Consider the following 57,500-nt stretch of genomic DNA (forward strand, 5'->3'; position numbering starts at 1 on the left):
GAACGAGAGAAAAATAGGAAGAAGAAAAAAAAGACCAACGCCTTTTCAATTTGCAAGTAATGATAGAGCGGCAACAGAGTAATTACAGGGCGGCAATGCCTAGTTAGAGGGCGGCTATCGGTAATTACGGGGCGGCGAGATATAATGAAAGGGCGGCATCGGGTAATAAGAGGGCAGAAATTAGTAATGGTGCGTTTACATTACTCGGAGGGGAGGAGACGCTCAAGAGACGGTTGACATCGGAATCTCATTTAAAGAAAACGAGCGACGAGAGAAAACGAGATTGCCTTTTCCAATACGAGAACAAGAAAAAAAAGTATCTAAAGATTAAGTTTTTCTTTATAGGACGCTAGACTAAAGGCGAACAAATACACTGAAAGATGTTGTCCCGAAGTTCAAGGACGTTTAAACTATTCGTCTGATCCTGGATGCTATGGTACGGACGACCTAACCTCTAACAGGAAAAATTTGCAAACAGGTTGGCCAAGTCTGAACGAGGATGGCGTTTTACAAGGATTTCATTACAAAGAGATTTGACTCTACTCAATTTAACATGGGAATGAAATCTCAAAAACGTGGAAATGAAACATCAAAAGTTTTCTCAAAAACACAATAGGGAATTTTGAACAACGTACGTTCGTACACTTGACGTTAAGAACTATCACTAAGTCAGTTTTCAAATCATGGGGAAAATGCCAAAATTAAGTCTAGTTGCACTGGAATAATGATTGGAATCCAAAGTTAAACAGTATATAGCAACTGCTACATAGTTACGTTCATTGCCCAACGGATTGTAAGATTATTTACAAATAAAGCTGATACAAGTTCCACGCTGCTAGGTCCTTAATTTTTAATGATTCGTAAATGAATTGACTCAGTCACCTCGGTTATCGCGTCATATCACATACATTGGATAATTTCATAAAATTATTTCCTGTTAAACATAAATCAAAACAATTTTAATCTCTGCTGACGTACATTTGACCTTCCACTCCGTTTGGCATTAATTTACATTCTAGAAGGACCAACAAGCCAGAGGTCTCCCCTTTCTTCTTCCCTGCGTAAATCGTGAAGATTTTGTCGCTAATAATATGGCCACTATTATTCGCGACAGGTGTGATGCCTGAGTAATATACGCCATGAGGTATTGTACGAGTAAATCGGTACACATTTAGGCTCTTAAATTTATCGACATACCAATGAGGACGACATGAATAGGCTATATAGTATACCAAAAACTTTGGTAATGTGTTTGAGGGAATAAGTCCTGTGTGAACCTCTTGATTCGCACCTGCCTCCCTACCAATACAGACATCTACATCGTCGAGAGAAAATGATTGGCTTTGTGGTTTTTTGGCGTCATTTTGCTTTCCAGCTTCTTGAACTATAGACTGCTCCAGTTTTTACTCCTTAGGGTAAAATTCCTTAGCTAAGTGTCAAGAGTCTAGTAATAGTAATTAAAATAGCATTGTAAAAATAAGCAATAATAGAGTTAATTACTACCTGGTATCGTTGCTTCTGCTTCACGCCAATTTAAGTCTTTCTGTTTCCTATATACGGTCATCATATTACCCAATACATCCTGTTTTAAGGTCTATGGTCTCCTGTTCATAAAGGCCCATTAACAGCGCTGTTTTAACAAAGTAAAAAAATATATATAAATACAATATTGAAGTTGCAAAATGTATGAAAGAAACTCACAGTAAACAGTCCAATCTAGTACTAAAATTGATTTGCCAAGTCGAAAGTGTTATGTATTATTAACACCTTATCTGTACTTTTAGAATGCTAAAATTAGCTTTAAACACTCACCATATGAAAGTATGTGATTATTAAAAGATATCTATTTACCTGAAAAACGCCATTTTAAAAATATAAGCGATAATATTGGGGAAAGGGTCCAAACGCGAATCGTAAATAATATCCCTTCATTCATTCACCTGCCTACGACATTAACCAAAATTCACACTTGAATGAAATGAAAGTTATACGTGTAGATGTCTTTTTTTAAAACAAAATAACATGTAAAGATACTAGTAATCTGGCTTGAAACTAGTTAAAATATAATTTACAACAAAATTCCCTATTTAACTGGGAAATTTGTTTTATTACAGTTTTTTAATTCATGAACCGTAACATCATTGTTGACATATCGGTGTTGCTTGTTGTGTTTACGTCGCTTGTCCCTCATTCGGCGAATGATGGCCTTGTTTTGTAGTGATTTAATTATTTTTTATATAAACTTAAGGTGTAAGTAAGGTTAAAGTCAGCTTACAAATTCCAAATAGGTAGACTGGTTTTAAGAATGAGCCGCCTCTTAACCTATGTCTTCAGATAAAGGTAAGGATTTACATGAACTGTAAAACGGTTTATAGTATATAGTATCTAAATAGACTGTGAAAGATTTTTTTATAGACTGTAAAGGCTTCTTTATAGAGAGGTTTTAGAAAGACTAAAAGGTTTTACTATATATAGGCTAGCTAGGTATCTAGACTAACAGCCTACCTACTACCTACTAGTATAGGGCATAGGCCACAGGACCTAGGTACCTATTATTATTATTATTATTATTATTATTATTATTATTATTATTATTATTATTATTATTATTATTATTATTATTATTTCAGTAGATGAAACCTAACAGGTTTATATAGATCAGGGTTAACAGGTTTTACAGGACTGTACCAGGTTTTATAGGTATAGACTAGCTAATAGGCTTTATAGTACATACTGTAACAAGTTTTACTATACAGACTGTAACAGGGTTGTAGGGAAACATTGTAGTTACCTACCTATTGCTACCTATAAATTCCCATTCCTTTGGTAAGCTACACTTGTGATTACTAAGCTACTTTTTATAGACCTGTGTCAAACCTTCTCCCACATTTTTCCATAATGGCCTTCATAGTCATCATGATATTTTGTAAAAGGTAATTTTATTTTTATGAGGTAATTTTTCAGAAGACTCCAGCCATCCAATTCTGCATGAAAAACTACCAGGAAATGATAGGGGTGTCTTACCTATAAGTCGTAATTTGATTAATTTTTTCTCTATTATTAATCATTTGCACAGGTTATGTATTGAGAAGAAATTTTTTGTTTTGATGTGTTTTTCCCAAGAAAAATATAAACTATAATGTGGGAGGTGGATGGAGTCTTCAGAAAATTAACCTTTTAGGCTATACCTTAGTTTCCTAGTGATGGTCTAAGGTACATCAAAGCCGTGCAATACGGTTGTTAGTCACTAAATTAAATGTAATTTTGTTTGTGGTCTAATGTGTGGATAAGCATAAATTGTGAATGATGCACAGCTTTTTAGCTTTACAACAATACCATTTTGTGAAATTCATATATATTTTTATGATAAATTATGAACAAAATGTTGGAAAATTGGATTGAATCTATTAGAAGCTTACCATAGTTCTTCAGGACATTATTACTATTATTATTATTATTATTATTATTATTATTATTATTATTATTATTATTATTATTATTATTATTATTGACAATCAAAAGCCACAGTAGTGTTAAAATATATTATTGTATAATGCTAAAAAATACAAGAGCTTTTCGGACTGAAGAGGGATATGGAGCAGTATCCGAAAGTCTTGTAATTTTTAGCATTGTACAATAATATATTTTAATACTACTGTGGCTTTTGATTGTCAATATTATAGCCTCGTTACGGAGGCTCCTTAATTCATTATTATTATTATTATTATTATTATTATTATTATTATTATTATTATTATTATTATTATTAATATTATTATTATTATTATTATTATTATTATTAGTATTATTATTATTATTATTTAAAGATATCTGGAAGAAGTTAAAGAATTTTAAATGGTAAACCCATGAAAGCCATTTTTGTCAATAAAAACTTTGCTGATTTTCTCGGTAAATAAATGTTGGCTTTGAGCAGATTGTGTTCTTATGATAACTTGCCATGTAGCCTATGCCTATTCTCATTGATTTATATATATAAAAAAATGGAAGTATTGATTACTTTTAAACCTGTCATAAGATATAATATAAATAATATGATCAGTGACCATTTTTATAATTAAGAAGTTTTACATTTATGGTAAAATTGTATGGATCCTTGGAAATTAACAGTTTTACTGGAGTATTGTGATTATTCTTATGTTATTTTAGGAATGTTAACATTCATTTCAATTAGAGCTTTTGGTTAAATTATAACAAACCCTTTATATGTCTCTCAGGAACCACAGTGGGAATTTCTTATACCAGTATATAAGGCTTTAGTAGGTTTAGGATATTTAGGGGTGGGAAGTTGCCAGGATTACCAACTCCATGTAGGGATACTGGATAAGAGGAGGAAAAAAAATAAGCGAGGCATTTAACCAATTGTTCCATTTGATTCACAACTACCTAAACCAGGTGTTTGTGTAGCTGTGATATGGACACATTAGATGACATTTGTAACAGCAACTTACTAAAGTTTTCCCAAAAGGAATTACAAAAGGTTATCTAGCTAAAGTCGTAGCTCAACTCTTACGTAGAATCACCTTCGTCGACGCAACAAAGCGAATATGGAAATCACTGACGAGAGGAACCTTGTTGTTATTTTCAACTATTTTATTATCACTTAGCAACATGAATGAATGAATGAATGAAATGATTGGAAGTTTTCTGGCATCCTGAAATCGAAGGTCATTGACGCCGACGCTTAGCAACAATCGATAGATTTGTGTGTTGGGGGATAGTAGAGTATTGATGAACACGTTTAGTACCAAGGTCTATAGATCTTGTTCAGTACGTCATAAATTATCACCGCTTCGTAGCATAATTAAGCGTCTATATAAAGAAGAAGAAGAAGGTGACGATTTCGCTCATTTGTTTACATCTGCAGCGTTGCGCCTTCGTCTTATGTAACGCTGTTGGCAGTCCTGGGAGACGTCGCTTAGCAGAAAGAACGAACTGGGAGTGTGAGGGAGGACTCGTGAAAAAACGACGTTGATTGATCGATCGGTTTGGTTTTGGTTATGGGGCCAAGGCTGTTCGTTTTTCTTTTTGGTAAAAAAATGTGTGAAGGTTTCGCTCTGGGTGCTTTAAGTGGAGAGAGAGAGAGAGAGAGAGAGAGAGAGAGAGAGAGAGAGAGAGAGAGAGAGATAGCAAGCAGTGTCTACCATAGTCTTAAAGTTGGTATACGCAACTCACTCATAAGTGCTTTCTGGCGTTGCAGGGTGGCGGGGGAGGGGGGCGGGGTTATTGCTGGCAAGAAATGCACATTAAAACAGATGAAATTTAATATTGAAGGAGCGAGGTTGATGTAAATAGCGCAACTTTTGTAAGGGCGCGATGTGCCGTTGATGACGGCGGTTGTGTCAAGAACTAAATGTGTGTGTGTATGTCTTGTCTGGGTCAAGATTAAATCACCCAGCGAAGGTCGTTGGAACTATGACAAAGAGAACCAGTCTCTCGTGAGTGAGGTTGAGAGAGAGGGGAAAAAAATAAAACCACCCACGACCTCCAAGAGAGAGAGAGAGAGAGAGAGATGGTTGCTGGCCATCTTTTTATCTCTTCAGTATCTTACATTTTCTTTACGTTCACTCATGACTGATGTTATAAAATTGTTGATGAATATAACCAGTATACGTTAGATGCGCATTTGCACCCACAAATATGTGTGTATGTGTGTGTATGTGTGTATGTATTGTATGTGTATATATATTATATTCTAACCGGTTTCGGCTTTATTTTATATAAGCCTTTATCAGCCCTTAAATAATGGCTTTAGGAATAAAGCGAAACCGGTCAGGGTTTTCCACATAGTCTCTAGTAATTATTATTCTTGTGGTAAAGAGAGGTGTATGTATGTACACACATATATATATATATGCGTGCACATGTATGCACTCTCATGCTTCTATTATATATACTACTATAATATATATATATATATGATATATATATATTATTTTATTCAATTATGTAAAATCCTTATGGAGTTATATAAAATATATGTTCCTTTGTACAGTAAATTAGAGCTTTCGACCATCACGTCAATTTCCCCTTTCAGCGTTGAATGACCTCAGAGGTGTCCCAGCACCTGGCTTTTTGGCCTAAATTCTATATTCTATCAAAACTACTCAGTTTCCTACTTACTCACTCCTGCTCTCTGCCTCTGTGACTTCTCTCATGAATTTCAGGGGAAGTTTCGTGTTCATTTCCTGCATTCCCTCATATTTATTTATTCATCAGAAAAAAAAATGCGGATAAGATAAAAGTGCGGACAAGAAAAAAATTCGGACAGAAAAAAAGTGGACAGCCAGTAAAAAAAGTGAAACAAAAAAGGTGGACAGGAAAAAACAGAAAAAAGCGGACTAGGAAAAAAGTGCGGAGAAGAAAAAAGTGCGGAGAAGAAAAAAGTGCGGACAGAAAAAAAGTGCGGAAAAGAAAAAAAGTGTGGACAAAAAAAAAATTCGGACAGAAAAAAAAGTGCGGACAGGAAAAAAGTGCGGAGAAGAAAAAAAGTGCGGACAGGAAAAAAAAGTCCGGATTGGAAAAAAGTCCGGACAGGAAAAAAAGTGCGGACAAGATAAAAAGTGCGGACAGGAAAAAAAGTGGGGGCAAGATAAAAAGTGCGGACAAGATAAAAATTGTAAAAGTGCGAACAGAGAAAAAGGCGGGGGCAGAACAAAAGTGCGGACGGACAGAGATGGCCGGCACAATAGTCTTCTTTCCAGAACACTTAAAAATAGAACAAGAAAAATAACGAGGATTCTGAGATGTTCGTGGGAACCATTTTCGCCTTGGTGTCACGTGACCGTCTGGAACACGCCTATAGCCATCGCCTACCCACCTGTCAGCTGTCAGTGATCTTACACCTGCTGAGTGGGTGGGGAGGGGGGAGGTGGGAGGTCGTGGGTAGATTTTAGGAGATGAGGAAAAGGGTTTGTTGTTGGGAGGCATCCTCCATCTGAAATCTCTGGAGAAGGGCGCAGGTTACAAGAGTTCAAGGTGAAAATGCAAAGGTGAATAGATTAGATGTTCCTGTAAATTTTTTTTTTCATTTGTAGGTCAGTAAAGTTCTGATCATTTTGGTCTTGAGTCCTTGGTAAAAGTACGATTTATTAACCCTCGAGACCTCATTCAACTTAAAAGTAGGGGCAAGAACTTTTAACAAAAAAATAAATCTCTTGAAGCTAAGTTTAAAATACCCTTTGATTTATTAGTTAATTTTTTTTTTTTTTTTTTTTGATAAGTGGGGTCTCTTCTTCATGTATTTCCCTTTACCACGTCATAGTTCTTCCTAATGAACACCTTAATATTCTTTGGAAGCTTGAATTTCAAGTCAGTGGACCCCTTTGGCGGGCTTGTTCCATATGAATAGGTTTTATCTTCTGAATGAAAATAATAATAATAATAATAATAATAATAATAATAATAATAATAATAATAATAATAATAATAATAAAAATCTATGGTGTATTACCATGCCGTGACCAGGGATAATGAGTTCAAAGTCACAGTAATGTATATGAGACTGTATTTTTCAAAATACAAAAAAAGTAAAAAAAAAACGGGAAGCTTTCGACCAGCAACCCTGCCTCTTATAACTATTTTTTTTTTTAAATAGGTTACCAGTGTATATACATTACTGTGGTTCTTTATAACTCAATGATAATAATAATAATAAAATAATAATAATAATAATAATAATAATAATAATAATAATATAATAATAATAATATATGCAGAGACTCAAGGCGATACTCAAGTCAAAACTCAACGCCGGAAATATGATAAAAGCCATAAACACATGGGCAGTGCCAGTAATCAGATACAGCGCAGGAATAGTGGAATGGACGAAGGCAGAACTCCGCAGCATAAATCAGAAAAAACCAGGAAACATATGACAATACACAAAGCACTCACACCCAAGAGCAAATACGGACAGACTATACATAACACGAAAGAAAGGAGGGAGAGGACTACTAAGTATAGAGGACTGTGTCAACATCGAAAACAGAGCACTGCAATATCTGAAAACCAGTGAAGACGAGTGGCTAAAGAGCATGGGAAGAAGGACTAATAAAAGTAGACGAAGACCCAGAAATATACAGAGACAGGAGAATGACAGACAGAACAGAGGACTGGCACAATAAACCAATGCACGGACAATACATGAGACAGACTAAAGAACTAGCCAGCGATGACACATGGCAATGGCTACAGAGTGGAGAGCTAAAGAAGGAAACTGAAGGAATGATAACAGCGGCACAAGATCAGGCCCTAAGAACCAGATATGTTCAAAGAACGATAGACGGAAATAACATCTCTCCCATATGTAGGAAGTGCAATACGAAAAATGAAACCATAAACCACAATAGCAAGCGAATGCCCGCCCGGCACTTGCACAGAACCAGTACAAAAAGAGGCATGATTCAGTGGCAAAAGCCCTCCACTGGAGCCTGTGCAAGAAACATCAGCTACCTTGCAGTAATAAGTGGTACGAGCACCAACCTGAAGGAGTGATAGAAAACGATCAGGCAAAGATCCTCTGGGACTATGGTATCAGGACGGATAGGGTGATACGTGCAAACAGACCAGACGTGACGTTGATTGACAAAGTCAAGAAGAAAGTATCACTCATTGATGTCGCAATACCATGGGACACCAGAGTTGAAGAGAAAGAGAGGGAAAAAATGGATAAGTATCAAGATCTGAAAATAGAAATAAGAAGGATATGGGATATGCCAGTGGAAATTGTACCCATAATCATAGGAGCACTAGGCACGTCCGATCCCATCCCTGAAAAGGAATCTAGAAAAACTAGAGGCTGAAGTAGCGCCAGGACTCATGCAGAAGAGTGTGATCCTAGAAACGGCACACATAGTAAGGAGAGTGATGGACTCCTAAGGAGGCAGGATGCAACCCGGAACCCCACACTATAAATACCACCCAGTCGAATTGGAGGACTGTGATAATAATGGAGGAAATCCCTCTTTTAAACAATCAGTTGAATAAAATGGCAGAATTCAGCGAATTAATCGTATATATTATCTTTTCTAGTTTTCCTATTACTCGCTTCTCTGGCTCAGCAATATTTCTTAATGATTGGCCAATAATAAAATAATAATATAATAATAATAATATAATAATAATAATAATAATAATAATAATCATAATAAAATAATAAAATAATAAAATAAATAATAATAATAATAATAATAATAATAATAATGAGTATGAAGGAGGCTGATGTTGTACTTTGCATAACTTGATCTTAAGTTTTACATTTTGTCGGGTTTGTTGACTTTTTGTTTTGTTTTTGTTTTTTGTTTTTAGAGAATTTGTTAATATTCAGCTAACACCAAATTGTATCTTAGTTTCTTTCAAAGGCTATATTACAGAAAGTCGAAAGAAGAACAAGACAACAGTCTCGAAATACGAAAATCTCTTAGAATTCTAAATTCAAACTTTCTCGAGACACTCCTTCAAGAGTTCAGAACCCATCTGGAACTCCTTTGTGACACCTCGTCAGGTCATTTTTGCCCAACTCGATTGAATCGTGACCTGATCCCATCGCCTTTCTTTTTTCCTTGACTAAGGGAATCTACGTCATTTTTTTTGTTCTCCATCCTATACATCAGCGAGAGAGAGAGAGAGACCAGCAGTTGTTCGTGGTCTACGTACGTCAGCCAGCCCACGAGCTGAATGTCTACGGAACTCAGGAACACTATCAACACAATACCTCTTGCAGTAGGACTGAATGTCCAGGGAAATGAGGAACACTTATCAACATGATACCTCTCGCAATAGGAGAGGTGCTTGTTTTATCATTTGCCTACCCAAGCCCATTCACTGTTAAATGAACAATGAATTATGTGGCCGCTAGATAGACGAACCTTAGAACAAAAGAGGAATAAAGGTATAAGGCTTCATCTCTCCATTATTTGTCTCAAAACAAAGGCTTTTTCTCGATGTTCGTTTCTCCTCCGGTGTTGAAACTTCTGAAACTTTCTTTTCGCTTACTCGGGGAGTAAGCCTACAAACTTCTTTGTTCTGTTGTTCTTGTTGTTGTTCTTGTCAGGGTAGGTAAGAAAGCCTAAAAAAAGGTCTGAAAAGGTGTTTTGCGTTGACTTAAAGATACAGGAATTTCAGGATAGGATATTTATGATTTATTTATTAGAATGAAAATATTAAAAATAAATAATGCACATGTTAAACAGTACAGAAAAATTATCTGCCAATAAAATACAGAGTATGTATTTTAATTTTCGTTGGTGAAATAGCGCTCTATTTCATTGTAGATTTTAGCATGTGCCCTGAGTAAGCTGGAGGTCGGATCACACCTTGTTATTTGTGCTAGGGAAGCTGGCCAAAGTAAGTCACATCTCTCCATGTTGGGAAATTCCTCTTCATTCCCCATAAGGCGGGGATGGATTGGCCTATTATACTGATAATTTCATCTCTCCACTTTCCATACAATAGAAGTTGCCAGATAGAAAGGCAACAGTGATATGGAGAAAACGGAAAATGTTACGACATAGAAAATGTGGATTTGCATATAGTATACCAACCTTCGAGGAAGATCATCCATACTTACTGTTATACCCTTCATATCATCTCTATCCATTAAAAAAAATTAATTTTTTCATCAAAATGTTATTCCAAGTAAACTTCACGATTGTTGTAAAATATTCGTCTGTCAGCTTCATGCGTTATTTCACAGATACCGAAGGAAATAAGAATAGGATCAAGTTGTAGCAAATGATAATTTGATTTGGTTTAAGAAGAGTGTTGTTACAGAGAAGCAGATATATCACTCATGCGAAATTATGCGAGGTTTATATGAATATATATATATATATATATAATATATTATATATATATATATATATATATATATACATACATACATACATACATACACGAGTCTGCTCACTTCACCGTGATTCATATATATATATATATATATATATATATATATATATATATATATATATATATATATACGCATTAAGCTACAAATGTCCTTTAATATCTAATTCGCTGTGCCTCAGAATTGATATATTTTTATATATGTTAACTGAAGGGGATTTTTTTTATACATACACACACACACACACATATACCGACACATATATATAAATGTATGTATATATGTGTGCTTTCAGTTGCACATTGGTTTTCACCTCGTTCTTCAACGAATAAATAAAATTGCTAATAGGCCTACTGAACAAATGCTTAAATCAATTACTTAGCCAAATACCTGTCATTGTCACAGTTACCCTAAACACCATCACCAAATACTCTGTCAAATTACCCATGTTTCACAATTACCGTCATCAGGCCTGCACTATCTGGTTCAGGGAGACCGCATGGTGTCACGACAGGCATTGTGACGGGGGAGGGAGGGAAGGGGCGTGGCCCACCCGCCGGAGGAGGTCACAGGTGAAGAAGGTGTATTATGGTTGGTTTGCGTGTCTCTCTGTCAAGTCCGTGGAAATGTTTGCCCCCTTTTTTTTTTCCTTTGTCTGATGATTTAATAATTATGGATAACTTGATAATTATTGATAATGTGATAATTGTGGTTATTTGCATGTTTAGGAACGTGGTAGAATTGTGTATGAGAGTTAAATGCTAAGGATTTTGGCGCACATCGGAGAAGAGGTATACTTAAGCCTGGCGTTAAATTATTGTAGGGGGTCCAGTTGGGTTGAACCTGTCTTCCTACCCCTCCTCCCCTATTGTAGGGGGTCCAATTGAGTTGAACCCTCCTCCTCCTCCCCCTACAGATTCCTCTCTCCCCCTCCCCCTCTTCTCCTCCTCCTCCTCCTCCCCTTCTTCTGTAATTCTGCCGTGCGAAAGAGTTATAGGCGACCTCAGTCATGGCAAAGAAGAGGTTGGAGAAGCGTCTGCCGTTACAGATCTGCAGTGTCAGTTGCTACCTTGGACTCGAGAACGCAAACACACAGGCATCTCTTGAGTCATACCTGTAGCTGGAGGGAGTGTCGTTGTCTGTGCTTGGCAGGAAATTCGGGTGTCAACTTGAAGCATCAGCTGACGACTGACCGGTTCATTGAAAAAAAAAAAAAAAAAAAAACCGCTAGATTAAAAAAAAAAAATTATTACACTCGTATACAGCCAAAAATTTCTTTTTAGTGTTTCACATTTTTTGCATTTATTAGATTTTGCTGTGTTATTGAAGTCGTATTTTATGAATTGGGTGGTTGTAGTTATTTTCGTTGCAATGACAGTTATTGGTTGTATCGTTTACTAAGGGAACTATTGTCTATTTCGATCATTTGATGATATTTCAGTATTGTTTTATTGTCGGGTCAGAAGCGCTATTCTTAAATTCTTGGTTAATTTTGCAAAAGGATCTTTGGGCTTAAATGATTGTCACACGTAAAAGAATCAGTGTTTACACTCGTGTCCACATAACGTGCTTTGTAGATACCGAAGTAATATTCCTTTAGTAGAAAATATGAATGTGGAAATAAAAATGGAAAGTAAAACAGAAAAATGAGAGTATGTTGCAGTCTGATTCATTCCATGTGCATTCATTAACAGTAGACTGTTTAGTAAATAGTGGTAATTCTGTCTGATTAAGACAATCTGTGCTTAGAAAAAGTGAAACATTTGTATCGAATTGTACTTTACATTTCTTATTATGTGTCCAACGATTTTTCATTACAACTCTTGGGCAATTTAATCATATAATTATTGATTATAAACATTATTGATTATAAATATCATTATCATTATTATTATTATCATTATTATTATTATTTAAATTTGAATAACTGGATCCCAATAAATATTCAAGTTAATCTACAAATTACTTAAGATCGTCATCTACTCTTCGTATCTTAAGTTATATTGCGATGTCATTTAAAAGTACAGACGAAAATGCTTGGAGTTTGCTCCATTATCTAATTTCCAGTGATGCTGTAATAGTCTTCCAGATAGTACACGTCCAGTTTTATCTGAATGAGAAAGTATTTCATCGTTTGTAAGACTCTCCTGTCGGTAGCTACTAGCCTAAGAACGCTTATACTGAGCAAGGCCTCATACTAATCTTTTATTTAAAAACCAGATTTTTTGGGGCATTTGTAATGCTTCATGTCTTATATATTCTGACAGGTGTGAAAGATGTTCATATAAACACATTGACGATTGTCTAGTGAAGTTTAATTAAAGATGAACTGGATAGACATGTTCAAATCTCGCCCCAGCTTAGCAGATGCTCCCCAGTTGCTAAATGTGTTAACGTCAGTGGTCATTTGTTCAGCTATTTCTGAAGCCAGGCTGGAGACGTCGCCTGCTCCTTGGTGGATATCCGCCGCTCCCCTCGATTGGCCCTACGTTCGCCAATCCAGCAGCAGCGGGGCGTGGTCGTCCTACTCTGACCCCGATTACAGGGAGTTTGGCCCAGCTCACGAAGGAGATGTCACGAGAATGTCCACTGAGGATTCGGAAGCGATCTCGGCCCCTTCTCAGAGACGTGTGTCGGCGACAGAGGCGGCAGCATTAGTTGGTTCCGAGAGTTCGCTTCGCTTATCAGACAAATCCAACACTTCACGCAGCACACCCTCGGGCTCGGTTACCCACAGCTATTTCTCTCGGAGACATTAGCCAGTGGTGGCACCGAGGTGGAGGAGGAGAAGAGTTGAAAGATGATGCGGAAGGCACCTCGGTTACGTATAGGGGCGCAGTTAAATATGGAGGTAAGACTGGTATCCAGTTCCTTGCTGTAGTGCATCTCTCTCCCCATTCTGAAACTTGGCTTGTGTGGGAAGGATTATATATATATATATATATATATATATATATATATATATATATATAGTATATATATATATTATATATATATATATTGTATATATATATATATATACATATATTATATATGATATATATATATATATATATTATATATATGTGTGTTTATGTATATATATGTATGTATACATATATAAAAGTTGTTGGCCTTCTAAAGTGATTGATTGATCTCAGGCCCGAAGCGACCATTTTCACAAGTTAAAAACAATATGAGCTTTATAAATAAAATACCATTATAACCTAAATTCTAGTAAGACCAACCCTTCCCCCCACCCCACCTCTCCCATTCCCAAACTTTCCACGAAAGGAGACAGAAAGAGAGAGAGAGACACTTGTTTTTTCACCTGATTTGCATAATTCATGGGATCTTCGTGCTGAGAAGTCTAAGGAGAGAATGAGAAGTCTAAGCTTCGTTTCTCTCCTGTGCTTTGTTCCAGGTGAGAGTGATCGTCAGTGACTCATCCAGGTATAAAGGAACACTTTTTTTTTTTTTTTCACATGCGATGTAGAAATTAAAAAAGCAGCTGCTACTATACAGCTTTGAGCTTAGGTCTGATTCTTCTCCTTTGGTCGACAATTTAGTAAGCATGAAAAGAACTATTTTTATTTTTGTTAAAATTGTCACTCTTGAAATTTTGATCGCTAACAAGGTTCAAAGGTTACATGAGCTGTGAAAAGTAAACCTGAAATAGCCAAGGTTTGATTTGAGATCATTTTGAGCAAACGAACAGTACGGATTCCTTAGCGCGTCTGTTTCATCTCCGTTGTGCATTTTTCTTCGTTTTTGCTTAATCTGGGAGTAAGCCTACAAACTACTTTGTTGCTGTTGTTGTTGTTGTTGTAGTTCTTGCTGTTGTTCTTGTTGGGGGTTAAGAAAGCCCCATGGAAGAGCATAAAAAGGTCTGAAAAAGTATTTTGAATTGACTTAAAGATACAGGAATTCTGGGACAGGATATTTATGATTTATTTATTGGAATGAAAACGTATAAGATAAATAACGTGCATGTTAAACAGTACATAACAATTATTTCTAATAAAATATATCGTATTTATTTTAATTTTCGTTGGTGAAGCAACGCGCTATTTGACCGTGGATTTTAGTACGCCCACCGAATGAGCTGGAGGTGGGATCACGCCTTGTTCTGTATTTCTCTCTTTTTTCCCTCAGTTTCCTTCACCCAAAGAGTTAAGAATCTTTTTGACGTTGCATTTCAGATTCTTCGGGATCCAGACCCTACCACAGAGGCTCCACCAACGGGTCGTATCGACCGAGGAACCTCGGAGCTTTTGTCTTGAAGGATTCACTGAAGTCACATCAGGTAAGAGGGAGAAGATCCAATAGTAGATTCACATCAATCGTGCGTCTGATGTCTAGGCCAGTCCCTTACGACGCTCCTGATTGGCCGTTGATAACCCAATCACAGGGCTGGAAACTCTCTGTCTCTCTCTCGAGAGTTCACATGGGTAGGATCTATATTCAACCTCTCCTGAGGGATACGTCTTTCAAAAGTATCCCTCAGGAGAGGTGGAGCATGCCTCCTACCTATGTGAACTCTCTCGAGAGACTGAGAGTTTCCAGCCCTGTGATTGGCGTATCAACAGCCAATCAGGAACGTCGTAAGGGACTGGCCTAGACATCAAATGCACGGTTGATGTGAATCTACTATAGTAGGACTCTGATCCCGTAGCGTGTGGTAGTGTCGTCAGCCCCTAGCTGCAATCCCTTTCATTCCTTTGACTGTACCTCCGTCTATAGTCTCTTTCTTCCACCGTACTTTCCTCCTACACCCTGCTTTGAGGTTTTCCTCCTGTACACCTTTCAAACCTCTTGACAGTTACTTTTAATAAATGTATTATTATTATGATTATTATTATTATTATTATTATTATGATTATTATTATTATTATTATTATTATTATTATTATTATTATTATTATTATTATTATTATTCAGAAAAACGAATCCCTATGCATACGGAACAAGCCCAACAAAGGGGCCATTTGAAAGAGGTAACAGAAGGTGATAGTATTATAGAAAGAATAGATTAGTTATTAGAAAATAAAAAATAAATAAATACAGGGTAGAATAAGTACATTACATGCTAGCCCCTTTCCTGCCTACTTACGCAATCCTTCAGATTTAAGTCATCATGATTAAAAAAAAAAAAAAAAAAAAGCTTGAAACGAATGTTTTTGTTTTGAAGGTTCGTGCTATGGATACTACAAGAAAATCCCCCGCGTTTCAGGAAGACATAAAACTGAGGCAACGAACAGGTAAAAAAAAAAGTACCGAAAAAAAACATTTCCTACGACAAAAATATTTCCTACAGATAAAACCACCATTCCTACAGAGAAAAAAAAAAACTAGAGAGAAAACTATTTCCTACAGAATAAAGCAATACCACAGAAAAAAACCATCTCCTACGACAAAAATATTTCCCATAGAGAAAACCACCATTCCTACTGAAAAAAAAAAACCGCAGAGAAAACCATTTCTTACAGCATAAAGCAATATACCTGCAGGGGGAAAAAAAAAAAACTCCAGCTCCCACATAAGTTATGGTCATCTTGACTTGGCTACAAGTAACGGAGTCTATTGATATTAATATATATATATATATATATATATATATATATATATATATATATATATATATATATATATATATATATATATAATATATATATACATATAATTCGCTCTACCTCATAATATATGGTATCTTTGTGGTTAAAGGCGCTTCAATGCACGTCCTGATTTCTTGGTTCCTAGGTTCGCGCCCACGGAGCCGACGAAATTATTATCAACTAAAAATTCCCCTTCACTTAACATATACGAGAATATATTATTTCTGAGGTAGAGCGAATTAGATATTAAAGGACATTTGTAGCTTAATGGCGTATATATGAATCACGGTGATGTGATATGACATTATATAATATATATATATATATATATATATATATATATATATATATATATATATATATATGTGTGTGTGTGTGTGTGTGTGTATATATACAGTCATTTATTAAGACCAATTTGAATGGGAACATGTTGGCTTGTTAGGTTAATTGGTGTCATAACTTCCTGAGATGACTAATGGCTGTAATAGGACGATACTTATGTCTTAATAAAAAAAAACATGCAAAGGAAATGAGGAAGAGACAGGAAATGCTTATAACGTTTTAGAAGTTTCTATAAGCGTGACGGTCTATGAAAAATTGACCGATATTATTTTTCCTTAAATCGTGCTACGTAAGATGAGGGAATTCCCCCTTCCTGTATCGACGAATATTTTCCTGGAAAGTAAGCGGCACGGCGCGAGCAGCTTTTCCAGGATAAAATTATCCAGTATAGGCGTCATGGAAATTGATCGCTCCGTAGGGGGGCGGGGGCCAGTTGTTTCAATTTATGCATGCTTGTCTACATACATACGTTTTTTATGCTTACATGCATGCATACATACATACATTGATTCTTTGATCCACTCAACATACAAAGTAGTTTTTCATGCACACATACATACGCAAGTCTATTCATTCTTTTATCCACTTAACATACAAAGTACGCACACCTTACTTGGGGATGAGAATCCCATAGAGACCAATGAGAATAGAGTGCTGCTCTCGACCGAAACACTGACCCCTTATATATTTCTCAATTCACACCCTTATTATTATTATTATTATTATTATTATTATTATTATTATTTTTTTTTGCTCTATCACAGTCCTCCAATTCGACTGGGTGGTATTTATAGTGTGGGGTTCCGGGTTGCATCCTGCCTCCTTAGGAGTCCATCACTTTTCTTACTATGTGCGCCGTTTCTTGGATCACACTCTTCTGCATGAGTCCTGTAGCTACTTCAGCCTCTAGTTTTTCTAGATTCCTTTTAAGGGATCTTGGGATCGTGCCTAGTGCTCCTATGATTATGGGTACGATTTCCACTGGCATATCCCATATCCTTCTTATTTCTATTTTCAGTTCTCGATACTTATCCATTTTTTCCCTCTCTTTCTCTTCAACTCTGGTGTCCCATGGTATTGCGACATCAATGAGTGATACTTTCTTGTTGATTTTGTCAATCAACGTCACGTCTGGTCTATTTGCACGTATCACTCTATCTGTTCTGATACCATAGTCCCAGAGGATCTTTGCCTGATCGTTTTCTATCACTCCTTCAGGTTGGTGCTCGTACCACTTATTACTGCAAGGTAGCTGATGTTTCTTGCACAGGCTCCAGTGGAGGGCTTTTGCCACTGAATCATGCCTCTTTTTGTACTGGTTCTGTGCAAGTGCCGGGCATTCGCTTGCTATGTGTTTTATGGTTTCATTTTTCGTATTGCACTTCCTACATATGGGAGAGATGTTATTTCCGTCCATCGTTCTTTGAACATATCTGGTTCTTAGGGCCTGATCTTGTGCCGCTGTTATCATTCCTTCAGTTTCCTTCTTTAGCCCTCCCCTCTGTAGCCATTGCCACGTGTCATCGCTGGCTAGTTCTTTAGTCTGTCTCATGTATTGTCCGTGAATTGGCTTGTTGCTTTCTTTAGCCACTCGCCTTCACTGGTTTTCAGATATTGCCCCAGTGCTCTGTTCTCGATGTTGACGCAGTCCTCTATGCTTAGTAGTCCTCTCCCTCCTTCCTTTCGTGTTATGTATAGTCTGTCCGTATTTGCTCTTGGGTTTAGTGCTTTGTGTGTTGTCATATGTTTCCTGGTTTTCTGATCTATTATTATTATTATTATTATTATTATTATTATTATTATTATTATTATTATTATTATTATTATTATTATTATTATTATTATTATTATTATTTCAGAAGAAGACCCTCTCTCAGGTCCCAACACTTTGCCTGTGACCAAGATTTTGTATTCCATTACTATCGTTAATTTATTCATATTTTCTCTCGAATTGTTTGTTTCGTCGAAAATAATCTTGTTGGCGCGTTTCTCCTTCCTTCGTTTCTTCTCCTCTTTGCTGAGGTGGTTTGACCTCTTGATTAAAACGAATTTTAATTCAGTTTTTGAAAGGCAAGCAAGAATGTTAATGTCTATTATTGTCTTCGTTCTGCTTTTAGAAAGCAAACTCAATGTTAATGTCTTTGTTTTGCATTTAGAAAGCAAACTCCATATTAATGTTTTTGTTCTGCATTTGGAAAGCAAACTCCATGTCTTCGTTCTGCCTTTACAAAGCGAACTAAATGTCTTTGCTCTCCATTTAGAAAGCAAACTTATTGCTAATGTCTTTGCTCTGTATTCAGAAAGCAAACTCAATGTCTTTGTTTTGCACTTTGAAAGCAAGTTCATAGTTATTGTCTTTGATCTGCCTTTACAAAGTGAGCTCAGTGTCTTTGTTTTGCATTTTGAAAGCAATCTCAGTGTCTTTGTTCTCCATTTAAATAGAAAGCGAACTCAATGTCTTTTCTCCTGCGGCAGGAATCAGCCAATGAAAAAAGGAAAGAATTTGAGTCCTACACCAAGTCACAGATTGGGATACCTGTCCTGCAGAAGGCACCGAAGGGGCTAAGTCAGAAGGCAGTGACCCCAGTGGACAAGGAAATGAAGGGTAATGGCGGTTTCCCGAAGAGTCATAACTTTCCCCACAAACGGAAAAACGTGTTGCGCACGAAAGTGGTCAAAAAGAAGAAAAGTCGAAGGTGGGGTTAAAAAAAAAATGTTCTGAAACGTTTCTTGTTTTTATTATTTTTCTTAACTTTGTACCTACGTTCTACATTGTTTAAAAAAATGTCTAGAGTAAGGTTTTTAAAGTAGTTTGAAGCATTTTTTTATTACATCATGTGTGTTTGTGTGTACATTATAATGTATATGCACTGTTTCCCATCTAGTAATTTGAAAGACCACACACAACCTAAAAAATCTTAATTTCAGTAACAAAAATACCCCAGAAAAGCTGAATATAGGGGCACACGGGCGTCGTAGTTCAGAGCCTCACCCTGGGTTCTTCAGAGACCACACGCCAGACTGTGCTCTTCACACGAACAGGACATTTTGCTTCATGGATGAGACCTACCCAAGGTAAATGTAGATTTTATTTCTAGGTATCTTCTGAGCCTCTGTGGTAGTATTTTCTAGCTTTGTTTATGGTAAACATCATATTTTCTTTTCAACTTTATAGTAACGGAGACCTACCCTTGCTAAATGTCGAAAAATGTGAAGAAAGAGAAATAAAGATGCGGTCGTGTCGTGATGCAAGATGGCGTAGAGTCTCCTTTGTTTGAGTATCCCCTAAAATAGTAGCTTTGACAGTTTTCTTTGATGCAATTCTCTTTAAAGAAAACTTGGTTTCGTAAACCATTGCTCACTCTCGTAACATTTCCTTTATATTTTTTCTCAAGACAATTATTATCTTTGTCGAATTATAAGGGTTAGTCAACGACGATGTTATGTTTTTATCTAATATTTCAGTCATATTGAGCCATTTTGAATTAATTAAGCCAATTTCTAAAGCACTAATCAGGTTAGCTAACTCTCGACTCATTTTTTTTTAAAATTTAACATTCTGAATAATAATAATAATAATAATAATAATAATAATAATAATAATAATAATAATAATAATAATAATAATAATAAAAGTTAGCATATACAGCCAGTTCATGCTTGCATATTTTAAAGTTGTAATATCTTTAAATATGAAATTATTAGGCCTTTTCAAGTATGAGGTGATCAGATCTGATCCAAACATAGAGATACACGTACGGACTTGTGTGTGTGTGTGTGTTTGTGCTATTGCACTTATCAATCTGCCTCTTAACACTATTTTACCCAACCTCTCTCTCTCCTCTCTCTCTCTCTCTCTCTCTCTCTCTCTCTCTCTCTCTCTCTCTCACACACACCCAATATATTTTGTTGCTCTATTTTTTTATTTCTGGGATGTAAGTGTTCGATGAGATATCATATTTTGATTTTTTGTTAATCTTTTTTCTTATTTTCAAAACCTGTTTGAGTTGCTCCATATCCTTTTCAATCCTTTTCTGGCTTTCATTTACCACCATAACAATTATTGTTTTTATTATTATTGTGCTTTGAGAACAAAATGAAGTTACAAAGAGTACCACTGGAAATTGTAACAAAAAGTATTCCCTGGTCTTTCCCCCTTTTCTTTGCGCCCATTCTACCTACCTCCCCCCCCCCCCGCCCCCGCCCCTTTTTTTAAATTTGTTTTGGCACGAAATCCATTTCCTCTTATTTCTCTCATCATTTTCAACGCTGTTGAGAGAAATCCCGGATGACCGGCGGGAAAAATTACTTGGCGAGAATACTTATCACTTTTTAGTTTTCTGTAAAGGAAAGCACTTATTCTGTCCGCCCTTAGATCTTCAATACTACTGGGGCTAGAGGGCTGCAATTTGGTATGTTGATCGTCCACCTTCCAATCATCAAACGTACCAAATTGCAGTCTTTTAGCCGCAGTAGTTTTTAAAATTTTATATAAGGTTAAAGTTAGCCATGTCCGGACGGACCGACAAAGCCGGCACAATAGCTTCCTTTTTAGAAAACTGAAAAAAAGGGTCACTCCCGTTTTTGTGCTAAAACCGCCTGGAATGAATTCCTCACGGGTTTCCAGATTTTCCAGAATTCACCCCGTCACTGGACAGGGAAACTTGACAGCTTCGTGGACTGCGAAATCGCCAAGTCATAATCCCATTTCTTTTAGTTCAGTCACCCGAACCTCTTATCAGCTAATTATCGTTCAGTGGGTTTAGACCAAGTTTCAGAATAGTTCGGTCGGTCGCTTAAGGGGTCCTAGAGGGCAAAAAAAGCTGTAGGTGAACGATGATTACGTAAGGGGGAACTACATCCATCCGGGATATGAAGATCCGTTGCTGCTTTGGCTCGTGATATGCAAGGATAAAACATCTATACGGTGCAGATTTTAAACTGCCCGTGTGGTACATGTAAAGTAGGCGGTCGCACGAAGATATATTTTATTCATATAATAATATAATTATAATCTGCCGACCATACACCATAGAAACAGGTGTACTATATAGTACTTTGATCCCCCGACTGGTTAGTACTAAACACGTCGTCCCAAGGAGCTTCCACCATGTTTAGTTACTAGTACTAAACTTTAGTACTAGCATTATCGTACTTGGATCCCCTGAGTGGTTAGTACTAAACACGTCGTCTCAACGAGCTTCCACCATGTTTAGTTATGTACTAGTACTAAACTATAGTACTAGCATTAGTACTATCACCTCGGAGTGGGTGGAGCGCAGGTAATTAGCAATCAGTGGTTAGTACTAAACACGTCGTCTCAAGGAGCTTCCACCATGTTTAGTTATGTACTAGTACTAAACTTTAGTACTAGCATTAGTACTATCACCTCGGAGTGGGTGGAGCGTAGGTAACTAGCAAAAGTAGCACTGCAAATGCTTCATCTTATATATGAGAAGTTATATCACTAGTATATGATGACTAACAAGAAACTTAGTGCTTGAAAAGAGAATGTCTGAAACTCCAATGTCCTCAAAATGAATTTGAAAATTAATGAAAAGAGAATGTGCGAAACTCCAACGTCCTTGAAATGAATCTGAAAATGAATGGAAAGAGAATGTCTGAAACTCCAATGTCTTTAAAAGGATTCTGAAAGTGAATGAAAAGAGAATGTCTGAAACTCCAGTGTCCTTAAAATGATGCTGAAAGTGAATGAAAAGAGAATGTCTGAAACTCATATGTTCTTAAAATGAATTTGAAAAGTAATGAAAAGAGAATGTCTGAAACTCCAACGTCCTTTAAATGATTCTGAAAGTGCATGAAAAGAAAATGTCTGGAACTCCAATGTCCTTAGAATGAATTTGAAAGTGAATGAAAAGAATATGTCTGAAACTCTAGTGTCCTTAAAATGAACCTGAAAATGAATGAAATGAGAATGTCTGAAACTCGTGTCTTTGAAATGAATCTGAAAGTGAATGAAAAGAGATTGCCTAAAACTCCAATGTCCTTAAAATGAACTTGAAAATGAATGGAAAGAGAATGTCTGAAACTCCAGTGCCTTTAAAAGGATTCAGAAAGTGAATGAAAAGAGAATGTCTGAAACCCAGAATGTCTGAAACACCAATGTCCTTAAAGTGACTTATAGATTTTGAATAAGAATTGCCAAACAATGAGTGGCTGACATTACAATGGCTATTGAGGTCTTCTGAAGAGCACGCAACTAATACATTAGTCTGGGAAAAGTTCTTCTCTCTCTCTCTCTCTCTCTCTCTCTCTCTCTGCAGGTATACATAGTACATGCATACATAATGCAACTATCTATGTATGTATGGGCATATCAATTTGTCCGTCTGTCTATTTATGCACTTATTAAGCTATCTGTTTTCTGATCTACATATCTATTTATTGTATCTATATAAATATATAATTATTTAATTAGGTTTGATGTATATATATATATATATATAGTATATATATATTAGATATATATATATCATACATACATATATATATATATATATATATATATGTGTGTGTGTGTGTGTGTCTGTAATATTTTTCATTAACTTATTTCTTAAATTATATCTTTCTTTCCACAGTGATTTCATGAAGCAACAACTGACGATGTACGGGGATATACTGCAAAAGTTATGGCGTCCATATTCACCGATATCGTAAGTATTCCTTCAATCTACGTGTCACTTTTTATCTACTTACGTATGTGATTGTGATAGCCACAATGCCCTCTTAACTTCTCGAATTCTTGGCACTTACTGGGTACGCTTGTCACTACAAAGTCTTAGATCCTTGTAATAAAGTTCTAATAAATGCACTTGAATTCCTGGTATATATATTTATGTATGAGCAGCAATAGACTTCTATACCTTCTCGTGGTCAGGTCGGCAACGTGTGACCTCCTTCTTGATACTTTGGTTGTGGGTTCGAATCCTGCGAGGGACGTCAGAATTATTTCGTCATATTCTTGCACTCGGGTCTAAGGCTTCGTAGCGACAGGCGTTTCCGAAAAGTGCGAGGGTTATAATTTATTGATCTGGATATCCCTTGGTATACCTTAATTGAAACATTTTAGGTTTATTGACGACCAATTTCATTGGTTGAAGGTAGAATTAACGTGATTGGTATTTGAGACTTTCCCAGCTTGTAATTATTCCCTCTCCTTCTTCTACTCCCTCCCTCCCTCACCTTACCACACCATTTCTTCTTTCTTTACCTTCAGCTTTTCCCATTTCTATATGGGGTCGCTGTTTCCAGTCAGCCTTCTTCTCCATCTTCCTCTGTCCTGTACATCGTTGTTCTCTTAGACCCTTTTCCTTCATGTCATTCAATCATTTATATTTCCACCTGATGAACTTTGACCTTCCCCTCCTCTCTCTTCTGTCCTCCACCTCCATGTTCATAACCCTCTTACACACGTGTTCTTCTTCTCTCCTCACCATTTCTTTATATTTGTGTGATTGTATCCTATTTTGACCTTCGGGTCATACCTCCTGCTACAGAGTCCTGCCAAAGCCTCCCTCCACTTCTGCGTCCCACTCGAAGAAAGCTCGGAAACCTAGGGTCGATTCCAAAGGACATCCGAACAGCTCGGTCTCAGTCCGAGGATACGAAGGATACCCTTGTTCCTCTAATATGGAGCGAAGGACTCTCTCCCAGGCCAAAAATACCAGGGGCCAATGGAAGATGATAGTGAACGTGGAAGGCGTGAAGGTCGGTGATCCTCATCTTCTGCAGGTAAGTTTCGACCTTAATTCTTTTTTTTAATCTTACATTTAAGCAAAATTTTATTGTGGATTGATATATTTGGTGGTGTCAGTGATATATTTGATGAATTATTTGTCTTTTTATTGTACTGTATATTTGTGTATCTCGTACCATGCACTATGTATTTTCCAAAGTAGTTTTTGTAGCAAAGAATAGTGAAAGTGAGTTGTCCCTGTGTATACCTTCAATGCATACAAATGGCTCCAGAATTGTTTTGGGTTTAAGAAAGCTGACAACATACTATAAAAACTGAAACCCAAGAAAGGTTTCTTTATAGAAGTTAGGGGAAGGTTATTATAGAGTCGGTTTTATAGTCAGGTTTATAACGGTGCTGCAGCGCCAGATAAATTATTAGTTCAATTCGTACCATAAATGTCTATTATTATTATCATTATTATTATTAGATAGAGAATTTTTCCCAACCAATTATTATTATTATTATTATTATTATTATTATTATTATTATTATTATTATTATTATTATTATTATTATTATTATTATTATTATTATTATTATTATTCAGAGTATGAACCCTATTCATATGGAACAACTCCACAAGGGCCATTGACTTGAAATTCATTTGAAAGAATTAGCAGAAGGCTATAGGAAGTACTATAGAAAGATGAGACTTTGTGTGTATATTCTTACATAATAAAAAATATAGAAAAAAAGAAGACTTGTGTATAGACTTATAAACATACACTCAGTACGTGTACTGATGTGCCCACGTATAGCTCCGTTTTACAGAATAGCAGAGATCACTCTTATCAGTACACTGTAGTTCTTATAAGACAGATTAAACGCATAATCACATAATCTCAAAGCAAGTAACAAGAAGACCTTTTACTCACCTCAAAAGACGACGTCCCTCGAGGAGTGCACAGCCATCGGTAGTTCCTGCAGCCTCCTGCCGAAGGGCCTGACGACCTCGCGCTGCGTCCAGCGGTACACAGTCCACAACCTCCTCACCTGGGACGCTCGCGCAGGATTCTACGTGGACTCCTACGAGTTACCAACGGCGTGCGTCTGCTACGTCTCAAAGATCAACGTTTCTCTCATCAGCTCGTACATTGGAGACTGGAAAAGGTTCCAGTAGTTTGATAGATAATAGCCATTGGAAATACAACGTCAGTTCAATACAGTGACAGAAGAGGGTACCACTGAAAAGGCAATTTTTCTGAAAACCTTGCGGTGTTCAAATTTCTTTTCATAAACATTGCATTTAATAGTTTTACGGCTTCAGGAGGTCGAACGCATACGGTCATTTATTCAGTGGTTTTACTGACATGGCCAGAAGGTGATCTATAGTGTTCAGTATTATTATTATCATATTATAACCTTTAGTGGAGCAAGTCCACCACAGGGGCCATTAACTTGAAATTCAAGCTTCCAAAGATATTGGTGATTATAGGAAGAAGTAAGAGGAGGTAAAGGGAAAGACATAAAAAGAAAAGATGGCACTTATTAGAAAATTAAAAAATAAATAATAAATCGATAAAAATATATTAAAATGCAACGAGAAGAGAATTAGGGTAGTAATGCATTTCATGTTCGCTTGAAGTTCTGAAGTTCCATTTGCACGACATCCTCGGGGGAGACTGATCCACAGTCCAAAGGTCTGAGGAATAAAGGACCTCTGGTACTGAGAAGTTTGGCATTCAATCACGGCCAAACGGCAGGTCCGATGGGCATGAAACTTGGCAGGGTTAGAGTGGGGACCCCTCAGATAGTTTATAATGGGGTTTCATCCTACTTCCCCCTCCCCCTTCCGAAGGAGGTGGGGGTGAGAAGGGATTCCCTGAAACGGAGTTAGTTCTGCCCGTGAAACGGGGCTGGTTATGCCCGTAGACTTAGTAACTTTATGAATTTATCATACATAATTTCTGTACACTTGTTTGCTAGTCCACTCAAATTTGGCGTCTTTAGCAAGTCGGATAGTTTTAATGAATTGCCCAGAAGGTGATTTATTGTTGGGAAATGAAAATAGAGATTGTTATTATTATTATTATTATTATTATTATTATTATTTATTATTATTATTATTACTATTATTATAGTATCAGCCACTGCCATACACACACACCTGCAAGAAATGTGCCGGTTGAAAAAATACATATAAAATCTCTCTTGTACTAGCTCTGTGTATCTGTAATTACAAGGAATTAGTGTTTATTTTATGTAAAGTTACCGAAACAATTAAAAAATAGATCAGGAAAGTAATTCATTCTCAAATATTCTGTTGGGACGAATATAATGTCCGCTAAGTATGGGTACATCTTGCCAGGGACTTGGTTCTCAATTTTCTATGGCCATCTCTAGCGATCGGGACGAAAAGGAAATAAAAAAAATAATTAGAAAATGATTTCGATGATAAAATTAGAGGTCTCAATGTGCCATTTTAGGGCAAAACACAAATGGTTGTTATAACCTGATAATTAATATATTTTTCTGCCTCACTGTTCGTTTATTTACCAACATTTTGCTGTAGTGAGTCATGTGTGAGATAATGTTCGACTTCTTGAGTTATTATTATTATTATTATTATTATTATTATTATTATTATTATTATTATTATTATTATTATTACTTAATGATGCGATGATAGTAACGGGATGTGAAAATTAGTAATATTTTCATGTACTATATAGAGCATTTTTGGAGGAGAGTAGGAGAAGAGAGAGGAGCAGAGAGGAGATAGAAGATAGAGAAGAGGAGAGAGCAGAATTCCATATTAAATCAGTTCCAGTCTCCCCATCAGTCCCGTAAGAAGGAAACCTTCCAGCGAGAAGCAATTCTTTAACCTATGAAGGTTACATATAAAGGTCACAATGCCTGTCCTTGAAATGACAAGGTAAGAATGAATCTCTCTCTCTCTCTCTCTCTCTCTCTCTCTTCTCTCTCTCTCTCTCTGCCTGATATGTCCAGTGAAACTAGAAGAGACGCTCAATTCTTTTTGGCTGAAAAGGAAATAATTGATTATATATTCTCTCTCTCTCTCTCTCTCTCTCTCTCTCTCTCTCTCTTCAAGGTGGTCCTAATATTCGGCTTCTCAGGTCGAGAAGAACTCATTGGGATGCCTCTGTCGGCCTGTGAGGCGAATTATATACACCTGGTGGTCAGGTGTGTCCTAATTAGCATAAAGAGTGGGTTAGGATGACATATGTATTATTTATTGGTCATGGAAACGAGAGGAGGCTGTCTCGGCATGCACCAGCCACTCTTGACCTTGGAAATCAGTGAAACCGAATGATTCTCTCTCTCTCTCTCTCTCTCTCTTGATGGATAAAAGTGTTATCGGAACCGCACATGTCTGCATTGACGGAGGGTGACTCAGATGGCCCGTTAGCGAGTGAGCAACTCGTGAAATCGTATGACGATGTAATGCACCCTTTAAATATAACTTAAAATAATTTTGTGGATCGTTTTCACGGGAAGATAAATACGAAAATCCAATAGGTCATTTATTATTTTTTTCCGTATACCTCTTCATCGAAAACTATAGAATATATGTATATATACACATATACACACACACACACACACACACACACACACACACACACACACATATATATAATATATATATATATATATATATATATATATATATATAGAGAGAGAGAGAGAGAGAGAGAGAGAGAGAGAGAGAGAGAAAGGACACCTGGAAAGTAATTCATGCTCACACGAAACGAGAGTCAGAACTTTCCAAGAAAGAAAGTACAAGGAAATAGCTCGTAGCCCACGCAGGAAACAATTAAGAGAGAGAGAGAGAGAGAGAGAGAGAGAGAGAAAGCCCTTTCAAAGGAAAAAAAAGTAGGAAACACGAATCTTATTAAGAAGCAAAGAGAAGAGGAAAGGTAATAACCTTTTTGAATATGTTTCACAATCCCGGGTCCATATTAGTCCCAGTCGTCAAAATAAACAGAACCGGTCAGGCCAGATTACCCACCATTTCCCAAGAACAGGTTTCTGTCTTGACCCCCCCCCCTCCTGCGGTTTTTTTTTTTGTGGGGGGGGGGATAGAGGGTAGTGGGGGAGTTGGAAAGGGTTGGTCTGGGAAACCTATACTCGTTAAAAAAAATTATTCTTGAAAACAAGGTTCAAATTCCCATTGCACTGTATTTATATAGATGTTGGAGTGGAAGGGACTAGCATCTGCTCTCTCTCTCTCTCTCTCTCTCTCTCTCTCTCTCTCTCTCTCTCTCTCTCTCTCTCTCTCTCTCTCTCGGTAACGCCAGGTAACTTAGCATCAGTCATTCACACTAGCTCTCTCTCTTTTGCTCTCTGTGTGACAACAGGTAACGTAGCATCAATCATTCTCTCTCTCTCTCTCTCTCTCTCTCTCTCTCTCTCTCTCTCTCTCTCCCTCCAGATTTAAATCGTAATTAAGGTAAAAGAATTTTAGTGAATATATTTTACTCTCGTGACGACAGTTAACATAAAATCAGTCAGTCATTCAGTATCTCTCTCTCAACTTCACTAGAAGATCGATACATTGAGTCAGTAGGAAATATTCCCTTTTTGTTGATCGATTCCTGGATAGTCAATTAAGAAACACGTGCATAGGCCTATGATCTCCCTTTAAGGATAGTTAATTAAACACATCCAAAATAGGCCTATCATCTCGCTTTAAGGATTGTTGATTAAGAAGCACAGGCATAGCCTATCATATCTCTATGGGTAGGTTATTAGGACTCTGTTAATTATGACACGCGCATAGGCTTATCATCTCTCCAAGGATAGTTAAGAAACATGCATAGGCCTATCATCTCTCTAAGGATAGTTAAGAAACATGCATAGGCCTATCATCTCTCTCTAAGGATAGTTACTTAAGAAACGCGTGTACAGGCCTATCACCTTCCTTTAAAGATAGTTAAGAAACATGTAATTAAGGATAGTTAATTAAGAAATATGCATAGGCCTATCATCTCTCTCCAAGAGTAGTTGATTATGAAACATACATAGGCCTATCATCTCTCCTATGACCATTCTGACATTTAAGTGCAAAACGTAATTGAAGAGGGTAAGAGTACATGAAATTACAAATAATAATTGAGAAATTGAGATTAATATCAACATGATTTATTACACGTAGGCCTATCGTCCGCCACTTGGTCACTGATATTCAAAGATTGATGGCAGAAGGTAACATTGGGTGAAACTATAAATGATGGTTGAGGAATTTGTGTTTACGTAGGCCTACCTTCCCTCCCTTTTGGTCATTCTGATATGTAGTGCAGAGCCTAATTGAGAAATTAGATAATTTAACGTGATGTATTGTAAGTGGGTCGCAAATTATAATTATTATCAGAAGACGGACCCTATTCATGTGGAACAAGCCCACCAAAGGACCACTGACTTGAAATTCAAGTGTTTGAAAAATATAAGTGTTTATTTAAAATAAGTAACACAAGGTAATAAACAGAAATTACAGAAAGAGGAGATCAGTCAAAAAAAAGGACCAAAAAATTAAGGAATAAATGAAAATTCAAGTTAGTGATTGAAATACTAGGTAGTACGAAAGAGCATTAGTCTAAAATTCAAGGAACATAGCACTGGGACCCTTAGAGACCCACGAAAGGAGATTATTCATTAGAAAAGAAAAATAAACCAACAAATGAATGAATAAATGAAAATGTAAGTGATTAAAATACTAGATAGTACGAAAGAGCATTACTCTGAAATTCAAGGAACATAGCACTGGGACCCTTGGAGACCTACGAATGTCCGAAACACGCGGTTGAAAAGGTTTACTAGTAGTTTCCAGGAAGAGTTTGCGTTAGGTGTTTTGAAATGCAGCTTTTCTAAAGAGAACCGGTTTCGTCGGCTGAAGATGTTCCCGAGAGACATGTTTGGGGTGTGTAATACTAGGTAGCATCTCTTCTTTGTCTGTAGGGCGCTGTTTTATTATTAAGTCTCTTCGGTCATACGCGCCATTTGTGCGTTGTGTTTGTCGGTGGTGCACTCTTTGTATCATAAACTCCTTCCTCCCTCATTTCTGCATTCAGCTTTTTTTTTTTTTGTCTCTCTCTCTCTCTGTTTGCATTGATTTTTATATTTGCAGCGTGCCTTAGGCCCCCAGCTGCAACCCCTTTCACGCCTTTTACTGTACCTCAATTTTCTTCCTGTTGCATCTCTCTGCACAATAGGAATTCCCGAATCACCACTACACGGAAATCTTAAAAAAAAAAAAAAAATAAATAAAATTCGCCTTTTATTTGAATAATTTCTTTGCATGTTTGTCTGCTAATTTAATTAATCTTTTGTGATGACTGATATCTTCTGTCAGTATTTGCTTTTATTCTGTTAATTCTTTCAAATGAACACCATATTATTTGGAAGTTTGAATTTCAAGTCAGTGGACCCTTTTGTGGGCTTGTTCCATATGAATGGGGTTCAGCTTTTGAATTGATAATAATAATAAATCTGTATTTCTGATTACCTTTATAACTTCTCTCCAATGAACATCAAATTCCTTGGAAAGTTTAAATTTCAACTCGATGGCTTCCCTGTTGGCGTTCCGTGTGAAGCGGTCGTCTTCTTATAAATAAGATATATAATTTCCTATCTCATTTGGTTTCCCGAGAAATTCACACCAGCAGAGAACTCCTTCTGTGACGAGAATCTCCACTTGGCTTTCCCCTCTTGAGTCACACGGGAAGAAGATGAATATGGCGCGAAATATTGCGCGCGAAACGGTTCAGTGATTTATTTACTACCTTCTTCTTCTTGGGTTTTCAAGCTGCTGAGATGATCACAGCTGCGAAGATTAAACGGCTTGTTTTTGGTGGGTTTTCCAGATCTTAGCATTCTTTTCGGTAATTTATTTTCCGCACTTTTGTCTGGCTAGGGTTTTTTTCTCGATGACATGGAATATTGTATGCTTATATGTATGTGTATTTTATATATACTTATATATAGTATTCCATGTCACTGATAAGACCAGCTGGACAAAATTGCTGAATATAAATTACCGAAATAAATAAATAAATATATGTAAGTACAAGGTGTCCATAAATTCCCAGTACAATTATGAGTATTTATTGCTCTGAATGGTATTGGGACGTTTATGGACACCTTGTATATATATATATATATATATATATATATATATATATATATGATATATATATATATATATATATTGGTATATATATATGAATATATATATATATTATATATATATATATATATATATATATATATACATAATGTATATGTAATTATATTTATATATTTATATGTGTATAAATTTTTTATATATGTATGCATACAGTGTATATATGTATATATATATCTATATATATATATATATATATATATATATATATATATATATATATATATATATATATATACACACGCTCGGCGTGTATGTGTATATATATATATATATATATATATATATATACTATATATATATACTATATACATATACATATAATGTATATGTATTATATATATTTTGTTATAGTATATAAAAATTTTCTGTGATACATAAAGTATTCATATATAATATATATACGTATATATATACATATACTGCATATCACACACGTGCGGCGTGTATGTATGCACATGTATATGTATACAGGTATAACCCGTTCACCTACTACTACTGTCGTTATTTTTTGGAATGAAACATGTGAGCAAACCAGAAATATCCCGTTGAAGATAATGGCCCCCGGAGGCTGTAAACGGCCTCCTCCTCTTGGTGATCTTTTGAAGTTTGTCTCGCCTCTTGCAGGATGATGGAAAGTAAAAAAATGAAAAAGAAACAAAACATGAAATTAATTAAAATTATATAAGACAATAATAATTTATTACTATAAAACAATAATAATTGATTGCAAAACTATACTGCATAAATGCTTAGGTATGTGTATTTATATATGTATAGAATTATTTCATTCATATGCACTATATTCTCGCCTCTTGCAGGATGATGGAAAGATAATGAAAAAAAAAAAAAACAGAAACAGTGGATTATTAAAATATAAGACAATAATGATAATATATATATTTTTATAAATGGTATGTATGTTTACTTATATATGATATAGTATTCTTTCATATGTACTATATTCTCACCTCTTGAGGATGATTGAGTTTTAAAAAAATGAAATTAATAAAATTATATAAGACAATACCAATTGGTTATATATATACTGTATAAATGCTTATGTATATATACATACACACACACACATACACACACACACACACACATATATATTATATATATATATATATTATATACAATTATATAATTCATATGCACTGTATGTATATATGAAATATATACAGTTGTACATATATTATATATATATTATATATATATATATAATATATATATATAATATGTATTATGTATATATATATATATTATATATATATATATATATATATATATATATACATATATATATATATATATACACGTATATATATATAATATATATATATATATATATATATATATATATGAATATTATTATTTACACAATTGTTCTCTGATATTATGAGATCCTATTATTGAGATATGTTTTTATATATATATATATATATATATATATATATATATACATACACACAGTTATATGTAATTTTATATGTATATAAATATATATAATAAATAATATATATATATATATATACACAATTGTTCTAGGATATTAATGAGATCCTATTATTGATGTACGTTTTTATATATATATATATATATGTATATATATAATATGTTATATGCATATATGTGTGTGTATAGTATGCGTATTTATACCCACACAGACAATAAAAAAAACTATAAAACAGAGCTTAAGACCACAACAAAGCAACAAGCTCCTTAATAATATATAGTATCAAGGGCGAAAGCGTCCAGCCAGCGTCGTCGATCTTCCAGGAAATGACTCCCCGGGTCATGGATGTGTCCTTAGCCAAGGAATCCTTTACTCATTTCCTTTCTGGACCTCTGCGCTCCTCCTCCTTGCTCCTTCTCGCTCCATCTGGCTCCTTTGGAGGGGATATTCCCTTGTGGAAGAGAGACTCCCCCCAGCCCCTCTTGGCGGTGGGAGACCAATGACCCTCCCACCTACCCTCTCATCTACGGCCCATTCCTCTTCACACTACCATCTCCCTGTGGCTTCCCCGCTCTCGTACCCTCTACTTACCCACCCATCCCCCCCATCCCCACCCCACGCTTCTCATCCCAGGGCGAAGACCGCTATAACAGAACGTTGATGATGAAAAAGGAGTTCGTTTTTTTTATTATAAGTTCTGCTTTCATGATCTTTCTCGGTCATACCCTCGCGGGTATGTAAGTGAAGAAGTGGTGAGATTATTGACATGAGGGGAGATAGTTTTTTCGGTAAATCCCCTTTTCTCTCTCTCTTTCTATCTCTCTCTCTCTCTTGTTTTTCAAACTCGGAAAGGTCAGGAATTCCCCCCCTAAAGTCCTTTTCGTGTGCCTCTGTACTTGGTTCTGTAGGGCGCTCAGGATAATCAGTGAATTTCGAAATGATTTAATATTATGTCTCCTATTCTCGCTTACTCGGGGAGTAAGCCTTACAAACTACTTTGTTTTTGTTGCTATTCTTGTTGTTCTTGGTGGGCGGGTAGGAAAGGTTTATGGAAGAGCCTAAAAAGGTCTGAAAAAGGTGTTTTGCGTTGAGTTAAAGATACAGGAATTTTAAGATGGCATATTTATGATTTATTTATTAGAAAGAAAATGTAAAAAAAATAAATAATGTGCATATTAAACAGTACAGAAAAAATGATTTCTAATAAAATATAGCGTATTCATTTTGATTTACGTCAGCAAAACAGTGCTGTATTTGACCGTAAATTTTAAGCACGCGCCCCGAGTTAACTGGAGGTCGGAGCACGCCTTGTTTTTATCTCGTATCTTCTTCACTTTCTTGATATACACTGGACGAGTGACTTGACTGTTGAACACCGTATGATGATGATGTCTGTGTTTGTTGTCCGTCATGTTTTTCTGTCCTAGACGTCTTAAAAAAAGTAAAAAAAAAAAAAGTATTTTTGATCATATACGTATGTAGTATGCGTGTATGTTGTATGTATATATTATACATTTACAGGTATGATTTTATATACTGTATACATATACACTATATAGATATGTATAAATATATATATATATATATATATATATATATATATATATATATATATATATATATATATATATATATATATATATATATATATATAAGTTAAGTATATCTTAGTTTAACCAGACCACTGAGCTGATTAACAGCTCTCCTAGGGCTGGCCCGAAGGATTAGATATTTTTACGTGGCTAGGAACCAATTGGTTACCTAGCAACGGGACCTACAGCTTATTGTGGGATCCGAACCACATTGTATCGAGAAATGAATTTCTATCACCAGAAATTCCTCTGGTTCCGCGTTGGCCCGAGCCGAGAATCGAACTTCGGACCTATATCCTTATATATATAAATGAGGATTTTATCTTTATTCATATATATCATCGCGTTTCATATTTCCGTGATTCAGTGATACACGTATATATATATATATATATATATATATATATATATAATATATATATATATTAGATATTCTTATATAAATCTTTTAAAACATTTTGCTTAAGTTTCCCATTTTAATTTATTACTGCGCCAGGAACCTAGATCTTATGACGCAAGCTCCAGCAACCATAAATCAATCAGTCATTGAGTATATTGATGGTGGACGCATATTATTATCAATGCGAGGGTAACTCAGGAATCGCATTACACCGAAAACTAAGATTTAAACATCAGCAACCCATATGTGGTCTGCCTATGTTAGCAACAGCTGCGAGCAAGCAAGCAAGGAAGGCTGTATCAGCTGACGGCAGCGGCTGCCACCGGAAATTCTCCTGTGCTTGGGTTAATATACGTTTTGTTTACTCGTTCGCACCGGCTGGTTGTGGGTGACGGAGTGAATGGAAGGTTATTTTGTGTATATTTTCACATATTTTCCCTGAGGATTGTACAAGGCAATAATTTTATCGCGAGGATTTCGATTGTGAGTCGTTTTCAGTCGTTTACAGGGCTGAGAAAAGTTATGGAATGGAATGTACGTAAACATGAGGGCCCCCGTAAAGGGGTAGTGCCATCAGTGCACCTCATTCGGTGTAATGTAGGCATTACTACTTAAGGTTCTTTGCAGCGTCCCTTCGGCCCCTAGCTGCAACTACTTTCATTCCTTTTACTGTACCTCCGTTCATATTCTCTTTCTTCCGTCTTAATGTCCACCCTCTCCTAAAATATGATTCATAGTGCAACTGCGAAGTTTTCCCCCTGTTACACCTTTCAAACCTTTCACTGTCAATTTCAGTTTCCGCGCTGAATGGCCTTTCTTACCCCAGTGCTTGGCATAATGCCAAAAATCTATATAAATCAAATAAAACGTGAGGCCGAGGGCCAACCGTTGGGACACATATGATAATGAGGTCATTCAAGGCTGAAAGGAAAAGTGAGAGCAAAAAGGTTTGAAAGGCTTAATAGGCGGAGAATCTCACAGTTGCACCGTGAATTAATTGTTAGAAGAGGGTTTAGGAAAGTAAGATGGAAGAAAGAGAATATGAGCGGAGGTACAGTTAAAGGAATGAAAGGGGGTGGCAGCTAGGAGCCTCAGGGACGCCGCGATGAATCGTAGTTAAAGCCTACAGTGTACCGTTAGAATAGGGTTGAGGAAAGTAAGATGGAAGAAAAAGAATATGAGCGGAGGTACAGTTAAAGGAATGAAAGGGGTTGCAGCTAGGAGCCTCAGGAACGCCGCGAAGAATCGTAATTAATGCCTACAGTCTACCGTTTGAGGTGCACTGACAGTGCTACTACCCCCTTACGGGGTTTGAGAGAAGCTGATGAAAGTTCATAGAGTTTATAGAGCAAAGGAGTGCAACTCACTATCACAACAGTGTAAGAAAAATTCTGTCCCTCAGACATTTCTCACCAGTCAATCTTTCTTATTTTATAATAATATATACTGAACAAACAATTTTCTTCAAAGCCTCAAAAATAGACAGTAACCTCTTCGCATTAAACGAAAACCAGATAGGAAATAATGAATGGAAACTAGAACTGAAGAGATGCAACACATCCCATTGTGGGAACTTCTTCACATACAAGATATGTGACACGTGGAATAAACTGTCAACAGAAGTCGTAAACAGCAGCAGTGTGGAAGAATTTAATAGAAAGCTAGACGAGGTCGTTAGGACACTGTGAATGAATTGTAAAACCTGCTTATAGAGGTAAGTGAGCATGGACTAATGTGTTTGAGACATCCTAATCCTTGTATACTGGATGAACACACCCATCCGGTGCATTTGGGCATTGCTAATGGTTGTTTGCAACTCATTTCATTCCTTTTTGCTGACCCTTCTTTCATATTCTCTTTCTTCCATCTTACGTTCCACCCTCTACTAACAATTGTATCATGACGCAACTGCTTTGAGGTTTTCCTCCTGTTGCACCTATAAAACCTTTTAATTGCAAGTTTCCCTTTCTTTATTCTATAATATTCCATTCCTTCCTTCCTTCCATCTAACTGTCCTACCAACTCCCTTTTCACCTTGAGTGTTGAATGGCTGAAATTGCCCCGGTGTTTGAATCTGCAGCCAAATTGTCATAAATGAAATCAAAGTTACCTTTTACATGTACTTCCTAATATCTGTGCATAGTATTCCATGTGTCACTTCTGAATTGCAATTTATATATATGCAGACCTTTAATAAATGCAGGGATAACTGATAAATCACATCACTGTGTATTGTCAAAATGCAGTTTACATGAAAAAGGGATATATTTGAAGTACCAATCAGTACAGGGCTACCACGTGATTTGTATATAAATTCATGGATTTCCGAGGAAAACTAACAATTCGTAGATTGTCGATGGCGCATTAAACTTTTCTAGAATTGATGTGCATTATAATGAAGCTTGCTTTTATGAATGAAACTGACTTAAGTGCCAAACGTTGTAAGTTTATTTTGGCTCTTATAGGAAGCAGTCTTGACAATATTTTACACACCTGGTTTTCCAGTTTCCGTATGATCTACAAATGTTACTAATGGTTTTAATTTTATGGCAAAGAATGAAGATTGAATGACTTTTATCCTTATGGAAGCTGATTCTGTATGATGCCAAGGTCAATCAGGTCCCTGAATATATCTAGGAACCGCGTCCGGAGGGGCCCGTTCAGACACAGACACTTGCGAAGTTTGTCTTGCCTCTGGACGAGAAACGACTTGTCGTCCACGATGGTTTCCAGGGACGGAGCCTCGTCGTCCTCCCCGCCCTCAGCGGCCAGCAAGGGCACCACCAGGATGGCCATGATGGCGCCGTAGAGGATCTTCTTCTTGTACTCCTCCGCCAGGTCGTTCAGGCTGAAGGGGATGACCTGTCCAGCCGCCCTCAGAACTCTGCTGAAGGCCTGGAAGTAGATGTCGAGGAAGACCTTGTGGTTCGCTCGTCGGATGGGCCCTTCCAGGCAGCAGAAGAAGAAGCTGGAAAGGTCGATGGCCAGGGAGGCGTGGAGGCACATCTGGAAGTCCAGCACTACGACTTTGGAGACCTCTTGGTCTCCATTGTACCTGTAAGAGCAGAGGAGTTTATTTAGGCATCACGTTCATCACGCTGGAATATATATATATATTACGGTCTTATATAACCTTCCTCTTTTAGCCTGGTTGAATACTAGACTTATCCCAATCCTATTATGAGTGCAATAGAAGCCAGGCAGATGTTATTATAGTTGGTTTTCCTGATTCTCTCTCTCTTTGAATACAATCCATCTGAGCAGAGTTCAAGCCAGGTTTTAGAAATATAGAGGGTTTATAGTGGTAAACACGACCTTCCCTTGGGGACTATATGCAACCTAAGTAAATTTTATTTTACGAAAATTTCGACAAGGTTTTGACAGTCTTACTTTTATGATCTTCCAGATCAACAACAGGGTATTGCAATTTCCTTATTTTGAATGAAGGTTAGGTTTATTCCATCGCTTAGAAATTTTTCCAGCATGATAATTTAAAGTATTGAAAGCGAACCTTGTTATATGTTTTTATTTACCCAAAGCTTATGTAAATCTAAAAAATTATATACGTTAACCATGGCAGCATTTAGTTTGTATGTTTCAGCGTTGTGAAGCAGAATTGTCCTTGAATATTCAGCTCATTTATGAACTAAGTTACGTTCAGTCTATACAGGCTGTATGGAAAAACTTGTAGTTCCTAACTTACAAGGCAGGTGATGATTTCCAGGTTTCTTAGGCACTTAATGTGGGAAGATATAAAGAATGATAATAATTTCCATATCAAATTTAGAATTACAACTCGAAAGCACCTTACCTTCCATCAGTGAGGAACACAAATACAAAGACTTCTTGATCAGTGTAACTCACCGAAAAAGAAAGTTGCTGATTGTGCAGTCTGCGTGGCAGAGGACATCAAAGGGTGGATTATCCTTCGTTTGCCCCTGAATCATCTGCAGTATGTTGGGTTTGAGAGCAGTCACCCAGTTGGCAGCTGCCTCGTGCCCTCCGAGTTTCTGCAGTACGGACGCCGCAATGTCCAGGTGACCTTCCATGTTAATGATGAACATCTCCTCAGCACCTTCCATGTAATTCCACCAGGTTCTCTTCAGGAAGTCGAACTGACTTCTCATCTCGTCGGGTCCCAACCTCTTTTTGAGCAGGATAGATGACGCGTGGATTCTCGCGAGCTCCTCCATGACGAGAGAGGCGTGGGCCACGTCCATTCCCTTCTTCCTGTCGATGTTCTGGAAGCCGCGCGAGTTGAGGTCCTCCAGGATGATGATCTCTCGCCCTTCTTTCAGCGCAGTGAACATGCACCTCGGGATGCTGAGCTGGGTGTGGCTAGTGGCTGATATCTCGCGATGCAGCAGCGGCCTCAGCGTCTTGTAAAAGCTTATCTCTTTGTTGAAGAGCATCGTGACGTAGGCGGTGAAGGCCGGGTTGAAGTTGGGGTTGTGCTTAAGGACGTAAGTCTTTTCCAGGGGCTCGTTGTTCTTCAGGAAGTGAATTTTCAACTTGACGACGATGCTGCCGAAGTGGAGGGACGACTCCTTCTGGCGGATAACGTTCCACGAGGTCATGACAGCTCCTTTGCCACCCTCGGCTTCCAGCACCGCTCTCACTTGGGATTCCATGAGGATGCTTTTAGTCTCTCTCGCATCTAAAGTTGATTCCTGGAGGTCTGAAATACGACAAAGTTGTTTCAATTCACTCCTACTTATTAAAGTTTTATTTAGTCATCACTAAACTTATGCACAATAGCATTTCTGATTTTTAAACGCTTTGGCCATTTCTTTGTCTCAGACACACCTATAATCATCCAAAAAACCTATATTATTCTTTCTACCAAAACACACACACAAACGCATAAACACACACAACACACACACACACACACACACATATATATATATATATATATATATATATATATATATATATTATGAATATGATTTGTACCCTTGAAAACTATATATATATATATATATATATATATATATATATATATATATATATATAATATACATTATGAATATGATTTGTACCCTTGGAAAAACTGTATCCATGAATTATCTTTTTTTTTCTGAATGGGCGGATGTGGTGAGCGGTGACATTCTTAGAATGTAGAGGTCATCAATTTAACTCTCCATGGAAACAGAGGTCCTAAAGTGACAAGACAGCTCAGCTTCAGAATTGGTGACACAACCTCTTTGGTTGGTGCGATGTCAACGGTCGCTGCCTAAGCAGAACAGACCACGTCCTGTGTCCATGCGCGAGTGGAAGCAGATATGCTTTCTGAATCTGGTTTGGGGAGATTCTTGGGTATGAACAATGATCTGTATAATGACGTCATGAACTTGTGACGAAATTAGTGAAGGCACTTATCTGGGAGTGTCTTGTGTGTTAATTCGTGCTTGCGTTTGTGCAAGCTATTTCCCTACATAATGAGAGAGTATGTTAGCCAAAATGGAGAACGATACAAAGTCGGCAAAGGGCCAAGATGGCTCCTTTGATTGTGTTTTTGGTTAAGTGTGTGTAATCTGTGTTGAATGGGTAAGCATACTTATTTTTTTAGCCAAAATTGTGGCTTGACTGTATTTTGAATATTTGTTTCAAAGATGTTCTATTTCATTTAACCATTTGATTTTGATTTATAATCTTTTGCTCATGGATGTGTTCTCCTGTCTTCTTATAGGCGGATCTGGACCAAAGGGGAACTGATTTGGTAACTTATTTAGAAATGGGAACTTAACTGATGTTCCGTGGTGTTATAGACTGTGCTATAACTTTTCCTACTTTTACGACTTAACTAATGTTGGTTATTGTAGAAAAGGGATGGAGTGGGTTTGGTTCAATCCCCAGGGTTATCTGAGATATTTGGATTTTGAATTCAACCTTTCATTTAATCATTTTGTTAAGAACCTGATTTATTTAGTTAATGCTTTGCTCTTAAATAAATGTATTTTTTAGTTCTCGAGTCTGATTTAATTGCCTTAGGTAATAGAGAGAGAGAGAGAGAGAGAGAGAGAGAGAGAGAGAGAAAACGGATGTCACCTCAGTGCCTTGCTGCACGGTCATTGCTACCAACATATTTTCCCTTTTAAAATGTACCGAGGCTGGAACCTCAGTAACATATATGAATTTTTTATAACCTTGATTTATTATTTATTAATAAGTAAGCCACAAATGTTTGATATAGAATCAACCCTAATTCGGTAATATCCCAGTGCTTGTGGCCTTTGGCCTAAGTTTTGATATTCAGTTCTATTTCATACTTATGCAAGGGGATGAAAATGATCTGACTTAGTTTTGATACATAAAACAAGAGCAAAGACAATAACAAGTATCGTTGCGCGTATTCAACTTTGCCAACCGCACGCTTGACAAAAGGCATTGCTCAAGAAGAGAGATACCGCATTGTATGCAAATGCGTCTGCAATCGCCTCCTCGTCCTTCTCAGGGTATATTGCTGGACTGTGTCATCTCATCACCTTTGCAAAAAGATCACAGGTCGTGATCGCTTTTCAAAATGTGGTTGTCATTCAGTCTGGCTTGCATCTCCTATTATCCTAAAGCACTTCTAGAATTTTGCGAATTTCTGACGTTTTTATCTATTTATTTTATTATTAATTCGTTGATTTTTTACCTTTTCTCTGTATTTCCTATTACTCTATGTTACTTCTTTCGAATGAACATCATATTCTTTGGAAGCTCGTCTCATACGGATAGAGGACATTTTATGAATATAATAATAATAATAATAATAATAATAATAATAATAATAATAATAATAATAATAATAATAATAATAATAATCAGAACAGATAGGGTGATACGTGCAATAGGACCAGACGTGACGTTGATTGACAAAATCAAGAAGAAAGTATCACTCATTGATGTCGCAATACCATGGGACACCAGAGTTGAAGATAAAGAGAGGGAAAAAATGGATAAGTATCAAGATCTGAAAATAGAAATAAGAAGGATATGGGATATTCCAGTGGAAATTGTACCCATAATCATAGGAGCACTAGGCACGATCCCAAGATCCCTGAAAAGGAATCTAGAAAAACTAGAGGCTGAAGTAGCTCCAGGACTCATGCAGAAGAGTGTGATCCTAGAAACGGCGCACATAGTAAGAAAAGTGATGGACTCCTAAGGAGGCAGGATGCAACCCGGAACCCCACACTATAAATACCACCCAGTCGAATTGGAGGACTATAATAGAGCAAAAAAAAAAATATATATATATAATATACTTTATTAAAAGTAATGGCTACTTCAGCAGCGTTACACTTGTAGAGATTCTTCTCTGTTTTCCGAATAGCGGCTTTTTCCGTGCTACTTAAACAGGCTAGTAGAGCGCCTATAGAGGTCATGATCAAATACAGGGTCAAATATATATGCACCGATTTTGATCATGACCTCTATAGGCGCCCTACTAGCCTGTTTAAGTAGCACGGAAAAAGCTGCTATTCGGAAAATAGAGAAGAAGCTCTACAAGTGTAACGCTGCTGAAGTAGCCATTACTTTGAATAAAGTATGGTTGAGAGAGGGCCTCCTTTCTAAGTACAATAATAATAATAATAAAACAAAGAAAAATTTATGCTTTCCAGCTTTCGTCTTTGTAAGAAACGCCCAGTTTTGTTAATGGATAATTCCTTACTGTTGTTCTATTTTTTAAGACTCATCTGATCTCCTCCATATGTTCAATGGAGGAACAAATTCATTCCTGCTCTCTGCTGCTCTCTGATGACGTCTCCTGAATTTCAAGCGTATCTGTTTCATATTCTGTTTCCCCCATATTTATTTATTTATCACCTCTCTCTCTCTCTCTCTCTCTCTCTCTCTCTCTCTCTCTCTCTCTCTCTCACCGGGCTGATTCCCCCTTGGAGGACTCTTGGTTTTAATAATTGACTCAGTCCACAAATGTTCTCAACTGAAGATTTAGAGAGAGAGAGAGAGAGAGAGAGAGAGAGAGAGAGAGAGAGAGAGAGAGAGAGAGAGGGGCACAATTGCAGTCTTCATAGATTGCAAGAAATAGTTGCACAAATCAGAGTTTAGGTTTTCATACAGGATTTATTTTAGATTTTTATAACTTGTCTTATTGTAGGTTTTAAACCATGACGTTGTGAATTTTAAAACATGATTTACTGTAAATTTAAAAAACATGATTTATTATAGATTTTTAAAACATCACCCATTTAAATTTTACACGATGACATTGTCAATTTTAAAACATGGTTTATTTAAAAATGCATTTTATTGTTATTGTTAAAACATGACTTAATGTAAAATTTAAAAAACGTGACATATTGTAAATTTTAAGACGGGACTTGTCTTAAAGGTTAAAACGACTTATTTTTAATTTTAAAACAGGACGTATTGTCAATCTTAAAGCAGGGCTTTTCTTAAAGGTTAAAACATGGCCTATTGTGAATTTTAAAACAGGACTTACTTAAATGTTAAAACATGACTTATTGTAAACTTTAAAACATGACTCACAGCTTGTTGCATGTCGTAAAAAAATTCCTCTCCTAGACATCAATTCTAGGATGCGACATCTCCTGACATTGCTTCAAGTTTGATGCAGGTCTTAAGTAAAAAAAATAATATTATATTGAGGCTTACACCAATTTGCTCATTGATTTTGAGACATCACTTCATAACCGGAGCCTGAATTCATTCTCATACCATCGTAGTGGTACTCTGGCTGGCACTTACTTTGAGAATCACTGCTGCTTTATATGCTATCCTGAGTCATGAGCAGAATTTTTTTTTCTTATAGTTGTCTACAGCTAAATATGAAATTAGGAACTTGGATGCCTGTTCCAATATGCAGTAAATGTTATGCCACGCCGTCGAACTTCTCAGTTCGAGAGGTCCTTTATTCCTCAGTTCGAGAGGTCATTTATTCCTCAGTTCCAGAGGTCCTTTATACCACAGTTCCAGAGGTCATTTATTCCTCAGTTCCAGAGGTTTTTTATTCCTCAGTTCCAGAGGTCCTTCATTCCTCAGTTCCAGAGGTCCTTTATTCCTCAGTTCCAGAGGTCCTTTATTCCTCAGTTCCAGAGGTCCTTTATTCTTCAGTACCAGAGGTCCTTTACACCTCAGTTCCAGAGGTCCTTTATTCCTCAGTTCCAGAGGTCCTTTATTCCTCAGTTCCAGAGGTCCTTTATTCTTCAGTACCAGAGGTCCTTTACACCTCAGTTCCAGAGGTCCTTTATTCCTCAGTTCCAGAGGTCCTTTATGCCACAGTGCCACTGGTCCTTTATACCTCAGTTCCAAAGGACCTTCATTCCTCAGTTCCAGAGATCCTTCATTCCTCAGTTCCAGAGGTCCTTTATAACTCAGTTCCAGAGGTCCTTTATTTCTCAGTTACAGAGGACCTTCATTCCTCAGTTCCAGAGATTCTTCATTCCTCAGTTCCAGAGGTCCTTTATAACTCAGTTCCAGAGGTCCTTTATTTCTCAGTTACAGAGGTCCTTTATTCCACAGTTCCAGAGGTCATATATTCCTCTGACAACGTTGGACAGTGGAACATTCTCTCTACTTAAGATGTCGTGCAGTTGGAACAGCAGAAGTTCCAGCGAAGGTGCAATACATAACTACCTTAAAAAATTTCTTGTATTTGGATAAATTACTTACATTTTTATCTATCGATTTATTAACTTGTTATTTTGCCTTTTTCTTTGTTAATGTGATCTTTCTGGATTTCCCATTCCCTTCTGTTACTAAATTCTGATGTACTCCACATTCTTAGGAAGCTGAATTTCCAGTCAATAATAATAATAATAATAATAATAATAATAATAATAATAATAATAATAATATAGGATATAGAAGAAGATTGGTCAACATCTGGAATGAGTAGGAATAACACCCCCCAAACAGAGCAGAGGCTGGCAGCCAAGTAAGGAACATAAAGAAAAAGAACTGGCTCTCCCCAACAGAAAGAGAAGAACTGGAAAGGGAAATGTCACACGACAACGAATTACACGAAGACGAACTGAGAGACGATGCTACACAGAAGACGACAGGGAGATGAGTATCAAACAACGACACACGAAGAAACACCGACGAAGTAACAGAGAGGACGGAATGGGTAGAAAAGATTAGACAATGGATGGGAGCCAGATACAGAGAGAACAAGATCCCCTCCATGGGAAAGCCTACAACACCAAGAAATTAAGGGAGAAAACAAGTGAGGTCAATGAAAATAATGGGCCTAATCACACCACAGTATCACAGAAACAAATAACTTGACATATGCAGGAGCAGATTAGTATCAGAACTGATGGGGATTCGACACCAACACCACCGTCACAACCAACCCAACAGAAACCAAGACAGCAACCTCCTTGGAAAAGGCGCCTGGAAAAGCAAATCATGGTGATGAGAATCTGACTTGAGTAAACTGAAAGAGATGGCAGAAAAAAGGCTAAGAAGCAAGAAAACAAGGGAGGAACTCAACGAGAAATACAAAGTACAAGAGAGGGGACTAAACAACACAATAGAAGATGTAAAACGAGGCTTAAGGCCAAAGCACACAAGATCCAACGGTACATGAACAGGAATAAGGGATACCAACAGAACAAACTATTCGGAACCAACCAGAAAAGACTATACAGCCAACTAAGAGGGGTAAGCCACACCACCCAGAAATTCCTGAAGCCGAATCAAGTAAGAGACTCTGGAAAACATATGGAGCAATCCGGTATCACACAACAAACATGCAACATGGCTCCAGGAAGTCAAGGAAGAAGAAACAGGGAGAATAAAACAAGATTCACAGACATCACGACAGACACAGTCAGACACCAACTAAAGAAAATGCCAACTGGAAAGCCCCAGGTCCCGATGAAGTCCATGGATACTGGCTCAAAAACTTCAACGGCCCTACACCCACGAATAGCAGAACAACTCCAGCATTTGTATCTCAAATCACCAAGCACCCAAATGGATGACCACAGGAAGAACATCCTTAGTACAAAAAGACAAGAGTAAGGGAAATATAGCCAGTAACTACAGGCCTATCACCTGCCTACCAATAATGTGGAAGTTACTAACAGGTATCATCAGTGAAAGCTATACAACTACCTAGAGACACAAACACCATCCCCCACCAACAGAAAGGCTGCAGAAGAAGTGTAGGGGCACAAAAGACCAGCTCCTGTATAGACAAAATGGTAATGAAGAACGTAGGAGAAGGAAAAAACCAACCTAAGCATGCATGGATAGTACTATAAGAAAGTCCTTCGACATGATACCACACACATGGCTAATAGAATGCCTGAAAATATATGGGGCAGAGGAAAATAACCATCAGCTTCCTCAAAAATACAATGCGCAACTGGAATACAATACTTACAAGCTCTGGAAAAAGACTAGCAGGAGGTTAATATCAGGAGAGGGATCTTCCATGGCGACTCACTGTCCCCACTACTCTTCGTAGTAGCCATGATTCCCATGACAAAAAGTACTACAGAAGATGGATGCCGGGTACCAACTCAAGAAAAGAGGCAACAAAATCAACCATCTGATGTTCATGGACGACATCAAGCTGTATGGTAAGAGCATCAAGGAAATAGATACCCTAATCCAGACTGTAAGGATTGTATCTGGGGACATCAGGATGGAGTTTGGAATAGAAAAATGCGCCTTAGTCAACATACAAAAAGGCAAAGTAACGAGAACTGAAGGGATAAAGCTACCAGATGGGAGCAACATCAAACACATAGATGAGACAGGATACAAATACCTGGGAATAATGGAAGGAGGAGATATAAAACACCAAGAGATGAAGGACACGATCAGGAAAGATATATGCAGAGACTCAAGGCGATACTCAAGTCAAAACTCAACGCCGGAAATATGATAAAAGCCATAAACACATGGGCAGTGCCAGTAATCAGATACAGCGCAGGAATAGTTGGAATGGACGAAGGCAGAACTCCGCAGCATAGATCAGAAAAAACCAGGAAACAAATGACAATACACAAGCACTACACCCAAGAGCAAAATCGGACAGACTATACATAACACGAAAGGAAGGAGGGAGAGGACTACTAAGTATAGAGGACTGCGTCGACATCGAAAACAGAGCACTGGGGCAATATGTGAAAACCAGTGAAGACGAGTGGCTAAAGAGTGCATGGGAAGAAGGACTAATAAAAGCAGACGAAGACCCAGAAATATACAGAGACAGAGAAAGACAGAAGAACAGAGGAATGGCACAACAAACCAATGCACGGACAATACATGAGACAGACTAAAGAACTAGCCAGCGATGACAATTGGCAATGGCTACAAGGGGAGAGCTAAAGAAGGAAACTGAAGGAATGATAACAGCGGCACAAGATCAGGCCCTAAGAACCAGATATGTTCAAAGTATGATAGACGGAAATAACATCTCTCACCCATATGTAGGAAGTGCAATACGAAAAATGAAACCATCAACCACATAGCAAGTGAATGCCCGGCACTTGCACAGAACCAGTACAAAAAGAGGCATGATTCAGTGGCAAAAGCCCTCCACTGGAGCCTGTGCAAGAAACATCAGCTACCTTGCAGTAATAAGTGGTACGAGCACCAACCTGAAGGAGTGATAGAAAACGATCAGGAGCAAAGATCCTCTGGGACTATGGTATCAGAACGGATGGGGTGATACGTGCAAACAGACCAGACGTGACGTTTGATTGACAAAGTCAAGAAGAAAGTATCACTCATTGATGTCGCAATACCATGGGACACCAGAGTTGAAGAGAAAGAGAGGGAAAAAATGGATAAGTACAAGATCTGAAAATAGAAATAAGAAGGATATGGGATATGCCAGTGAAATCGTACCCATAATCATAGGAGCACTAGGCACGATCCAAGATCCCTGAAAAGGAATCTGGAAAAAACTAGAGGCTGAAGTAGCTCCGGGCCTCATGCAGAAGAGTGTGATCCTAGAAACGGCACACATGTAAGAAAGTGATGGACTCCTAAGGAGGCAGGATGCAACCCGGAACCCCACACTATAAATACCACCCAGTCGAATTGGAGGACTGTGATAGAGCAAAAAAAAAATGATAATAATAATAATAATAATAATAATAATAATAATAATAATAATAATAATAATAATAATAATAATAATAATAATAATAATTCACTCGAGAGTTTCCTTCCTGGATAAAGAACCAATTTTTTTTTTAGTTTTTTCGAAAAGCAAAATATGAAATTGGGAACTTTAAAAAATATAGATAAAGCATATTAACATTTGTCCAAGTCTATAATCCACTCTGGGGAGTTTTCCACGCCACTTAAAAAAGATAATAATAAAAAACCGGTAAAATTGGGAACAGCTCTTACCAGATCCCAGAGGCGCAGAGAACGAATCCTCGACCACTTTTTCTCCTCCGCCTCCTCCTCCTCCTACTTCTTCTTCTTCTTCTTCCTCAAGGGCTTGCTGCGCTTCTGCCATCCCTCAAAGACCAACTGACCGAGTTGTTGATGATGTTGGTGCCGTTGGGCGCCTGCGCTGTCGTCTGCTTCTTCGCGCGCTCCTACGTCAACTGTGACGCGGTAGGGTCTTGATAACGACGATAAGACCCCGACTTCTTTTGTTGTTGTTGTTGTTGCTGTTGCTTGACAGTGCTTGTCTTTGTGTTTGAGAGAGAGAGAGAGAGAGAGAGAGAGAGAGAGAGAGAGAGAGACGTGAACAACAGTAAAATTAAGAGGTCCCAAAGTTGTTGGAGAGAGAGAGAGAGAGAGAGAGAGAGAGGTGAATTACAGTAAGATCAACAGGTCCAGAGTTTATATTTAGAGAGAGAGAGAGAGAGAGAGAGAGAGTGTTTTTTTTAAATAATTTCGATTCTTAAGGACAGCCTTAGATGTCAATTGTACCACAAAGAAAGCTTTAATACAAATATTATGCAAATCAGGTTCATGAATAACTGTCATTTGTGGTTTTTCAAAATCTTAAAACCTGGAGAACTTTTTTTTTTCAATATAATATTTATTTATGTTTAACGACAGCGTTAGGTGTCAGATTGTAACATAAGAAACACTTTATATAAACATAGAAGACATCGTCTTCACAAAAGGAGACATCTGAGCATTGTATTCAGCTTGACAATAGTATTGGCGTGCTTTGTGTTCGCGGGTGTGTACGTGTGCTTGTGTGCATGTGTGCTTGCGCACCAATATTCTCTTATTTTGTAGTTCACGATTGTTTTGTACTTATGTTTGAATATGTATGCAGTGCATTGCATTCATGCAGGCGCTATATAGGCCAGTTGCGTTCATGTATATGTATATGTATATATATGTATTCATATTTTTTTATATTTGTATATATATATATATATATATATATATATATATATATATATATATATATATATATATTGTCAAATTAACGTAATTTATTGATTGTTTATTTTCTTAAATCAGCCTTGTAACTTAGTTTTAAGTGTTCTCTTATATTTAGTTCAGCAGCTGTATTGTTTTTACGTTAACGTAACGTTCAGTGTTTTTGCTCAGTGATTCCTCCTCTTGTTGTGAATTAATTACCTAACTATCGTGTTAACGATTGTTTTTATTTTGTTTCGAGTTGGAATGGAACTGTAGTGCTGTGAGTGGAGGCCGGCCGAAAATAATTCGGGCCTGTCTATGCTTCTGGACGTACGCTCATTAGTTTGGCAGCTTTCTGGAGATTTATCTCACGCCTTTTTGGAGGAATACTCCGACGATCCTCCCTTGGAAGTGGTTTTGCGTAGATGTGCTGAGCCATCTACGGCGTTATGTACATACATCGTTGGAGTTCGATCACGGCTGTGATTTCGCAGGTGTTAGTCACTTGCGACGCCCCTGTACTCCTGTTTCCCGCCTGAGGATTTGGCGGAAGACGTGGTCGTCGCTGTCCCGCCACGTAGGAGGCGTTACGCCAACCACTGTCCGGTGTTGTCCATCTCCAGCTGCTGGTCCGGGAGAGCTTAGGGCTCGTGAGGAGGCACGTAGGGAGGCAATTGCCAGGTAAGAGGAGATTATCCTGTGTTGTCCCTCGGGATCGAACTCTACCCCTGTATCCACCTGGACAATTCGTGAGCTCCCCTGTTTAGCTGCCGGGAGGTAGAAGCAACCTCCGTGAACTCCTGTGCACTTCGTTGTACTCGAGGATCTGCGTAATCAAACATTAATCATATTTGTATATATATATATATGCATGTTATATTGATGGTCGGTATTTGGTATTTTTGCCCCGCCTCACATGTTTGATTTGAATTAGTTTTAAGTTTAGAATTGCCACGGTTAGGTAGGAGATTTAAGGTTTTCCTAACTTCATTTTCTCTGGTCTTCCTTCTTTCTTATATTTTGTAGGCTAGTGGTTTTATTATTGGGCCCGTGTTATTATTAGTTTGAGCTTTGGCATATTTATATTCTTTTTACTTTTGTTTAGGTTAGCTTTCAGTATTAGGAGTCCTTGTGAGCTGTTATTTGCTCCTTGTATTTTGTATATTTAATGTTAAGTTTCCTCACAAGGCTTATTTAGTGTTAGTGTATTTTGTAATTAAATATTGTTAATTTTGTTCTGGTGTTTGTGTCCCACATTCCTCAATACCCTGTGTACTTTCTTACTGTCTACGATCCTGTGATTATTGAAACATATAAAGAAACCTGTATTACGGCCAAAGGGGTCGTAACAATTTGGCGACCGTGACAGGATCGTACGCAGGTGTGCACAGAGTTTGGGTTTGTGGAGCAACTCTGGGATAGGTTGCAATATTTAATTTGGTTTTGTTGCTTGCCTTACTTTCCCCCCTTGTAGGTAATTCACTATGGAAGACTTTGTTTTTGACCCAGCCGAATTTTTGGGCTCTGCTGACTGCTTAAAATATCTTGCCATATTAGTAAAGAGCATTTGAGGAGTTGTGCTCGTTGGTTAACTATTTCTTTTAGACCCACGGACACTAAGGCTCAGTTGTTGTTGTCTGTTAAGGCGATGGTGGCTCGTGGTATAGCTGAGGGTGAGGATTTGGCTAGGGATATGATTAGTGGAACTTCTGGAGAAGATAATTCTGTTGATGAAGAGGTCAGTGTTAATCCTGGGCTGTCACTATTTGAGGACCACCCTCGTACGGTGGGTTATGTATAATGGTCCAGCTAATTTAACAGTAAAAACTAAAGTTTCTAATAACCCCTTTGTAGAGGTACAGCCAGAGCCAGTACAGTCTGTGGTGAATCCTGAAAATGAGGACCTTAGTATAATTTGTAAAAGAATAGAATTATTGAAGGTACAATTCGAAGAGAATGAGAAGGCGAGGCGCCATGAGTTGGAAATGGCTAGAATTAACTTAGACTTGGCTAGGTTGCGAGCTAACCCTGACTTTAACAGTACTCCCACCGTCCTTCCGATAGGTTTAACATGAGTGCGCATTGAAGTTGGTGCCCGTGTTTGATGAGGGTAATGTGCCGGAGTTCTTTAAGGCTTTTGAGCGGGTGGCCACTAGGTTGTCTTGGCCCACTGAGATGTGGACTGTACTAATTCAATGCAGGTTTAGTAGGCAAGGCCATTCGCCAATATAATGCTTTGGAAGAGAGTGTAGCCAGAGATTATAGTAAGGTTAAAGCGTTGATTCTCAAGGCATATGACTTGGTCCCTGAGGCTTATCGCCTGAAATTCCGAACTTCTATGAAGCCCAATACTATGTCTTATGTAGAGTATGCCCGTCTTAAGGAGGAGCAGTTTGATGACTGGGTAAAGAGTCGTCAGGTGGTCTCCTTCTCCTCCTTGAGGGAGCTGATGCTACTTGAGGAATTTAAAAAAACATGTAGTAAGGAACTTAGAATTCACCTGGAGGAGGTATTAAAGCGTGTAACTTAAGTAAAGCCGCTCAGATAGCTGATGAATATATTTTAACACAGTGTAGGTAACAGTAGTTTTGGCCCATCATCTTTAAATCCCAGCCTGCCAGGCCGAACAATGATTGGAGATCCAATAACCCCTTTAGAACAAAGGTTGAAGCTAGCCAGGGAAATACACGAGTGGAAGGAACACTCGGGTGTTTTTCCAAGAGTAACCAAAATTCTAATAATGTTGGTAGATAGGGGAACTTGTTTTGGTGTCACGAGCAGGGGCACTTTCAAGCTCGGTGTCCTGCCCGGAGGAGGTATCTCCAGCGGAACGGAAGGGGAGGTAACAACGTCCCCGTATCTTTGATAGCCAATGCCCCGCCCCTACTACCCCCTAATACTGAAGTTGAGTGTTCCCCAGGAACTGAAGGAAGGGTTAGGTTTTAGCGGTAGTGGAGGTGAAATAAATCAATCGCCCTACTAGCTCTCCTTTGTGACTTTTTTGACAAATATATTGGCCTGGCAGTTTGGTTGTTGATAGTAAAGTTGTCAGAGTGAACTTCTTAAGGGACACTGGGTCTGCTCGATCATTGGTGTTGTCAAAGGTTTTTGAAGGATGTTTTGGTGAGCTTTCTGGAAATTATGTGGTACTGGGTGGGTTCCCTGATACAGTGGTGGAGGTAGAGGCATTCTTCCAGGGTAATCACAAGGTGACAGAATTGCAGTGGTAGAAAAGCTCCCCATCCCTGGTATTGACGGCATTTTGGGAAATGATATGTTGGATGCCCGAGGTTATGAATTATTCCCAATAGTGTCCGTAACTGCAAGTCCTGTGGCAATTACCACTCGAGCTTCTGCAAAGGCTGTTGCCGCCTTACAGGATGAGGATAATTTAAACTTTAGTAGTTTAGAGGTAGAGGTAGAGAGACCCGGTCTGTAGGTAGTAGTAGTAGTAGTAGTAGTTTTATGAATGAAATATTTAATCCTGATTGTGATCGTGTAAGCTTTATTGAAGCTCAGAAGGCTGAATTCAATTATGAATTAGGAGGTACGGATGATTTAACAAAACCAAGGTTCTGTGTGATTAGAGGTTTGTTGTGTAGAGTTAGTCGTCTGTGGATCACGGCTTGAACCAAACCTCTCGGGTAGAACAGATTGTGGTACCTTCAAACTATCGAATGATGGTCCTTAGTTTAGCTCATGAGGATTCCGTTCTGGCCATTTTGGAGTTTGCAAAACACATAGTAGATTGGCAAAATATTTTTGTGGCCAGGATTTGAAAATCCTCAGTGAAGAAATTTGTAGGAAGTTGTGAAACATGTCAAGTAATGGGTAAAGAACACCTAATAAACCTATTCCTAAAGCCCCTTTGCATCCAATTCCTGCAATTGGGGATCCTTTTGCCGAGTTGGTTGTTGATGTGGTTTTGGCGCCTTGCCCCGAACTAAATCGGGATTTACTTATCTTTTTGACTATAATGGACAGAGCGTCTAGGTTTCCTGAAGCTTTTCCTATGAAAGAAAATTACATCCAAAGTAGTGTTTGAAAAGCTAAGACTTTTTTTTCCAGGTATGGGTTGCCTCGTAAAATTCAAACAGATTGTGGCAACTAATTTCACGAGCAAGGTATTAAAGGTAAAATGTGCTGAACTGGCCATTCAGCACATTACCAGTGTACCTTACCACCCAGAGAGTCAGGGCGTAGTGGAAAGGTTCCACCAAACCCTTAAGTCTATTCTAAAAAAGTACTGTTATGAGCAAGGCGAGGATTGGGATAAAGGTCTTCACCCTTTGCTCTCTTTGCTATACGTAATCATCCCAATTCTTCCACAGGTGGTAGCTCCATTTGAGTTTGATTTTTTTGGACACAAGGTTACGTGGTCCTCTAGAAATTTTTCCATGAGTTGCCTAGAGGTTAGTCATAAGAAAGTATTGAATGTGGGTGAGTTCGTTGAGGACCGAGAAAGTAGATTATCAGCTGCCTGGAAATTTGCCCAGGATAATTTGGTGTTGTCTCAGGCCTCAATGAAGGAAAATTATGATAAGAAGAGTAAGGCACGTTCGTTTGAGCCTGGTGAGCTTGTTTTGGTTTTGAGTACAGACTCTGACAATTTTCTGGAACCTAGGTATAAGGGGCCTTGGAAGGTACTTCGGAAATTGTCTGATGTCAATTATGAAGTGGAAGCTCCTGGGACCAAACGTAAGTGTCGGATATTCCACATTAATAGATTGAAATCTTACACAGTTGGTAGACTTGACCCCTAGCTATAGTATATGAGCAGTGTCTCTAGTGTTAGAACCCACGTTAGAAGAACCAGCCGACTTGTTTTGCCAGGTATCTTCAGATGCTCTTACAGTTAATATGCAAAATTTGGAAACTTTAGAAAAGGGTTTTTGGAGCATCTGGAGGGTATTCAGAAGGATGACATGATAAAATTAATATCTTCTTTTTCAGACTTATTTCAGGCCTCTCCAGGTAGAACGACCTTGCTCCAACACGATGTTGATGTGGGCAGTGCTTCCCCAGTCAAACAAAGTCCTTATCGACTAAATCCAGAAAAAACGTGATATTGTCGAGAAGGAGATAAAGTATATGTTGGAGCATGAATTAATTAGACCTTCGGTAAGTCCTTGGAGCTCACCTATTGTACTTGTTAAGAAAGCTGACGGGCAAGTTTCGCATGTGTGTGGACTACCGCAAGGTCAATGCTAATACAAAGAATGACCTCTTTCCCTTTTGCCCTCGTATCGAGGACTGTCTTGATCGATAGGACTGCTAAGTTTATAACTAAATTGGAATCTTTTAAAGGGGTATTGGCAGGTTCCCCTATCGGATCGAGCTCGTGAGATTTCCGCTTTTGTTACGCCCTTTGGGCTTTACGAATGTAAGGTAATGCCCTTTGGGATGAAAAATGCAGCGTGTACCTTCCAGCGGTTGATGAATCGAGTTATATGTGGTCTGGAGGGTACAGAAATTTATATAGATGATTTGGTTATTCACAGCAATGACTGGCGGACTCATTTGGTGAGGTTAAAGAAGGTATTTGAGGCCTTGAGAGCCGCTGGTCTTGTTGTAAGTTTGAGTAAATGTGAATTTGGTAAAGCCAAGGTGTTATCTAGGTCACGAGGTTGGTTTGGGTCCGGGTTACTCCTAAACAAGCTAACCTCGAGGCTCTATTAAATTTGCAAAGGGCGGCCGCGCAATGTTAGGGAGGTCCGGAGAATTTTAGGTATGTTGGGTTATTATAGGCGATTCATCGGAACTTCTCTGACATTGCTCAGCCCCTTACTCAACTATTGCAGAAGGGACAAAAAAGTTTTGTATGGTCTTCTCAATGTGAGGAATCTTTTTTAAAACTGAAAACTTGTCTTGATGTCTAACCCTGTCTTGATGTTCTAAAAAAACCCCAATTCTACCGTCTCCTGACTTTCAGAAAACCGTTTTATTGTGGCTGTAGATGCCAGTGATGTGGGTATAGGTGGAGTACTTTTTCAAAGACATGAAGATGGTGAAGTGCGTCCAGTATCCTACTTTAGTCGTAAGTGCTGGATGCTGAGAGAAGGTATTCTACCATCGAGAAGGAGGCACTAGCTTTAATTCGTACCTTGGTTCATTTTCAAACCATATGTTACTAATTTTTCCTTTCCGTAGAAATTTGGACGGACCATAACCCTTTGGTGTTCATCGAAAGAATGAAAGGTTCTAACCAGAGGATTCTGCGTGGGCTCTTCAGCTGCAGGAGTTTCCTTTAAGTATTAAGCATGTTAAGGGTGTTGATAACTGTATTCCTGATGCCCTTTCTAGGATGTAAGTCTGGTTATTCTTTCTCTTCTCACCTCGCCCTTCTCATTTCTCCTTCGGGGTTTGTATTGAAAATTATATTTAAGGTAGTCAATTTTAATCATGTTTAAAATGATGTATGGATTCGGGCTTTGTCTTAAGTCTGTTTCATTATGTTCCGAGTTTTGCTTCACCTTATTGTTTTTCCCTTGCAGGATATTTTAGATTAAGTTCTTTTTTTTTTTTTTTTTTTTTCCTTGCAGGATGTTTTAGATTAAGTTGTCTATATGGTTAGCTTCTAGTATGTAATATGATTGTGGTACTAAAAAAATTTATTACTATTTGAATAATTTTTTTTTTTTGAGGGGGAGGAAGGTGTCAAATTAACGTAATTTATTGATTGTTTATTTTCTTAAATCAGCCTTGTAACTTAGTTTTAAGTGTTCTCTTATATTTAGTTCAGCAGCTGTATTGTTTTTACGTTAACGTAACGTTCAGTGTTTTTGCTCAGTGATTCCTCCTCTTGTTGTGATTACCTAACTATCGTGTTAACGATTGTTTTTATTTTGTTTTCGAGTTGGAATGGAACTGTAGTGCTGTGAGTGGAGGCCGGCCGAAAATAATTCGGGCCTGTCTATGCTTCTGGACGTACGCTCATTAGTTGGCAGCTTTCTGGAGATTTATCTCACGCCTTTTTTGGAGGAATACTCCGACGGACCTCCCTTGGAAGTGGTTTTGCGTAGATGTGCTGAGCCATCTACGGCGTATGTACAATCGTTGGAGTTCGATCACGGCTGTGATTTCGCAGGTGTTAGTCACTTGCGACGCCCCTGTACTCCTGTTTCCCGCCTGAGGATTTGGCGGAAGACGTGGTCGTCGCTGTCCGCCACGTAGGAGGCGTTACGCCAACCACTGTCCGGTGTTGTCCATCTCCAGCTGCTGGTCCGGGAGAGCTTAGGGCTCGTGAGAGCACGTAGGGAGGCAATTGCCAGGTAAGAGGAGATTATCCTGTGTTGTCCCTCGGGATCGAACTCTACCCCTGTAATCCACCTGGACAATTCGTGAGCTCCCTGTTTAGCTGCCGGGAGGTAGAAGCAACCTCCGTGAAACTCCTGTGCACTTCGTTGTAACTCGAGGATCTGCGTAATCAAACATTAATCATATTTGTATATATATATTATATGCATGTTATATTGAGTGGTCGGTATTTGGTAGTTTTTGCCCCTCAACATGTTTATTTGAATTAGTTTTTAAGTTTAGAATTGCCACGGTTAGGTAGGAGATTTAAGGTTTTCCTAACTTCATTTTCTCTGGTCTTCCTTCTTTCTTATATTTTATAGGCTAGTGGTTTTTATTATTGGGTCCGTGTTATTATTATTTGAGCCTTTGGCATATTATATTCTTTACTTTGTTAGGGTTAGCTTTCAGTATTAGGAGTCCTTGTGAGCTGTTATTTGCTCCTTGTATTTTGTATATTTTAATGTTAAGTTTCCTCACAAGGCTTATTTAGTGTTAAGTGTATTTGTAATTAAATATTGTTAATTTTGTTCTGGTGTTTGTGTCCACAATCCTCATGACCCTGTGTACTTTCTTACTGCCTACGATCCCTGTGATTATTGAAATATAAAGAACCTGTATTACGGCCAAAGGGGTCGTAACATATATATATATATATATATATATATATATATATATATATATATATATATATATATATATATATACACAGT

The 57,500-nt window shown here is 37.6% G+C and overlaps 2 protein-coding genes across 2 annotated transcripts; one reads left to right on the forward strand and one right to left on the reverse strand.

Moving 5' to 3' along the window:
• Nucleotides 1-2,159: 2,159 nt before the first annotated feature.
• Nucleotides 2,160-26,529, forward strand: LOC135206558 (uncharacterized). The gene is made up of 7 exons (XM_064237906.1): nucleotides 2,160-2,340; nucleotides 15,046-15,149; nucleotides 19,276-19,496; nucleotides 19,729-19,875; nucleotides 23,400-23,474; nucleotides 24,318-24,552; nucleotides 25,443-26,529. The coding sequence occupies exons 1-7, from the start codon at nucleotides 2,325-2,327 to the stop codon at nucleotides 25,677-25,679; spliced, it is 1,035 nt and encodes a 344-aa protein (XP_064093976.1). The 5' UTR covers nucleotides 2,160-2,324; the 3' UTR covers nucleotides 25,680-26,529.
• A 10,871-nt stretch (nucleotides 26,530-37,400) lies between these two features.
• Nucleotides 37,401-48,713, reverse strand: LOC135207008 (uncharacterized). The gene is made up of 3 exons (XM_064238632.1): nucleotides 48,508-48,713; nucleotides 39,019-39,832; nucleotides 37,401-38,209 (listed from the first exon to the last, which is right to left on the reverse strand). Exons 1-3 carry the CDS (start codon nucleotides 48,617-48,619, stop codon nucleotides 37,735-37,737), a joined length of 1,401 nt encoding a protein of 466 aa, XP_064094702.1. The 5' UTR covers nucleotides 48,620-48,713; the 3' UTR covers nucleotides 37,401-37,734.
• Between the last annotated feature and the right edge of the window lie 8,787 nt (nucleotides 48,714-57,500).

The sequence above is a fragment of the Macrobrachium nipponense genome, chromosome 31, assembly GCF_015104395.2.
Source record: "Macrobrachium nipponense isolate FS-2020 chromosome 31, ASM1510439v2, whole genome shotgun sequence".
Classification (NCBI taxonomy): domain Eukaryota; kingdom Metazoa; phylum Arthropoda; class Malacostraca; order Decapoda; family Palaemonidae; genus Macrobrachium; species Macrobrachium nipponense.

Bases quoted from the DNA above. Each gene is read 5' to 3' on its own strand.
- LOC135207008 (XM_064238632.1), bottom strand. From the start codon at position 48,619: ATGGCAGAAGCGCAGCAAGCCCTTGAGGAAGAAGAAGAAGAAGAAGTA. The intron at 39,833-48,507 runs GTAAGAGCTGTT...GTCGTATTTCAG, and splicing joins CTCTGCGCCTCTGGGATCTG to ACCTCCAGGAATCAACTTTA. The intron at 38,210-39,018 runs GTGAGTTACACT...CTGCTCTTACAG, and splicing joins ATCAGCAACTTTCTTTTTCG to GTACAATGGAGACCAAGAGG.
- LOC135206558 (XM_064237906.1), top strand. The intron at 15,150-19,275 runs GTAAGAGGGAGA...CTCCTGCGGCAG, and splicing joins ATTCACTGAAGTCACATCAG to GAATCAGCCAATGAAAAAAG. The intron at 19,876-23,399 runs GTAAATGTAGAT...TTCTTTCCACAG, and splicing joins ATGGATGAGACCTACCCAAG to TGATTTCATGAAGCAACAAC.